Raw genomic sequence first — 60,101 nt, forward strand, 5'->3', positions numbered from 1 at the left:
GCAACCTACAACAGAGCCTCCTATAAGACAATGGCAGGGACAGCAGTAAGGGCATATGTGAGCGCTAATAGGCAGAGGATGTGAGGGTGAGTGGCCGATGCTATTTCAGTCTGAGGAGGGCTAACAGGCTGGACAGTAAGACAGCTGGAAACAGTAATGGACACATTCTCCTGGGGTCTGAGGGTGAGGTCAGCGCTCCAAGGCCGACCCTCTGTTTCTCAGGCGGGCAGGAAAGGCATTGGGATGGGTGGGTGGGTGGACGGATGGGTAGAGGGATGAGGACATGGAAATATAAAAAAGTGAAGCTGATGAGCACGTGTGAGAGAACCAGCTGCAGCACGAAGATACACATCATCATCCTGCAGGACACAAAGGAGGAAGGTTCCTCTGCCACACAGGCACTAATCTCTTTTGATTGTTAATTAAAGTAAAATTATTGTGTGTGGTCCACTTTTAATTTAGTACATGTGTGTAAACTTAATAATTTATAGATATAATCTAAGTATAATGTACATTATGTAAAGTATGCTATATATACATACATACATACATATTTTTACTTTATTTTACCAACACCAGTGGGGAACTGAAAAATAAAGGACTGCACTCACGTTTTCGAAGACACAAAATGCACATCAAGCATTTTTTTTTTTTTTTTTTTATCTAAACAGGTCATCATATGCCTATAGTTCTCATCTTCCCATCAGTGTGTGACTGAGACACAAAAAAACATGTAAAGGCCCACCTCAGAATGGTGTGATATGGTCTACCCACAACACTGACCCAGAAATTTCCGCCTTTTCACTTCCATCTGCAAAAATGCAAAAGATAGCAAAAGGTGCACTGGCTGTTCTATCAATTTTCTCAGAAAACCCCCCCAAAAAAACAAAAACAGGTTATCTGGTGTGTATCAATGTTCAGTGCACTGGGTTGTAAATTCTCTGTGGAGATTGAAAATATAATGGCTAATATGCATTTTTTTTTCTATGTATGCTGTGGTTTCATATTACCTTGTTCAGTTTTACGTGACATAATTTCATCATCGTTGGGGAAAAAAATTACTGGGTGATTTTTTTTTTTTTTTTTTTTTTTTTTTTTTTTTTTAGAAAAATGTGCTTTCTGTAATGTTTGTGAGGTATTTAGCTCGAATTATAAAATTAAATGAAACGAGACGAAATTACGAGTTTTGCAGAGAAATATGTTTGTCATGCTTTTGCTGCTTACCAGGATAATAAGAAAACCATTTATCAAAACCGGCAGCGCAACATTGATGCTCAGTTTGCCCCTAGTTCATCTCAGTGGAGTTGAAATGTCAGATCCATGATAAATTAAGGTTTTAAGATATTCAGTCATCAAATTTAACTTCATTTTATTTATTTTTTTTTTTGAAATATTATAAATATGATCTTTTCAATCAAAATTAAATTTTTGGTTAAACACAAAATAAAACCATAGAAATAAAATGAAAGATGCAAAAAGTGACTATATTCGGAATGCCATGTGAAAGTTGTGCATGTGCATGTGTGTGCGTCAAAAAAATATTTGTATGTGTGAGTTTCTGGTGTTTAATGGGGTATTGAGAGTCCCAGGAAAGAGCCTGGTGGTCCCAGCGAGGCCTTTTGTGCCGTTGGCCACAGACTGATGCCCAAGGAAGTAAGCTGATTAGGGTTTTGTTTCCTCCCTCACTAAATAATACAGCACAGAAAACCAGGGGACAGCACTCAGGAGGTGTGTGCGTGGGCGTGTGTGTGTGTGTGTGTGTGTCTCTGCAAAGTGTACAGAAAAACCTAAAAGAATACTTACAATACAAATAGATGTTTAGTGCAAATCAATATTCAATCAACATTTTTATGCCTTAGGAGGCTGCACAACCAGAACAACGCAGTCAAATGTTTACACATGGTGTCTTTGGTGTTATTTGACTTAAGCTTGATTTATGTTCAGCTGATGAAAACTTTTGCATCTGTCACATGGATGCAATCTCTGAAGGTATGTGAAAAAGCTGTTTAAGAAAAATGGAAGAGTAGAAACACCGATTTCATGGAATACATACGTTTTTTTATCTTTAGACCACTAGATATTGATCGTTTCTATTGTTTCACATTGAGAATAATTTTAAGAAACTGTAAAATTCTACTAATATTACTAGAACTAATCACAACAATTATAGTACAAAAGAAATAATAATAACAATGAATCTAATTATGCTTTTACTTTTAACTAATTGGTCCACTTCACCCCTTTTAAAACAACTTGTGTCATTTTGTTCTTTTGCAATTTTGATTCCTTAAAATTCAACATTTTTTTAAGTATGAAAATTTGGTGATTGAAACCAGATGTTTTATAATGACTAATTTATAATTGCTCTGATAAATGATGACTTAACATGTTTTTCCATAATTTAAATGCACACTTGAAATCAGCTACGCAAATATGTGAGACTAATTGCAGTAGTTGTCTAGATAATATGAACACATATTATAGTTGTTTCATGTTTTGCCTGTTGTTTTTCTTAACAACAGGCAAAACACATACAAAAAAATAATAGGTCACTTTGACAGCAACAACTCACCCTCTGAATGTTGTTTTTGAGAAAAAAGCAGCTTGTATGTTCAGGTGTGACTTGAACACACACACACACAATTTGACAATCAGTGTGTATTGTCTTTAGTAAAAGTCTGCTTTACAGTAACCTCCTCTCGCACACTACAACTAGATGTTGGAAATAATCAATGCTCACTGTTAGCAGGAAGTCTAACTATTGTTCTTATATCTCGTCATGCTATAGTTGTAAAAAAAAAAAATTACATTACACTAAAATGGATATGAGCAGACCAAAGCTCCGCAAAAACTGAAGATTAGAAATTGTCCACAACAATCTAACAAACACATCGTTTCACACATGGCTATATTATGGTTCGTTTTCAGTAAAGAAGTGAAAATAGGCTGGAACAGAGGGACTCCAAGTGGAGGTACAAATTGGATAAGAGCCTCAGATAACCATAGAGGAAATCTTTTTAAATGGTGCTTTTTGGTATTTTCGTACTTTTCATTAAATGCTAGATTAATTTTAATTAATTTTATCTAATATTAAAATCCATTTATTGAGCTTATGAGCTGAAAAGCAGTTCTGTTAAATCTAGAAAACAAAATCTGCAGCATTTTCTGTAGCTTTGTTGACTTGGTTCTCTTTATCTTTCAGATAATTCTCACTGCCTCTGAACAATCTGCACCATTTGTCTGTGAATGGTCTCATTCTCAGAATATACATTTATACCTGTGAAAATAAAATAACCCTCATATATTGACATCACTAACGACACTAAGTGCACAAGAAAAAAAAAAAAAAACACAAAACACATCTCTATCCTGTCGTCCAGCTCTCACTCTGGTTGGAGGAAACCATCTATGAAGCAAATCAAAGAACAGAAACCTGTCTCAGTCGCTTCAACTCCTGCATTTACGGTATAACTGACTGCAATGGTGATATTATCAGAGTTGTCCGAAGCCACAGTGAGAACACCCACGGTTCTTTGCTTTTTTCTCAGGTTGTTACTCAAGATTTTGACCCATGATATGAATGACTTTTAACCTCGGTTTCTGCAGGGGAAGTAACGATTTTACTCTGACAGTGATTCTACGAAGTGGGAAGAGATTCAATCAATGCCCAGTTTGGACTTTTTTTCAATAGTAAACATAGTTTTTGCTCTATAACTTGCAGCTGTTTATTTTTGCAATTAGAGCTGTGTCTCTAATAAATATAGTATATTTAGTCATATTGTTGCTCCTGGTTATTATTTTTAAATCCTTCAAATAGCCAAGACTTATTTTTAATCAGTGGACGTACATAACATTCTTGTCAGTTGATAGATTTTTTTTTATATCCAATTACATACTGAGGTAAATTTTTAAATAAAAAAAATAAAAAAAATGAATGTCAGATACAGCAGATATATTTTCAGATTCTGCAAGATTCAATATCGGAATTTTATACAACAGGTCGACGCAAAATAGAAAATTATTGAGAAGTGAAAAGAAAATTGGTTTTCAAAACTTTCAGACGTGAAAAATTTTAAAAAAATTAAATAGTTTTAATCAGCCTCCTTTAGTCTGATTCCCTTAAATAAAATATTTTGCATCCTGCAGCCAGATGAATGAACCTAATCAAGCAGAGTTTACCTAGGTGACAAGATGGTGTAGAAGTTGGTAGAAGAGTTCAGTTCCACAGAAGAACTGTTCAATTCAGTATTCATCAATGGAAAACAGTACCAATGATCCAGCAGGGGTGTAATGAAAGCATGGATCAAACCTTTGAAGATGATAAAAGGAAAAAAAAAATCAGTCAAAAAAAAAAAAGACTGACACGGAAAAAATTTGTTTTTTAATGTAAAATTGGAAATAAAATCTGAACCTCATAACTTTAATGTGTAACTTAAGGAAAGATCAGGAACTCCATGTGTGAGGTCATCTGAAAAAACCTGATATATGAGAAATCAACAACTGTAACGGAGAAAATAAAAATGTTCAAGAATAATCAATGATTTAATGAGGACCACGACTGTCCAAATGTTATGCCTGTGGGAATTGTTTTTGAGAAAATGAACTATTAAAGTGGGTCTAGAATTTTACAGAACAGATGAGCCCGAGTCAGAGAGCAAGAGTTCAATAAATTTGCTGGACTCACAAACACTCTGTAAACTCTTTAGCCTTTCTGAGTGGGGGACAAGAATTTACTTCAAAATAGTGCACAATTGATTGATTGATTGGATAAAATCCTCATAAAATACATTGAAGCTTAAATTGTAATATTTAGGAAGAAAGTTCAATAAGGTTCTAAAGATGTGACCAATATTGCATCAAACTAAATATCTTTGATCGTATCCACCCCAGTGTATAAATCTCTATTTCACTGTATTGTTCAAACTTCATAAAAACCAAGCAACACATTGGTTTACTTTGGAATTAGGGGCAGACTTTCTCTAATACTGTGCTCTTGTTCTCCAGACAGACTGAAAGGTCAAGTCTTACTAACAAAACAACACTAACGAGGCTCCTTGAACACTGTTGCCTTGGCCAAAGGATTTGCTCTGTAAACACTGAGCCACCCTGCTGGGTGTAAGTTTTGTGATTAGCAAGAGTGAACCACCACCACCATCTGTCCAACGGCCGAGCTACCTGACCGTCTGAGCGGATGTCTTCGGGTGTCTGGAGTCAACATGTTTGATGGCGGAACGTCTTGTCTGGAAAATTAGGGAATTTGATTAACACACTTTCCAGGTCTGGATAAGCATGAAACAAGAAACCAAGCTTGGAAAATCCATCCTTTCCTTCCGTCCGTCCGTCCATCCATTCATCCGCTTGTCAAAATGGATGGATTTCTTTGTACAGGTTTCGTCTTTGATTTGGTTTCCTAGAGCAGAGACTTTACCTTTACCACATGTTTGTGTTACATCAGCATGCTAAGCCACAACATTAAAATGCAAATGTCAAAGACAATTACGTTACAGGATACTCTGACAGTACGGGGCCATGTCAAAGAACATTTAATGTTTCTGTGAAGAGGCACTGTGATTGTCTAATAAACATACAGGAATCAAACAAGCTCTGATTCCTCTGCAAGGTAGAAAAGGGAGAGTGTGACACAATTTGAATGCAGGAATCTGCTCGCAGACAGTGTCAGTCATGTCAACCACAAGGTTAAATATAATATAGTCTAACAAGCCATACGCTCATATCCTTTCTCTCATAAAAAAATACCACGTAAAGCTGATAACAAGCCCAGGAGGTGAGTAAACTGTTGAGCGCTCAAGAAACACAGCAGCCATCTGCGACGCAGCTTCCTCTCCACCTCCCCCAGTTCGCAGACGTCTTGCAACACAACTGTAAAACAGTCGGTTTTCCTTCTGTACATGTGAAAATGAGGCCGATCGATTGAGCTGTAGCTGTGCGCAGGGAGATGTTGACGTTGTGCGGCTGAGCCCTAAGCGAGCTGCTGGTAGGTCGTCGGGTCACACACCCACCCACTCCTCATTTCCCATACTGCACTGCTGACATGGCAGAGCTCAGAAGTGTGCTGTGTGCCGCTTTTTAAAAAGGGGATCTTTGGGTTTCAGCAGCGGCTTCGTTATCTGCAGCTTTATTTATGCAATATAAATGTATTTATATGGTACACGGGATGGGCAAAAGATGAATATAGTGCAGGTTTTTCCTGTTGCAGGGTACAAGATGATGTTTGGGGGCAAAGCTTATCTGGTTGAGAGTTTGTGGGCCTAGTAAGTGGGTTAGTCTTCAGTATTTTGCCATGCACTTGCACAGTTTTTTGTTTGTTTGTTTTAGTTACCATAAGACTTGTGGTGTGTGGTACACACCAGCTCTGCAATAAGCTAATTTATGCCGTGAGATACCAGCCACTAAATGTGCCAGTATATGTTTGTTTGGTATAGTTGTTTTTTTTATATATACAATTCCCTTGTCTTATAAAGGAGATAAATTATGAAGGAAATAATTTATTTCAGCAAATTCTTGTTTTTGTTCTCCAATAAGCAGAGATACGGTCTGTATTCATACCCAATATAGAAAACAGATTAGAGATATATCAAAGATGGATAAAACATTGTCACCTATAGAATTCGGTTTAAATTTTGGGCTTTTTAAAACTGCACATTTTGAATGCAGCAGCTCTCCTGGGATTAAAAATACGAATGAGGTAAAACATGAATCCGCTGCAACCCAAACAAAAAATCCTACAAACCCATTCCAGGAAGCAAATTATGCACCGTTCTGGAGCAATCCCAGTCCTATCCCAGTACTGTGCTGGAATTCACTGAGGTTTTGAGAGTGAACCATTCTTTTACAAATGTCTGTAGAAGCAGTCAGCGTGTCTGGGTGCTGGGTTTTAACTGAATAGTTAAATTCAGTGATTTTTTTTTTTTGTAGGTGAGGGAATACTTTTGGCCACATTTAAACCTAAACAGAAACTAATTCTTTATTTTGGCTTTATTTTAAGAGAATAACCCTTTATTATTGCTCATGTTCTACATCATGTTCTTCTTTTAATATCCTCTCCAAATCAGAAAGTGTCTGCTAGATTGTATACCAGATTGTATATTTAAACTTTTATCGCAGCAGTATAATTTCACATTGAAAAAAGCAACTGAAGTATTTTTTTTTTTTTACCTTTATTTTCAGCAACATTTACTAAAAAGGGGTGTGATGGTCAAGAGGCGTTAATTGCATGTAAAAATAGTCAAGACTGAACAATCTGAAAGAGAAATGATTTGTGAATTAATGGCTGATGGGCTTAATTTGAATCGGAGCCTCAACATTTACTTTTGCTCCCTTCACTGTTGGAAGTTGATGAAGATGCTGATTTTTCCCGGCACATTTGAAATTTAAAAAAATAAACATTGTATTAAACACACATTTAATAGAATATACATGTATCTTCCCTGTTTTGTAAATCCATTAATACATTATTAGAGAGACTGAATTGCACATTAAACTGGCGTTTCTGTCTTCTCTGTAGATCACTATTGAGCTTGTTCAGCGCTTTTGTAGCTAAAGTTTTCAGCATTCTGTCTCCAACATCACTTCTTCGGTCTGAATGTTTGTATACTTCAGATCTGGCCTTCGGTTTTTCTGTGCATAGTCCATATTTCAATCAATGCTTCACAACGGGAAAAAAGCCAGAGGGGAACTTTTTCTGCAGAGGTTATTAAACCCAAAGCCTTTCTGACTTTGATTTGGCTTTATTTTTAGCTCTTAATGCAGTCACATTTGCAGAATGTTACACAAAAGTTTTATAACAGTTCTTCCAAACTCCAATTTTCTTATCAGTTACAGATTGTGTGTGAGGGCAGGCGGGTCGAACAGGAGAAAGACACTTATTTTTAAATAATGAATAATCTCTTTAAGAGCGCACAGCCAAATTGGTGCAAAAAACTGCTCCTGCCGTGTCCCAAAAAAAGGTTACCAATTTTGTCAATTTTCTCTAGCCGTTTCCAGAGGACAGCTGCAGCGCTAAATAGACATTTATCAGGAATTAAAAAAAAAAAAAATAGAAAAAAGAAATCAAAAACGCAGAAGCCAGGATGTCAGATCAAGGTCGCTAAGTTGCAGAAAAGTGGAGGCAATTTAGCAAAGTTGTTTTTGTCAATGAAAGAGCTATCCCTGTTCACCAGCTCCTTCTGAACAGAAGACACTGGACTCATTTTCAGTGTTGTTGTGTGAGTCAGCTCCTCTGTTCTTGTGGATGACTTTTTCTTTTTTGTGGCTGAGTCATCTTTTTATACAAACGACTGATGGATTATTTATACAGTAATTGAATGAACGTGGTGGCGTTGAAACAAGAATGAACACCGGACGTGATTTTATTGGGAGTTCTTGTCTTCACTGCTGAATCGCTTCATTTGAATCTGCATGCAAATCTATTTTTGCCGCGATTAAAACAATAAAACCTCCAGGAGCTATTTTATTTTTCTATAATGAGACCTAAAAAAATGTGCATAAATTATGTAAAAGTCCGAAAGTTTGAAATAGTTTGCGGAAACAATCGCCTTTGGCAGGGAAAAAGAGCTTGAATAAACATGGTGAATGAGGTGGGTAAAAGGTGAAAACTGGGAGTACAAGGAGAATTAGAAATAGAAAATGGAGTATATAAGTAAAGATGGATGGATAGATGGATAAGGGAGGGTGGGAGTGATGGAGAGAAGCTCAGAAAGAAAAAGAGAAGTGTGAGTTTGGCTCAGTGAGAGCAGCTGTATAGAGGACACTGTGGGTGGAAGTGGTAGAGTCGTGGGTGAGCTCAGAGTTTAACTGCCAACCCTCCCTGGTCTCTCAAACTGCCCGTCACACGCTTTTGCACACACACACACACACGCACACACACACCCACATGCACACGCGCAGTTAACTTACATGCTCCTCTTGCACATGCACACACACTTCTGTGTGCACAGTTCCAAGTTGACAACCTGGGAAAACTTTCTGTCGTTTAATGCGTGTCAGACACGAGAGGAATCTATAATGAGACCTAAAAAATGTGTATAAAATTATGTAAAAGTCCGAAAGTTTGAAATAGTTTATGGAAACAATCACTTTGGCAGGGAAAGAGCTGAATAAACACATGAATGAGGTGGGTAAAAGGTGAAAACTGGGAGTACAAGGAGAATTAGAAATAGAAAATGGAGGAATATGAGGCGTGGGTGAGGCGGGGGTTGTGTGTAGTCAATTGCAGGTTTCCTCTGCTTGCAGAAACTTCTGCTGTGATAAATAATGAGAGCAGCAGCAGATGCAGAAATAGTAGTACCCCCTCCCCCCCTTGCCTCCACCTCCTTCCTTCTCTTGTCCCTGTGGTCTGCTCCTACGGAGCTCCAGTCCAGCCGTGACTTTTCCAAGTGATCCCCTCCCTTCTGCCTCCTCAGTTATGGTTAGCATGCCGGCTAAATCTGTAGCCATGCGTCTGTAATTAGGCTTCGTCTGTGCTGGACTGAGTGCTACACACTGGCAGCTGGCAAGCCAGAGGAGTGTAAACACACACGCACACCCCCACACACACACCCCGACGTGCACATGTGTGCACGGTGAGAAGCACGAGCGATTGCACGCGCTTTATCTCATGTAAAATAAGTGCACAGAGGGTAAGCCAGGACAACACTTTCATACCGTCCCTGAAAGAAACTGTGGCCTTCACCAAATTGTTTCTTCATGAATTCTGCAGTGCATCAATTGTCTCCTCTTCTGACATTTTCCTTTTATTTCAACCTTTTACATTGGTCCTCTTCCCCTCCACCTCTCTCAGCTGCTTGCTGCAGATAGCCTCTCCCCCTACTATGCCCATCTCGTCCATCAGTGCCGTCGAGTATAGAGTGGGCAGGTTGACCTGACGACGATAAAAACCAAAGTAGGCATGAGAGCTTTTTACCATCTATACATGTTAGAGCAGAAAAAAAAAGAAACAAACAAGGGACGGTGCTTCAGCGGTGATGGGGCTCCAGCTGCAGGCGAAATCCACATGAAAAAGCAGAGGGGCAAACACCTGCGGGTGTGCAAAAAACCTCGAGTAAGTATGATAATACAAATTGGTGACAGCTGCACTGGCCTTGAGCTTTGTCATTTTTTATATTAACTTTTAAAGGAATTTATATGAAAGATTAACACATAAGACAAATATGTGTTGTTGAGGTCAATGTCTGAGTCAAATGAATTATTACTGTCCTAAAGGCCTGTACATACAATACACAGAAGCACACAGCAATATATTTAGGTAAACACAGTTTGAGTGAAATGAGCTTGAACAAAACAAGGAATAAAAAGTAAACAATTAATTATGATTAATGTCCTGTACTTTTTCTAAAGTGCAAATTAAGAGCTGCAATTAGATCATCTTGGGTTTTTTTTTTTACATTTATTTTTGAGCTGGGCCTTCAGCAGCTCAGGTGTTTAACTTGGTGTTCTGCTTGCAGCACGAAGAAAAGTAAATGGTAAAGGATTTTCAAATGTTGTTACAAATGCAAACCTGAAAAGTGTGGCATGCATTTTAATATTGTCAACATTTTAAAGAACAACTATTTACAGAAACACAGCCTAAGGCTTTTTTGGGGCATGTATTTACCATCTTTGTACATGTAGAGGAGTCTTTGACTATTCTACTTTGCAAAACAGCTCAAAAAAAAAAAAAAGGATGGAAACTGTTTACAGACTCTAAATAAAATGGAATATTACTGAAAAGCCCATTTATTTCCAAAATTATCACATATAGATTAATTACACACAGATGTTTAATGGTCTTTATCTCTGACAATTATAATAATTTTATACTTACAGGTGCTGAAAACATAGCATTTAAAATTAAATTGTGATATCAGACCAATAAAGAATGCTTAATACCTAAAAATGTATGTTTAATACCTTCTTAAAGGCTGATATTTTCAAAAGGTACATTTAATCAGACAAACAAGCCTATTTTGAATGCATAATCTAAGTTACTGAATATGACTGTAAAGCCAGAAAGTTTCAAGTCTTGCCACAGATTCCCAATTATATTTGGATCTGGGCTTTGATTGGTCCATTCTACTTTTACTTTGTTGGAAGGTGTACTGCTGGTGAAGTCTTTTGCAGGCCTTGTTCTGTCCTCTCATCAACTCTGACCAGCTTCCCTGCAGGAAACAAATCCCGTCTAGATAATGTAGTGATTAACTCCCCTTGCTCAGCCTGTCAGTTTAGGTGGCCAGGCAGGTCTATAGATATGCCAAACTTTGTCTATCTTCAAACGACAGACTGAGAAATACTCCATGATATGCTTAAAAACTTGGGATACTGTTGTGCAACAATTTGAATGTGTTCTACTGCTAATCTGTGCTGGTCTCTTATAAAACCTGTAATAAAGTACAATAATGTGCAATGTTATACAGCTAGATAAATGTTAGACTAAAGCTCTCAGCTTAATGACAGCCTTTAGCCCTCGGAAAGTCAAGTGTCTTCCAGTAATGTCTAAAAAGTTGTTTAAATAAAATGTTTCCTGTCCTTTCACTGATGCATGTTTCTCTCCTTTTCATTGACACCCGTCACTTGCGCTTTTTGTGGTTTTTAACTGCATGCTTGTTTCTGACAAGAGCCTCCAATTCCCTGACGAGATGAAAGGCATCCAGGCCACTCATTTGTGTCAACGTGTGGTTCCGTCCGCTGCGCCAGGACACTCTCGAGCTCCGCCGGTCCCTGTAGTCACATACCCAACCAGCCCGCATATCTTATTTTGGCTGCTCTGAACTGCAAAACCCACAATCCTCTGCTGACCAGAGCCCTCTCCTCTCTGCTGGCCATAATGATAATGTGGATATTGATAGACCAGGGGGATTATTATCATTCACTGAATATAAGTTTTTATTGTCGTGCATTTGACTGAGTCTGTCTGGAAAACAGTAAACAAGTTAGTACAAAGGGGCTGAAGCTGTTTCCTCCGTAAACCGAGGTTTCCCCCAGAATATTTTACGTGAAAGAAAAGAAATGGGTTTATTGATATGACTAAAATACAAGCTCTAAAAATATTCAAAGCAAATAAAAAGAAAGCATCATAAGGCGCTCTATGAAAATGTTATAAAAAGCTGAATATGCGGGCAGAAGGAGAAAAATGGAGAATCGACAGTGAGCACTTTTCCTTTCAGTGATATTTTCATTTCTCAGTATTTTATCTGAACTGATCAGCAGCTCAGAGCATCAGCAGTCAATACTGTTGTCATTTGTAATTTCAGTACAAATGAGAAGAAAGAAACAACTAGAAGAAAGAAACAAATAAAAAGATACTACACTTCTTGTAAAGCACATGAATAAAACATTTTTACTTTTGGCTTTATTTCAGGAGTAGTAGCTAATTAGACAGCAATCTGACCTCTGATGAACCAGATACATAATATAAACAATTTAAGCGACGTTAGTTGGTTTTTCTTCCATTAGGCTTTAATGTAGGAACATCACTGTGTTACAGAGTTCCAGAGACCTTTACCCTAATACTACACATAAGATATATGTATAAATTGTGTAAAGGATTGATTGCCTGTATAAATAGCAAGACAATAACAATTCTGACATTTATTAATTTTCTGAGAGGCATTGGAGCTGTAAGATAAGATGTATAAGCTGCTCACTCTCAAAACACAAAGGTATAAAATTGCCAAATGGAAAAAAAACAAACATGTTTTAAATAAATTCCTCGTCATATTTTATTATTTTAATCAATGGTTCACCGTTTTCAATTGGAGTTCTTCTAGAAAGGATATAGTACTATAAAAAGGTATTTTACACCCTTACAGATTTCTTCTTTTTGCTTTTTTGCCACATAAAATGTTTCAGATCATTAACTGCATTCTAATACAGTACTCAGTACTAACCTAAAACGTAAATCCAAAGAACAAATTTTAAATGATGAAACAACCTGACTCTATGTGGAAAAATTACCAGCCCCGTTAACTGGTTGCTGCCATTCTGGGTGGCAACAACTGTAATCAAGCATTTGCAATTGCCAGCAATCAGTTGTTCACTGATGTAATATAAAATGAATTAATGTGTGTGTGTCAGCATTCATCATGCTTGCATTGCAGGGTTATTTACATGCAAGTTGGTAATTATTTGAATGGAAAAAGTAGGTAGGACGTTAAGTGCCACCAGTGATCTTCCTGTGTGAAAAACACACTGAGAATGGAACATATAAAGAGTTTTCTGGTCAGAGGTACTGTGGAAAATAAAGTGATGTAAAACTCTAAAACATTATGCTGATTTAACTAAACACTAGTTCTACCAAGTTTTAAACTGCCTTACTTATTGGACATTTAGGTTTTATATATATATATATATATATATATATATATATATATATATATATATATATATATATATATATATATATATATATATATATATATATACGTATATATAAAGAAATATGGGGGGCATTGCTAATGAATCAAGAAGTGATAGTAAACTGCATTTCCTCTGTGACTTCTTTACCAATTTAAAATGTTTCTTTTTGAAACAAACAGCTGGTAATTAGCACATTAAGCAAGATATCCACAGTCTGAAGATTTATCACTGCTCATTAATGATTAGTCCCAGTTATTTACTCTTATTATTTATTTTCCCCTGTTTCGGCTAAAGCCCAGGGGATCTCTCTGAATCTTTAATTGCTAAAAGCTCCATTATGTTGACAGGCACATTGACATATTTGGTGCTGAACAGGTACTCAGTTGGTTTCTACAGCTTTTCCTCTTCAGCAGAAGGACTCCTATGAACCAGAGGTTTCATACACCTCACTTCATCTATATATCAGTTTGTGGGAAGAAAACCGAAAGTTCTTGCTTAGCCTCTCATTCTCAAGTGTCTGCCGCATCTCCACCAGAGGTAGTCTTTGCTGTGACCCGTAGATGGATAGTGTTGCTGTTTAAGGGCCCTGCTAAGAAAACCACAACAGACTTAAGGGAGGTATCGAGACCTGCTGATAACAGACACCCTAACCTTTAAAGACGTCTCTCTCTCTCTTTCTCTTTCTTTCTGCGGAGGGGAATAAATCCTACACCACATCCTGTCAAACCCCACATCATCACGGCCTCGACGCGACTTCTGCAGAAATCAGCATGAAAGCTGCACCACGAAACATGTGGGCCAGCAAAACGATTGAAACCAAAAGAAAACTTTTGCTTTTTGGTCTCATTTGTTATTAGCAGAAGACAAAGAGTTAAAGCTTCTTAGCGGTACAGTCACAATGCCTGTCCCTCAGCGATTGCGTTGTTGCCTAAGCAGAGCTCTCCCACCTCCTCTCTCAGTGGGTCAGCTGTGCCCAGGGTGTGTGGGATGGCGTTGTATGTTGAGGGAGAGGGAATCTGTGTGAAAACTGTGTAGGAGAGGCTTAGAAAAACATTACGGCCTGGCAGATGAGGTGTGGGGAGCGAGGGACGAGGAGGAGATCAGAGGGGCGGGCAGTAGAAGGGGGCATGTTGGGCTGGGGGTGGTGTGGTGCATAGGTATGACAGAAGGGGAGGTGGGAGTTTTTTTTTGTTTGCATGTGTGTGTAAGGGGTGGAGGTGGCTGCTGAGGTAATATCTCTGGGAGAGTGGTTAGATTATGTTCCTCTCCCTTTCTTCTCATGCTGTGGGTGGGGCCTTGTGGCGGGGCTGGCTGGAAAACAGGGAGGAAAGGAAGAGGCAGAGAATGAACAAAATAAAAGAAAGAGGGAGAAGTGGGAAAGGACATGGTGAGAGATGGCAGAGCCGACGGTTCTCACTGACGCAGCACCGTCGGTAGACTACTCATGTGGTGTACATGAATCTTTATCTCTTTTTTGTGTGATCCTACATTTTTCTCGTGAAAATGTTTTTCATTTAAACATTTCGATTTGCAGAAAACAGAAATTTGTCATCAAAATCATTTGAACATACAAAGAATTACTCCAATGTCTGACTGACGTCTTGAAAACCAATAATCCAAGCTGGAAATATTTTGTAAACTATCCTGTTCATAATTATAATTGTAAGATTATTATTTAAATTAGATAGAGTTTCTCATTGCTATTTACATGGTTTGACACTTCAACCATAACATTATGACCATCTGTTTACAATTGAATAGCCCACCCCTCCTTTTCCAGCAAATACAGATTTTATTGTTTCTTTCTTCACAGTATTATGCTCAGGTAACACACTGATATTTACTTTTTTCTTTGCATTAATTAACCATCTTTACCTGACCAATGCCTCTGCATTTACTTTGAAATGATGATTAAAATGAGATGTGAAATTAGTGAGAACTGGCAGGGTAGTGTCGTATAAGAAAAGAGATTTTGTTTAAAACAAGTAGTAATCTGGATCTAAAAAGTTCTAACACTTTAGAAAATAAAACAATTTGATCTTTTTTGTCTTTTGTTTTCACATTTTTCATCTGATTATATTTACCAGATTCTTTTTTCCAGTTTTCCACCTCCTGGTCTCCTAATATCAAGGAGATATCAAGGAATATATTTGTCAAACGATTCACATGATCAGACAACAATATCAATAAAAGTGTTTGTAATTGTAATAATAAGGGATGTTCTTGTCCAATCCCAAATTTTTTGTCTCTTTCACGTGATTCATACAATAATTAAATGAATTACTATTGCCTGTATTTAGTGTGCTTTTATGCCAACCTCACCTCTCATGAGCAGCGCAGTCACTTTTTGCACAACCACCTTTGTAAAATCATGGCCTACTTTCATCTCCAAGATTTTTGATTATGTGTTGATGGAATGAATCTGGGTTTTCCCAAACAATCTTAGCATTTTTATTTTTTTTGTTTATTTTTTTTTGTGCCATTTACAACGATATTGAGAGTGAACAACACAGGCTTGGCTGTCGCAGCTTCCCGTCTTTCTGTGCTTCGTCACATGCACTGTGCACTCTGCTCAGACAGCTGTCGGGGTGAAGAAGAGCTGAGCAGAGGGCAGCTCCAAAACAAGTTACTGAACATTTTCTGCAAGTTTTGTCTGCACACAAACAACTAGAAAAAAACACTGAATTATGTTGTGAGCCAATATACAGTATTATTGAGTCATATTTAACCTTATTATATATATGCTAACATTCTCTTCAGCAAATTGAAGAGCGTAGCAAGGTGTGGGTTTATTGATGGCTGTAGCTGTTTGGGTCATCAGATATGAGATTGCTTCTGCCCAACAGAAACTTGTCTCTAGAAAAATAACCTCTCTGTGTACAAAACAGATTTGTGGGTGAACAAGATAAAAGAGATTTTCACACGTCTACACTCAAAAACTCGGTCGCTCGAAAGCATCCGAGCGACCGAGTTTTTGAGTGTAGACGTGTGAACCTCAGTAAGTTAGAAAAGATATTTCAATAAAATGGTTGAGTTTAGAAGGTGAAGTTCACGTACACATTCAGTAAAACACAAGAGCAATACATTTCAAGTTTATATTTCTTCAGAATTTGTTGATTTAACTTAGTGGTTACGAAATACCAAAATTACAATTTTGCACAAGAACTCTTTTTAAACGAGTTGCTGAGAGAGCGATGTTATCTAATGGTGTTGCTTCACTGTGTTTTATCAAGGTAAAGTCAGCAGATCCGTCTTCCAGGAAGTTTACAGCACCTACTGCTTCCTTCTGCTGAGAAGTTTTATGGAGATGCTTATTTTGTTCTACTTGTCACATACTAACAATGCAGCAGTTCCAATATCTACTTAATTGACAGTGTAATAACTAGAGATGTTTTTTTTTTATTATTCATCTTAATGTATGGGGGGGGGGAATTGGGTTTCCTTTAATATAAGTCAAGGTAATCAAAGCTAGCCAAAATCTTTAGCATATAAGCTAAATATTTGAAAAATACTGTACCACTGTGTGTGTAATAAATGAAATGTTGCACTACTGATGTAACGCAACTTTTCAATTAAATTCTGACTTGTTGAGTTACACCTATATTTTAACAAAGTATTGGCTTTTAGAAATATCCTTTATTTCAAAAGCTTATTTCTCAGTGTGGAATTAAGAGTGACATGGAAGATGAAATCATGCACATTTACACAAAGGAAAAACTAACTAAATAAATAAGAATAAGAGACTTTTATGTAAGGGCAGAAATCAAAACATAACAAAAGTACTGCATCATTACTGGGACTCAAATAACTGTCCTGTCATTTACATTAACCTTTAAAAGTGATATAGAAAAGCCATCCTGCATTCCCCATTTGGCGGTCTGATCTCACCCTGTTAGTAGACAAACCTCATAAAATGTCAATTACAGTTTCAAGGACTGTATTTGGGTGCTTCATATCAGTAAAATTAATTTACTAGTGGGCTAGCTCTTAAACGCAAACTATCCCACAACATTGTAGTTCTGTACGACCCATCACAACGACACACAAAGAAAACAATTACTAATAGCCCAAAGGGAGTGGTGAATGTGCAGTAGGGGTGTTTTTTGGATTCAAACCAATGCATAAAACCTGATACAGTGTGAAAACATTGGGTCCATGGCGACAGCCTTCATGTGGATTCCTTCTGACACCACTGCTGTGAACTCTCTGGTAGGTAGTCGATGCTTGCTTCCAGCAGCGTACACCTTCAGCTGAGTGCCACATTGTGACTGAGGGCTGACTCACACATGTTTGCAAATCTGGTTTTATTTTTCTGTCATGTAGCACAAATACTCTGGTGAAGACTTCGTATAATTCTCCACAGTGCCTAACGTTTTAGGGTAAAGTTAGATTGTGAGTGTCGTGTAAACAGTTAAGCTCTTAAGACGTAGCACGTTTACCCTTTCTTAGTTTTCAGCCCTTCTTAGCTCCCTCCCTATTCCTGGTGTGGTGAAGCGCGTTAAACTGGTTTTATGGTGGCTATGGTGGCACATCTGTGAAATTTCTCTTGTCCTAAATGACGGACAGCATGTAAGCTTCTAAACCAGCAGATCCCACCTTGTCACGAACGGCCTCACCTCTGGGCGTATCAGTTTACTGTCTCTTTATTGGAGCACTTAAACTAAAAGACGGCAGGGTTATAAATAAGACAAACTGAGGTAAATGCTGCGAAACAGAGGTTACCACAGCTGATGAGGATAGTTAGAGTCACATGCTTGACACTGAGTGAGATTATCTACACTTTTCTTTCAGACAACTTAAAATTATTGCATTGAAAGTTTTCCTTCTTCAATTATATGATTTTTCATGAGCAGTTTGTTCCTTAATTAAAATTGATCAAACCTTTTTAGTGTTAGTATCTTTATATCACTCACATCAAGTTTGACAAGAAGAAAAATAACATGCTTCCAAACATTGGTCCAAATCAGACAAAATTAGTATGACACTACCTATCAAATATCATAACTTTTTAAAAAGCTAAGTTTAATTAATGTTTGACTCAAAATATGCCAAATTCAGCAGAGCTTTAAGCAAAAAAGTTGTTCAAATCTCTGCATAAACATATTTTGTTCCTTTATCAGTTTAAATCTATCAGAAGTATAAAGGTTGTCTTTACTGTCACTTTACACAGATATAATTAGGTGAGGGAATTGCTTCGCTCAAAAGAACCTTACTGAAGGTGTGCATAACACAGTTTTGGCTACAAACAGTGTGAAAGATTAAAAAAGAGGTCACAGTTTCAAAACCACACCCCGAGGCCGATTCAGGCATCATCTGAATCATCCTGAGACGTCATAGTTAATGTTTACGCCGTCACCACAGGGACAGAGATAACGTTGGACAGGTTGCCAGTCCATCATTGCATCACATAAAAACAAAGGCGGATTTGAACACTGGGTTCAAACCCAGTGTTCCAGTGTTGAAACCTACTTGCTTCGCAGCAAGTAAGTTCTGGGTTCAAATCCATACCAGCATTTGAACCCAGAACCTACTTGCTGCAAAGCAGCAAAGCTATGAACTGCACAACCCACAATTGAGTCATGTTTTATGTCTGCGTATGTTTGCGTGTCTGCAAATATTGTGAAATCATGGTATTTCTAATCGGGGTTATTGCACTGAGCAAATACTGCACCTATAACTTGTTCTTGAACAGAGCTGTTTTCTAAGCATAATTAAATACAATGTTAAACACAGAGCTGCTATCACACTCATCTGCAGCTCGTAATGTAAGAGTGAGCACAATTTTGCACAATAAATGTTCAGATACTATATATGGAAACCGCCTGATACAACTACTCAAGAGACTCAATAGATCACATTTGAATACATTCACAAATTTTAGCAAAACTCCCAGTGACTCAACGTCTTCCTATTCCATTGCTTTAATAAAGCCACTGACTTAGCACTCAAATGTCTCATTTTGGATGGTCTAAAACAGGAATTTTAACTTTACTGCAGCACAACGTGATATTTGATCTTATTTGTCTTCATTCCACCACTGACAGCTCAGCTTAATATTCAGCTGTTTTATGTTGGTAGTACTGAGCTCCTGTAGCCTCTGGGTATTCCTGAGAAGAAGACTACTGAGGTCTGGGGTCTAACTCCACTTCCTCAGCTTCGCTTAGTTCTACACTTCAAAATGAAGTGATGCTGATTCAAGAGAGTCCGACTAAGAGTGAGCTCCATCCAAGAAAGCACTTTTAAGATAAATAAATTAATTAATTAAGTAATAAAAGAAAAGTTTTTTTTTAATATTAAGATTTTTATCTTCATTTAAAAATGAACTTTAAAAAGCACATTTTGTCAATTAGTTTGACAAAACCGTTCAAATACAAAATACAGGTATTTCACCAAGCACACTGAGTGGCTGGTGAAATGTTTAGTGTATAAAGTGCAATTGGAGGCACTGGGTAAGTTGGAGGATCTTAAAAACGGCTAATGCCAGTACATAAAGTGAGAAGGGTGATATTTAGAATAGGAATCAGGTGAGTAATTACACATTACGAAACAGGAGGCAAAAAATAATAATAATATGAGAGAAAATGTAAGATCAAAGGAAGCACAAAAATAAGAAAGCTGGAAATATGTAACCTACAGTACCACAAGAATCCAGTTAAAAAACAAAAATCTGCACAAAATCCTCAATGTATCCTTAATTCAGGTCTACCAGCAAAAATATACTGAACTGGGACTCAATCAAGGATTTGTAAAAATGATTTCTATCAGAGTCCCAGGCAGAATTCTTGACTCCTGTCACCTTTTGCTGTGTTATCAAATGTAAAGTGTACCACACCACCAGCCATTTGTGCACACACAACTTGAGTAACTGTATTTTAGGCACATAATCTTATGATTTTTCATTCAGGAAATGTGTTTTCGTAACTGTGTTAAGTACCTTGCTTTTCTCTTTTCTCAAGCGTCTTTCGATCTAAATGAGATCTGTGTAGATGAGGAAGGAGCTGAAGCACAACTCAACATTCTGACATTCAGAGCAAAGTGCAAAATGTGTACAGCAACAGAAAAACTTCATGTTCTCAGACAAATTACTGATGAGTCATATCAAAATAGAGCATACTTCAGAAAACTGCTCCACATAAGACATAAGTGTGACTAAGGCCTGATTTCACTGAAGCCTGTTTTGAGTCAGGTATACCTTGAGACACAAATGGAGGCCTCATCTTGGAACAAATTAACAGTCACCATAAAGAAAGACATACAAAAACAACAGATAGTGGAGTGTGTTAAACATAATGTATTAGTCAATAATGTGGGACACAGCCATAGCTACAAAGTGTTCAAGCATTAACATGTCACGTACATTAAAAAACAGTATCTTGGAATTGGTAGTTTGTGACATCCCTAGCACAAAATCTAACAAACAAAGAACTGTGAAGCAAATTTAAATGCTTCACAGACACTAAAGCGGATTTTATTGCTAATGTATGTAATTTTTAATTACAATAAATCAAAAGATTGTTAACGTCAAATGTAGTGTTCAAGCTTTGGCCAGGGTAGACTTATGCTTATGCAACAAAGCGTAGGCAATCACGTTCATGATTGCTGAAAGTTGAGTACAGGACGATTACGGTAAATCACATATAATGTCTCTGAAGTCAATATTCCAACTTTAGAAGTTGGAATATTTTCCACCAGCCTTGACCTTTAATTCCAATATTGCTGTACATGTAAAACATGATACCTGCAGTATTAAACTGCTTCTTTGGACCTTTGATTAAATTCTTTATGCACATAGTTCAGTGCCACCTCTATGAAGACGTTGAATGTACAAAATCCAGAGGAATACATTGCTATTGGCTTGAATTATAAATAGCAGTTAACCTTACCATAAATCCAATATGGCTGCCATGGTTGTAAAACCTTGCTAGCTAGCTGTAGCTATAAAGTCCTTATTTGTACTTCTAATGGTTTGTATCTCGACAGATCATAGTACAGTGCAACCTCCGAGATGGTGAATGTAAAGATTTAATTGATGATAATTAGCCTGGTAACTGAGAATGACAATGAGCAACACAATTAAGCTGGGTGTGATGTTATGACTACATCTGATTAAAGAGGGAAAGTAATCACCCTGTATGGCAGGAGTACATAGTTTCTGTTTGAAATACCCTGCCATGCTGTAGCTGACTCTATCACGAGAACAAGCTTAACACTTGACAGTAACCTCACATTTGAACCCAAACAGAAGAGGAAGAGGCGGCGGAGGTGTAGGAAGAGGAGGTGGAGGAGGAGAAAGAGGATGTAGATGCCTGGATCTTGGTTGTTAGGTCATTTATATATATGTACATTTAAACTTCTGGAAGCAAAGAGCTGCCGAAAAAAGGTTGCTGCAAACTGACATCTCCTACACACGCCCACACACCTCTAACCCAAGTTAGCCTGGTGGACCAAAATTTACTCTTCAGATGATAAAATGGTATAAAATAGTGACCAAATATATGGCATTCATTGGGAAACAACACAACATGCACAGTTAAAAATATTTTATACACTATTATAACATTATTAAGTGGCCTCTGCAGCTTTGATAAGGTGTCCTGCAACTATATTTAAACAGCTGAGTTGCCCAAGAAGAATTACTTCTGTTTTTAAGGCATACTGAAAACTATTTTTTACTGTTTATTTTAGATATAAGTTATGCCTAAGTGGCAACATATTTCTTAAAAAAAAAAAAAAGGAGTTTACAGCTGGATGAAATAACAGTCAACTCACAGCTCAACAATGTCAAAAAACAGATTCCACCAGAGAAACCATGTAAGCAGAAACAGGTCTATCTGACAGATTTGCTGGATAAGATGGTGACACCCACTCCGCAGGTGGCTGCATGAAAGCAACAGGAGCATGTGGGTGTAACTTTGACTTGGTTTTTTTTTATGTGCTGTAAGCATTTCTCTTTGTTGTATTCAAAGGGAGAAGCTTTGCTCTCTGGACCCCAATCTCATGCTCTCAAATCACAGCAGCTCGGCAGAAGCAAGATCCGACCACTCGCGTGACAGATTACATCAATTCAAGCTAGTTTTAAAAAAATGTTTCTGTTTCCTGCACAGGTGGTGAAGACTGTCAAGCTCCACTTGGGTTTTGTTCATCTTTACTATTCTTGTTGAGATTTTTGGTGTTTGAAAAGGGAAAAGATTTGGGGACAGACATATTCATTCAGACGGATCCCCAATCTGTAGGTTTTGATTGTTGACCTCTTATGTGTAGCCATAGAAAAACTTTGTCAGCTGTAAAATAGAAAATTAAAAATAAAAGGTTTTTGGGTCTATTTCCATAAGGTAGTTCGAAGTCATGAGTAAATATCAAGTAACTTGGTTTTGGAATGACGTCTCCACACACAGAAAAAAATATTTTCTATTAAATATCTTTCCTTTTACTTGGTAATAGCATCTAAATTCTCAGCCATGCTGCCCTGCCCTTGATTTGCCACCTCCTTTTTAAGTTAATCAGAAGCGCCAGTAATTATCAGGGTGGTGACCTTGCCAATGGATTTATGCTAAATATTGTGAATCATCCCATCAGCTTTGGTTAGTGCAGCCTTGAGAAGAAGTTTAAAGGACTTCTTTTCTTTTTAAGTATCTTTTTGCACTTCTAAGTATATGCTTAGGAACTAACATTAGTCACATTAGGTGACTGATGTTTAGTAAAAGCATTAGCCAATAAATCTCAGATTAAAATCTTTAGTTAAGGTCAATGTTTCTCCTTTCGCCCCACAGATTTCTTGTTTTCTCTTTTCTATTCATAAGTATATACGTCAAATGATCAGACATTTTCTGTATCAGACATAAATGAAATTTGAGTTCAAATAATGTACGATTTTCTTTTCACTAAGGGAAAAAAGCTATCTAAGCAAATGATGCTTTACGAATAAAAATATTTGACTCCCTAAAAGTAATATCTGATTGTGCCACAACTGACAGCAAAAAGTGCAAATAAGCACTGTCATAACTGGGTCTTTTACATCCCTGTGGTGGGATTTTGGCCCACCAAAGTCAATCACACAATAAAATAAAGAAATATCCAAGTGGCCAAATACTTTTTTGACAGCATTGCATAAAATCGGAAAACCCGCAGGTTTAAATGCAGTGTCAGCATTATGTGGATGAGATATTACTTTGATTGTGTCCCAAATCCTGAGGTATCCTTTTTTTTTTTTTTTACACCTATTGAGCTCTTCTACCAACAGGACTTTTTGAAGGCCACCTTTATTCTTCTAAATATATATTTGACTTGACATTCAGCTGCAGCTTTAATTGTGTTAACATTAACACTTTTGCTCTGTTTTGATATGACTTGTTGACAATTTAAACTGTAACATTTTTCTTTTTTAAAAATGTTACAGTTGTTGGCTCTAGTGGCCTTTATTTGAAAGTAGTTTCGACAGGAAACAGGGGAATGAGACAGGGGGATGACATGCGGTAAATGTTGCCAGACCAGGAATCACCACCGCCTCAAAGACTAAGACTTCATTATGTGGGTAGTACTTTGCCCCTGTGCCACCACAGCATCCAAATTGTAACATTTTTCATTGGTTCTAGTTAATTGTGTGCAGGCAATACTTGAAGGAAACCTTGCGCTGCTGTCTGCACAGCTCTCCCCAACACCTACATCATGTCACATGTAACGGATAGACTCTGCAGATTTTTTTCAATCAACACAATAGTGCACACAGTTATACAGTTTTTAACCTGTGACATGAAAATAGACAACACTTTTAAAACATCGAGCATTCAAATTGTGGCCATTTTGCTCATTGAGAGCTGGAGTTGAGAAGGAACAGGGACTCAAAGATTATTTGAAAATGCCAAAAACAGAGATGAGGCCCGGATACTCCAGGTATGAAATGGTACATAACATTTTTGTGAAAGTCAAACTACAAAGTGAAAAAGTCATGTGGTTTTGCTTGAACATAACCTAGAAACCAAGAGGAGTCACATTGGCTGGTTTCAGACTTATATTGTTGCAAAGTGTTAGGAGGTAAATTTAACTGTTCCATTCTAATCTACCTTGTTTATTGTTTGCAAAAAAAAAAAAAAACATTTTCATGTCAACCATAATAAATTTCAATGGAATCTTTGCCTTGTAAAATCCCCTAAAACAACCTTGTAATGCATCACATTTTAAAAGTATAAGAAAAATGGGATTATTGCAACTGTTTGCATACTGGTGAAAACCTATGTATTATCATTTCAAACAGGGACCTCCTCCCGGGATACCCCAAGCCATTCCCAGGAAATGTGTGATACAGTAAATCCCTCCAGCAAATTCTGTTTTCTAACCCGGGGCCACATGGCAACAGGGTCTCAATCTAAAGCAACAAAGCAACAAAACGCATCAGTAATAAAATGCCTTAGCAAGTTTGTCTGGATGATAAACAAGCATAGCCTACATTTCTTTGCTGTTTGGAATGCTTAGCAAAGATGATAATTGTATTTTGACCTGGACAGTTGTGACCTGATAGAAGGAATAATGAGGCAGGAATTGGCAAATAGTTTGCAAATAATAATGAGCAAATAATAGCAAATCACAAAGGTCAGTTCAGTTTCTGACAGATTAAATTTGCTCTTATTAGAAACCTTTAAAAACTTTAGTAGTTGGAAAACTGACTACAAAGTGGGGGGTTGCTTTGGTAAACTGAAGAAAGTTTTTTTGCTAATTTGGCAAATTTGGACTTGTTTAACAACTAATTATATAATAATATTTGTGATGCATGGACTTGCCAGCTGCTTGTGCATTGATTAGTCATGAGGTGTAAACCAGCTTTTGAACAGTAATTTTTATTTCCTCTGTCACTCACTAAACAGATGCTGAACACAGGGAAGAGATTATGCAAATTTGCATTACTCTATCTGGATTTGTATGACATAAGTCACTTGATTGGATTTTTAAGAATATTGAACTGAAGAATGCTCATTTTTTACATGAAGAATGTAAAATACCACACTATTAAAAACTTCTAACCCTGAAATTAGTTCTCAGCTCTTAGTTTTGGGATGGATGAAATATTTTATATTTTATACAGAAAGAACTACAACATCTTTCTTCCAGGTGCATGCTGAGTGACTGTTGACTGTCAAAGAAAACTACAAATTAGATCATTTACTAACATTATATAATGTAACAAGCTGTAATATAACATTAAGCCTTAGGATCGACTAAGTATGACAAATAAGAACTGGAGAACAAACCCTTCATTCATTTTATTTACAATAATTGATGGAAGAAAAAAAGAATCAATGCAGACTTAGACTTAAGGCTCTTCTAAGTTGTATAAACAAAAACTTGAGACTCGATTTGGACTAGAGATTTGGGGCTCAAGTTTCGAGAACAATCTCTATCTTATAAAATCTAGGGTGGAAGTAAGTTATAAACTGCAGGTTTAACAGCAATGTGCTTGTGAAAGAGTGCATTTGATGTATATGCCAAGGATATTCAAAAACAGTGGGCTAACAATCGTATTGGTTCCCTGGAGAGAAATGTTAATAATCTTTCTTTGCTTCTTCTTTCCTGATAAGTAGACAGTGTAAAAACCGGCTCATTATCACACCCTAATGGGCATAAAGTTGTCTCTGACTAAAATATTAACATTTTATTAAAAATCCACCATTTGAAAAAAATATTTATAACCTTCCCAATTCCAATGGAAAGTTATTAGCATTTTATCACACCTGTATTATAATTGCTTTGCAGTTTTTCCTTGTAGGCTCAATGTTGTGACTATTTTGGAAGGTCTCTTTGCCATCGACCTAATTCTTAGTTCCCTCCATAGATTTCCAATCAGATTCAAGTCAGGACTTTAACAATGGTTAGTTACTAATGTTAAATAAAAATATTACTTTAAAAGTAAATCTCCTGGGTTTGTAGTAAATATTAATGTTAAATTAGGACGATAGAAAGTGTTTGTATTCATAACAACATACTTGCGTACTGATGATTTTAATGACTGGACAAAAAATAAAATGGTTTTTACAACTTTTGATTGTTGATTGATTTACAACCTACAGCAATGTAATGTTTACATGTTTCTGTATAGATGGTAAGTATCCAATCAGGGAACAGTTATTTACGTTTTTACAGTTATTTTAGTATTCAAAGGCTTTGCCTGGACTTAAAAAAAAACACAGGAAGAAAACATATGGCAGGTTGTTTTTTGCACTGTTGAATATTTTTATTTATTTCGTAAAGCAAGAGTTCAACTAAATCATGCCTTGCAACTATACTGTATGTTTCATTATTAATTTAACAGTTTGTTAGATTAGAACTCTGGTAATTTTCATCATTACATCCTCATTATGCAGCATTGTTCTCCCTTTCACCAGAACAATACTTCCTGTAACTCGCCAGGTATACAAGCTGGCACGAAAATGAACACACCCAAAGAGTCTTACACACTGTCACTGACTTTTATGACTCTAATTTTCTTCCTCTCCCCTCATTTATCTCTGGTATGTCTTTTATTTGAGGCTCAACGTAAACCATCCATTCAACGGATTTTGTTCTGCAGCCACCTCTTCTGTATCTTTTCTGTTTATAGATTGATAAATACGTGTGCCCTGTTTCTATCTGTGCTCATGTCTTGGGCTTTAGCTTTATTTCTAGCTTCAGATCAAGTCCAAATCCACAAGAAGGTTTGCAGGTTTTTAGGCTTGGCCCAGGAGTGGTAGAGTGTGTCACTCCCCTCCCCTAAGCACAGGTGGACTTGAAGGGAGCGCTGCCAAATACTTTTGGTTTAGAAGGAGGGAGGGGTGTTGGCTCAGGCTGGGTGGGTGTAGCAGTTTTGTTTTGTTGTGTTTCTTAGATAACTGTGAAAACGGTACCTTTTCACTCCCCTCAAATCACCGACACACCTTCAGAGCAAATTTTTAAGTGTCTTCCTCGGCCGCTCTCACTTTCACAAGTCTGCCAGTGTTGAGTTTCCTGACAGGGAGAGAGCGCACCAAAAGAGGAACTGAAATCAAAACTTTCCTTCCTTAAAGGTCAGTGACATCTTTCTGATTCACTCTTTTCTTTTCTGCATTTGTTTTGTTAACACAGCTATTTCCTACATTCTTTAAAAAAATATATAATGAGAGGCTTATATTTTCTTTCTGTTTCAAAAAAGAATCCTCAAGCATGCATCAGAACGAGGGCTGACTTTATCCTGGTTTGTGTTGCTATTTTGTGTTGCAAGTGGCTTCAAGTCTCTGGTTAAGAAAACAAAAAGAAGATATAAAAGAATATGTGTCCAGCGGTGCAATCCAGATGCTTTCCAGTGGATATTTTGCAGCAAATGTGCGAGCAGTGAAAACCTCTCTTAGAGGAAGCAAGTGAAAGCATGACAAGGCTGGAACCATAACAATTTTTAATTTTTAATTTTTTTTTTTGTTCTTGCTTCAACTTATCAAGTCAGCAGCTTGTAAAACAGCAGAAAGATTTATGATGCTTCGTATTCTTGTCAGCCTTGATTCTGACTTATTTGTAGATGTGCCACAGCATAAGAGTGTCTCACTGATAAGGTTGTAACAGCCAACAAGACGAACTGAGGGGAACATCTGTCCTTTGCGGACTCTATTTATGCTGTTAGATGAAATGCGCCTACGGTTTACATTAATCTTTGCTTCAGATCAGGCACTCGGTGCAGCAGATGAGGGGGCAGAGGCGTGAAAGTCAAAATTATTTCACTCTTCCTGTGATTCCCCATGAAACAGCATGAATAACTGTTAACCTTTAAGGGTGATAGCACTATATGTCACGTCTGCTCGACTGCGGGTTGCAGAGAGGCACCTCCAAGTTTGACTTATTGCAAAATGATCGAAAGTTTGAACGGAGTTCGATCATTGTGTAGAGAATAAATTAGACTCAAGTGGTTAATTTAACTTTTCAGTCATTTGAAACGCACTTCAATCAATGCTTAGAACCTTTTGCAATCAAACTGCAGTTGTTCACAAGCTTAATCAGCTCCCAACACTGATCTAAAAACAGTCAACTGTGGTTTTATGCAGTTTCACATCATGTGAACCACATTAACATTTGCATCACTTTTTTTTATTTTGAAAACAGACAAAGAGGAAAGGTATAAAGATCTGAGAATAGACTTGATTTTGAATGGGCTGCGATGCAGAACAGAATGAAAATGTGCAATTCTGATCATTAAAAGCACTTTTATGTAAATACGTTTATACTAAAAAGACACATATGCTGTCAGCCTTATCAATGTTCATCATTAATATATTAAAGAAAAAAAAATACAAGAAGATCTTATAGAACCCTCTTCCTGTTGCAGTGAGGGTGAGATGGAGGAAAAAAAAAATAAAAGGACTCCACCACACCTCTTCTCTTCACATGCACACACCCTTGACTACAGCCCTCTGTCTGCCTCTTTCTCCCTCCAGGATTATCTGAATTGAACCTGATCCTCTGGAGTCTTTTGTTGCGGGGCCTCTCTTACGTCGGTGTGTTTAGCAAACATCACCAGAGGCAGATTTCATTCGTGTTTGTACAGTCCCGCCTGTGGAACGCGGTGCAGTTTAATGCTGTGCTCTTAATGTACTGACTCTTTGAAGGAAGCGACCGCATGAGTCTGTAAACCTGAGAACCAAGAAAACCGTTAAGTGAAAGGTTTAACCCCATAACGCCAAATGTAAAAAGGAATAACATAAAATAAACTTATTAGTTATGCTTTTAAAGCCGTGAATTAACTTTTGCTACTCCTAAAGTTTTGGAAAGCTCAGTTAAACTTCACTAGCTGCGCTAGCTGTTTACCACCAGATGTGTGAAAGCAAGAAGTCCCTTAAATAGAACCTGCCCAAGAGAGAGAAAAGTAAGACAACATGACCCCCATCTAAAAATAAAATAAAAAATAAAAAAACAGATGAGAAACAGTTACTGACCTCTCTCAGGAAAGGGCCACAAGCTTTTTTTTTTATGCTTTAGGACTTTATCCACAGTGTGAGCCATTATCCACAATCAGAGAAAACATGGAATGGTACACCGAGCGTGACCGGTCAACCAAAATCACTCCAGACAACATTGACAACTCATCCACATGGTCACAAAATAGAACTACAGAACTACATCTAAAGCACTGCCTCAGTGAAAGTCAGTCTTTGTTATTCAACGTTAAGAATAAGACGACTGCTGAGCAAAAAGAGCACTAAGGCACAAATTATGTTTGCCAGAAAACATACAGAAGATCACCAAGAGTTTTGGGATCATATTTTGAGAAATAATGATGCAATAGTAGACCTTTTTGGAAGGATCCAGGACCTGGTTGGGCACAACAAAATTGATGGAACCATAAATTCGGCTCACTGACTGATAATCCAAAGGGAGAATGTCTGCTCATTGGTTCGTTAGCTTAAACTTAAGCGAACTTGTCACATGCAGAAATTCCATAGCACACCAACAACTTTGCCTCTGAATCCTTTAAAATCAAAGAAAGTGAAGGTTTTGATGTTAATCAAGGCTCTGATTTAAGTCTGACTGAGATGTTGTAGCTAGACAGGCCTTTTATGTTTGAAAACCCTTGAATGTGGCTAAATTAAAAACAATTCTGCAACTGTGAGATTAAAGGGACAATTAGCTTTTCTGTTTAAATAGCTTTTTTTCCCCCTTAATAGATAAATTATCATTTGAAGCTACTCACATTATCCTTGTCTGATATTTAAATTTCTTTAATGGTTGATCTGAAAAAAAAGATAATAAAATAATAATAATAATAATAATAATAATAATAATAATAATAATAATAATAATAATAATAATAATAAGACAACAATAGAGAACTGAAAGGGAACAAATGCCTTTTTAAAACCCTTAATTATGCACACACACAAAAATGTCAATGTTTAAGTTTTTGTGTGTTTTGCAACCAATAACCAGTTCTTTAAAAAGTTGTATATGTTTAATGAATGAGGATGTTGCTTCATGACCGCAAAATTTGTCCCAACGCATTCATTGTGATGCTAAGAGCGTGAATGAGTCCACACGCCTTCTTCCCACCTGACAGCGTGTGGGCACGTCCATGTAACAGTGTTTACACCGGCATGCTCAATCTAATCCTGACCTCCGATGACAGATCTCATCACGGCAGCTGTCAAAAGCCAGATACACTTAATACAAATTGAAAGACAAAAAAAAAAGAAAAAAAAGCTCTCGCATGTTCAGTTTGAAACAAGTGGCTGTGTGTTTGCATGTCTACAATGAAATGGCAGCCATGACTGCGAGCGTGTGCGCTCGTCCGCCCCCCTCCGTAGGATCGAGGTCCAGGTTTTGTTGTGTGGAGTTGGGCTGGGTGAGTAAGCCGCCCCTCACAGATGAATAGGGGATGGGAGGAGGCTTGAAGAGGCTGCCGTGGGTGTGAGGCCAGAGCCTTGCCAAAAAAGCTCCTTCTGTGGGATTTGTGTACTTTTTTTGCGTTCCTCACGAAACACAGCGCTTGGCTCTAACGACAAAGCAGCCACGGGAGGCAGCCGCTCGCAGAGGTCAACACTCCCGCTTTTTCTTCGCCTCTTTTAAATCCTCCACCTTTCTTCCATTTACAGCTTGCATCAGTCTTTCCACCCGCAACTTTTTTTCCCCAGTGCCTTGAAAAAGTATTCACACCCCCTGAGACTTCTTATCTCTCCATGTTACACATGCAAATTTCGACATATTAGACCAAGCAAAATGAAATGAAAATGACACCAAAATCAGAAACGGATGTCCTCTGATCTTCTTTTAAACTTTGAGCTACAACTATGAAAGCATGATCACGGCTTAGAGTACCGTAATCCTTTCACATTCAGTCGAGAGTAAGTGGCAAAATCCTGCAAACTTCAAAAACTTTAAAACTCTCCACAGAGGCTTTGCTTCATACTAAGCCTGAGCTAGTGTGCAAAGTTGCATGAGTGAACTTTTCTTCTCAAAATTCAAAACTTGCCAAAACATTCAGTAAAAGACCTGCAACTGTTTGCAAAATGGCACCAAAACGTAGATCTACAAGAATTTTTATTTCACTTTGTAACCCTTCATGTTGATCCAATAACTCCATTAAATTTAGTGGTTGTGAAGTAGAAAAACGTGTAGAAGTTCAAGGATATGTTTGCAATGTACCATAAATGAGTGTTTGTGTTTAAATCTCCTTTCATCAATTACTAAACCCCATCAAACCTTATGACTTACTGAACCCCATCAAAGTTTATGACTTACTGAACCCCATCAAACTTTATGACTTACTGAATCCCATCAAACAAACAAACCCTATTTAATATTTGTTAAATTTGAGTAAAGAAAGTTCACAAAAAAACAGATCAGGTATACTTCATTATCAACTGACAAGTTTTTCCATTTTCTTTGAATCTATATTATAACATCAGAGTCATAATGCATCTTACAGTGGTTTTTGTGATCATTAAAGAGGTCAAAGAGATCTCAGAAACGCACAAGTCTTTAGTTTCAACTTCAGAAATGTCAGTGACAGCCACAATTCATAATGCGGTTGAGAAATGAAGCATTTGTACATACAAATTGTGGGTGTTTCCTGAATGTTACCTAGATAATACAAAATAGGGCCCTGTCACCAGTGGCAACCCACCTAGCTTCAACCTAGAGACAAGTACAAAGAGACATAATTCTCAGCTTGGCAGTAAGACGAAATAATCATCTGGTAAATTAGAAAATTAAAGCTCTGCTGTAGAACACACAAAGACGTGCAGGAAACACGGAGTCGAATGTCATTCAGCATGAGAGTTAAGGAGAGACAAACAAGAAAGAAAACGAGAGAGGGGAAAAAAGACACGATTTCATAATGTGTAAAAACAAGATCTGGGTTGAATAAGTGGGTCCACCCACCTGTATGTGAGAGGCAGTGAGAGAGAAAGCAGGGCTGGATGGCAGTTTTAGAGACATGAGTGTGTGGGTTAGGCTAGCTGGCCTGCTTATGCTATCTAATCACTGGGAGAGAAAAAGGGAGAGCAGCGTGCCTTGATCCACCCACCCACCCCAGACAAACAGCAGTTAGCCTGCTAAGAACTATACGTGGCCGCCTGCAGCTCCGACTCGTACATGTGGGAACGGAGATAAAATGTGACAGAGTATGCAGGTAACAGACATGCAGCACAATTATGTCTCATTCGCTGCTGTGGGAGAGAGACACGAGCGTCAACATGGAAGCCACCACGGGTCATGATGATGGCATACGAGGGATTGTATGAGTGAAAATCCTGCTTGATGCATTGTCATTGGTGAACATGCCCAAAATAATCCAACAGGGTTCAGATGGAAATCAAATAATCGAGAGATTATTGGTTTAATTTGTTGCTTTAACCTCAAGATGATTGACCATAAATCATTTCTGCACATTCTGATTTTCTTTGCCTCAAAAGATCAGCAGATTTGTTAATTGGACCACTTCTCTTTTTTTTTTTTTTTGGCGTCTTTGTCGGAAACAATTTAGTTACCTGTTTTAATACCTGAGTGGGTGGGATGCAAGTAACTTTGCATCCAAAAATAACTGACCTACACATCACAGTTGTGTGTTTGTAAGCGTGCATGTGGTTCAACGAAGTCCGCCTCCTCGTGAATGCGTGTGTGTGTGTGCGAGTGTGTTTTCATGACAGGCATCTGTCTCCCCTGCCCTGCAGCCTGACTGGTTTTAATTAGGAGGTGTCAGAGTGCCCGAGGGCTCTCCTGCTGACACACACACACGTACACAAGCATACACAGACGCACGCACACACACTACCCGAGGGCAGACAGAGGCTGTCCCACCAAGGCTGGCCTCCTTCTCGTTATCACCATAAGGAGTTGTCCTCATTCACCTGACGACCCTCACAGCACACACTTACCCGCGCACACACACAAATGTTGACACCAGGCCAATCAGCTGAACACAACAACTGAAATGCATTGCAAAGTTGAATCTTCCAAGTGGTAGAAAGAAGTTTGACTCCTCTAACATTTTGTTTGCAGTTCGGAGATTTGGATAAATAGTTCAGAATAAATTTCCATATTTGTTAGGATATGGAAATATCCTAACAAATATGGGAAAAAAAAATCTCTTCGAACTTCATTAATAGTCTTTTTTTTTTGCTGTAAGAAAGTTATTCAGCTTTACAACAATGGATTTACAAGAACTCACTCGGCCCCAGCTGTGTAACACTGTAACTTTGCCTGTCTTGGTACTCACAGTTCCCAATGTGCAGGATGCGTAGTTTACCTCCCTTTTGGCAAAGCTTCCAAAGCTGATTAGGGTGTTTGAAAAATGAGACACAACAGGAGAAAGTTAAGCACACACAGACAGGTCAACAGAAAGGAAACACCCTAACCTCACTCATCCGAATGGCATGCTCCGAGGTTAGTTCTAATGACTTCACTGAGACGACAGTATGTTTACACAAATCCCTTTTTGTTCAAGTTACAAGTCATGTGAGAATCAGTCTCTGTCCTTGGACTTTTGAAAGCTGAGTGGGGAGTTGGGGGTTTATATGATGCTATATCTCTCCGCTGACTGCCTCCTTTTCCTGCCTCTCCCACACTCGACCACACCTGGCCTCAGAAACACAAGGGTAAAGGTCACAAGTTGGTTTGGTGGTGTTAAACTGCCACTGCTTCTGAACTAACCCATAAAGAACGCATAGATGGTAGGATTTATTTATTTTTTTGCCGTCATGAAAATGCTGTGTAGGGTATAACCATGAATATCACTGAATGCACCATTCTCACCATGAAACCATCTTGAGGTTAAATCAACAAGGTAGCAGCAGCAACATGCATGCTTGTTTTGACAAGGGAAAGGAAAACCGATCAGAATCTCTATGTGTGAAGCTAATGGAGACATTTTGTAAAAGATTTGCAGCTGTAACTGCAGTAAAATTTAGCCCACCAATAATTCAAATAGTACCTAACTAGTAAGAAAAAGGTTTGCAGGGATTAAGTATATTAGCACATTATTATTTGTTTAGAATTTGGATGTGTGAAATGGCAAAAGGAAACTTGCCCTGGAGCTTATTGATACAAGTAGATTACTCATTAGCAGAGAAAAATATTGTTCCGTTTATGGCTTAAGAAAGGGTAACATATACTGCTTTGATGACCCACTTGACTTCCTTTGTAAACCCGCTGAATTGTGATGAAAAGAGAAACAGTCTACCTGGTGTGTGGGTGCTCGATTCCATTTAAAGATCAATCAACATCCTGTCTAGGGGGGGTTTAGTAATTGATATCCTCGTTTTAAATAGGTTAGGGTAGAATGCACTCACATTAAGTGTGTTTCATAAAGGGCAATGAGAAAACTGATTGTTAAACAGCGGAAAAAATGTATTTGTCATTGATCTCTTTGTTGACTTCACCTCAACATTTTACTCCCATGATTTTACCCATCAGCTTCTCTACATGGACTAGTTCAACTAACCCCTTTGCAAAAGGTACGGTAATATGTCAGAAATATCTGAGTGTCTGAACTATTTCAATAAAAAGTAGAATACCTTGTTGGTGAGGATGAGCAAATCCCCCTGCACAAAATTCCAAAAAGACAAAGAAAGTAGTTGTGGATGAAGACTAATTCTTAGTGGGGTTTAAGGTCAAAATGACAAAAAAAATGTCATAGGTTAAATTCAAATTACTTTAGTTGAAGTCAGAAGAACAATTATTAATCATCATTCCGGTTACTAAATTAATTGATTAGAAATCAAGAGTACCAAATGTGGTAGATCTACAGAGTACAGACTTCATTATTCACTCACATTATGCATACACAGACACACATTATAAACATTGCCATCTCCAGAGCGAAATTCAATTCTTAGCAGCTTATTAGTCCACTAAAGTAGGGATCCAAAAATTTAACTTCAAGTTATGCATGAACTGGTTACATTAGAAAAAAAATTCAGCAGTAAAACCATCTCCAACTAAAGCAACAAACAAAACTGGTTTAGAGTTGACAATTCAAACTGTGTTTAACGTATTTACACTTAGAACATTAAAAATTACTATAAGAAGCATAATTTTCCATGTCCATTTTCAGGAGAATTTGGACCTTTATTTTTACCATAAGGTTGCCACCCATTTTATATCCTATGCATAAATCAGAATTCTTATATAAGAGGCCTGTAGACATTGACAATCTACAAGCCTCACAATATTGAGATATTGTGAATTGTTTTTCAAAATACTCAGCCTCATTTTCGCATTTAGGATACCCTTCTGTTCTAGACGGTTTTATCTTGACGTTTTATAGTAGAGTACAGTAAAGCAAGCAGGGAATGGCACCAGAGCCTCCCTGACTTTATGTTAAGCTGCTTCTTTCACACCCCATCCTTTCTCCAAAGAGCCAATCTGGTGGCATGGTACGTGTGTCCTGCTGGGAGCAGCAGGTGGCGGTAAACAGGTACGTTGAGAGGCCACTCAATCAGTCAGACACACAGACAAAACAGATGACTCTTACTGAGCCCTTTGAGTCCTCATGTCTTGTGACTCTAATCACATGAAGACTCATGGATTTATGAGTACTAAGTCGACACCAGATGAGAACACAAGGAGAAAATCATTCTTTTCAATAACTGTTTCCGATTTCAATCACATTTTAAAAGAAATAATAAAGAAATTAGGATTCTTCCCTTTTGAGATATTTTTTTTTACTGTGTGTCACTAGGTCTAGAGACATGCTTTTTAAAATGAGTTTTCCACAAAAAAGATGCATTTGAGGATATAGCCATACTCACAGGTAGCTGCTATAGTAGCTGTGCTCCGTTTAGAGCAGATAGTTACCCTTATAGGATGGCAAACTCTTATTTTTCTGGCTGTCTGGCTGGGCTACGAGCAGTTTGTGGCTAACCCTGTTTATATATACTGGATGCCAATGTGAGCTGCCCTCAACTCTCACCCTGTACAAAACAGTGTAAACCACCATGGGCCCAGGCTGTGGTTTGCTTTGGTCCATGTTTTCCTCGGTAGGGGGAAGTGGGCATGGCAGCCTGATGTACACTCATTCTGATTTCTGCTTGGCTAGTCAAGGTTTATGGCAGAAACTGACAGCTTTTACAGAATGATTGTTGGTTACACTGTATGGATGGTTTGAAGTATTTTAGAAGATTTGTAAATGCAGCAGCCACAAAGAAAACAATGACTTAGAGTGTGTTCTGCCTTTCTGAGTGGAAATCCTGAGCCAATACTTTGAAATGTTTGTTGTTGGTTTTTTTTTTAGCTTGTGCTGATGGTTACATTTGCTTGATGTGTTACATATATCTCTAAAATGTAAAAAGAGAAAAAAGAGGAATACTACACAGGGTGCGGTTTAATGATGTCACACAGGAAAGCCCAATGACTGCTTCAGATTGTGTGAATGTGCTTTGTCATAAGATTTGGCTTGGCTATGAAACATTTGCCCTATTTCTTTCTCTGCAGTTCCTCACCATAAGAAACAAACTTTGACACGATGAAAACTCAAACTACAGCAGAACTGTTTTTTTATAGCCAAAAATTATTTATGTTTATGGGGTTAAAACGCAAAGTAGTGCGTAATTGTGAAGCAAAAGGACATTAAAATGTGGTGTATTTAGGTGCTTTTAGTCTGATCTTCCTAAATAAAATCTGGTAGGACCAACTGCCTTTAGTAGCCACTGAGGTCCACTTGTGTGTATTTTTATCTCAGTATAAATAATTATTCTCTGAAGGCCTCAGAGGTTAGTTGGAGATTACAAAAAACAACATAATGAGGGACAATGAACTAAAATAGAATTAGTATTGCACAACTGGCAAACTGCAAGGAGAGCAAGTTCGTGGTAACTTTGGAGGAGCTGCAGAGATCCACAGCTAGTTATCAACTCGACTACTCTGGCCTTTAGTGAAATACTTCAGTTTACGCAAAAGAACTATAGGAGACAGATACAGCTCCAGTATGTAACTTTCGTAAAAAAATAAATATATGTTGAAACTGCCACTATGTTGTGACAGTATAGCACGAGACAGATAATGTGGAAAAAATCAAATCGAGCTATTCTGCCTTCTCCCAGTGCTCACTAAAAATCAAGCATGGCCACCAATGACAGCTGATAAATGGCTTTGCTGTAACAGGACTTGATTCTCCACAATTTGAGCTTTTCAGCAGGTGGAGAGATATCGCTAATATGCTTCTCCTGGATTTGATTGGTTGTTTTTGGTCGGGAACCGTGCATTATTTCAGACGGCAATAGCAGCACAGGGAGGAGTAGGAGGACTTATTCTTTTCACAGATTATCAGTCTCATGTTATACTGTCACAACATGGTGGTAGTTTTAACAAATGCGTAAAAAACTCATTTTTTTGTAAAAGTTACATACTCCAGGTTTAAGATTAAAATACCAATTCTTGTCATGGTAGCTGTGTGTAGGAGAAAATCAACGCTCCATATCACCCGGATCACACCAACCCCATAATGAAACATGGTGGTGAAAGAATAATGCTCTGGGCATTGTTCTTTTCAACAGGGATGGGAAAGTTGGTCAAAAGCCTGATAAGAAGGATGGAACTAAATGCAGGGGAATCTTAGAAGAAAAACTAGGGGAGACAAAAGGGAATTTACCTATAAGCAGAAAAACAATCCAAAAACCCGGCAAGACATTAAAGGGATGGTTTAGATTAAAGCATATTTATTGATTAGAATGACTCAAAATTCAATTCCTACTCCAACAGAGAATCGGTGGCAAGAATTGAGAATTTATGTTTACAGATTTTCTCCATTCAGTGTGACTGAGCTTGATCCATTTTCTAAAAGTTGAATATGTAAAAGTTTCAGTCTTGTAATGTGGAAAGCTGCAACTATGTATAAGTCTTCTTTCCCCTAGCAGTGGTCCACCACATGAAATCCAACTAAAATACATTGAAAAGGTGGAAAAATTCAGGGATTGTTGATAATTTGTCTACAGTATAAGGCATTGTGTAGCTTTGATGTTTAACTAAACCCCACTAAGCTCAATTACTTTCTTTTTCACCTTTTTTGCTGTAACTTCCTCTTCTCCTACTCAAACTGAGGTGATGGCATGATCAGCAACTGCCTGCCCTGTTTCTGTGCTTACTGACTCAAAACAGGAATCCAATGCTCAGTCGTCTGCGAGCTGGGTTTTGAAACTTTGGGTTTTATTTGACGGTTTAACAATACACGTCTGCCTGTGGTATGTTTTTGTGTTTGTGGTCGAATTTAGTCTCAGGTTTTTAAGTAATATTTCCTTTCAAATTAACACAACTCCCTGAACCAGCCAGTTTTATAGAGGTCTCGCTCTCCGTGTGTGTAGGTTGCAGCATGCCAGAGTGGGCTGATTTATTGTGATGTTTTTCAGTAATTAGTCTGTTCTAAGGATTTATGGAGTCTGGTGACCACCTCGCCACCTGTTTTTAAACTAAAACAGAGGGGTCAATCGCTTGTTAAATGCTGGATTTATAACAAAAAGCAAAAACTTCCACTTTAAGAGTTTGCAGCAGCTGAAGAGTAAATAAAACAGGTGTTAAAAATGAAAGCGAGCAGCTCTGAGATGCAGTTGTTTCTTCACTCTAGCCAACAGAGGTGCACAGAGACACTGTCCAACTTTTCTCTCTCATTCTCCGCTGCTTTTTTTAACCCTCCCTCGGTCTCCCCAAACAACCCCTTCGAGTTTCTTTGCCCCGGTCCCTTTACAGCAAAATCCACTCTAACACAACTAAAAATTCATTTTGTCTGACCTAAATCAGAGGGTGTCTGCGCCACGGGCTTATTACACACTGCGCTTAAACTTGTGTTGTGGAGGAGGATGGGGTATTATTATCTTCCAGCTACCCACCCTGCTATAAAAACTAGTGGTGCGACATCTCCACAGCGCAGTGCTTCTGCCCTCCCTCCCTTCCTCTCACTCCCTCGCTCTCGTCCTACATGAGCTGCGCGCACACACTCTGAGCAGTTGAGCCTGACTCTAAACTCCACACGTTTTCAGACCCCAACGCTCACACTCTGTTCATGCACTGCTCTGTTCCCCTCCACTGGATATTTTTTTCTTGAGGTGCTTTTTTTTTTCCCCTTCTTCTCTTTCCTCTTATTTTTATTTTTCTGAATGGGCATCAGTGCCCAGAGCGAGGAGCTTTTGAATGGACTGACCTGCTTGACAGCTGGGCAAGAAAAAAGAGAAAGAAAGCACGGCAGCTGCAATTCAGTTTAAGAGAGGGATGCTGAGAGGTCAAGTGAGGAGCAGCGGAGCCTCTTAGTAGTCTGGAAATACAAAGACACGTGAGGGGAATCGTGAAAGCTGAAAGAAGGTGGGTGATGCTTGCTGATAGCTGTGGAATGTCAGAGAGCGTATCAAGACATGTGTAAATTTATGTGTAAGCAAGACTTGTGCGCCATGCACATAGGTGTGCGTTTGTGTGCGTGTGTGGAAAAGTCTATAATAATTTGTCAAGGAGTTACAACACCAGCATGAAGGTGGACAAGCTTACACTTGTGCATTGTGTTACAGCGTGCACATGTGCCTTACTCACTGTTTATGAGTGCTGGAGCTCTGCTTTACTCTAGAAAGGCATAAAACTGGACAATAAAATTGACCCAATGATTCACAGTTTTTTCACACTACAATTTCAATACATGAGCTGTAAAAAAAAAAAAGAAAAAAGAAAAAAAGAAAGAAAAAGGGAGAGAAAATAACCAGAGCAGATTTAGCATCATAACACATCTGCAAAGTGGCAAACAGAACATTTTTCAGTGAAGTTTTAAGTGTGTGTTTGGGTCATTTGGTGTAATTACATATTTCAGTTTCCATACACAGGCGATGTTCTCTCGGCAAAATCCAAAATAAATACTCAGGTGATTCGTAAAGTTAAAGGAGGTGTTTAGGAGTGCGGACAAAATAAAAACATGTTATGGATTTAATCTTAAGCTGCAAATTACTGTTTACACGCCCCTTCTCATCGCCTTCTTACGTCATGTCACAAAATGCAGCAATGACACAAAAAAGTGTCATGATTAAAGCTTTTTACCCGCTGGTTTTTGATTCATTCAAGTTTGTTTTTATCATAGCTAAGCAGATGACACTACTGTTAATGATATAAACTGAAAGTTAAAACAGGTTTATTAAGTGTGATAAAAAATATACAGTAGCAGACATGTGTCAGAAAAATGCTGTGCTTGCTTAACTACTGTAACTGTACATAAATATATTTTTCAGTTTTTCAAGGTGTCTGCAACTTTGCAGTAGAAATTAATGCTCATGTTTGCTTTACAACTCATATGTGCTGTATATAAATACATCGGTTGTAAATATACACACACATTGCAGATAAAGGTTAGAATCCAATGTACGTAATTAAAATACACAAAAAATAGACAAATAAAGTTGAACACAAAATGTATCAAAATCAGTGACGTGAATATATAGTTGTATAATCTATATATATATATTTATAATAAACAAATGGCATAGTGACAATTGACAACATAAGCATTCAAAATATCAACATATATTTATTCTATTTATTAAAAGAAATTGTAAGAAGGCAATACAAAATACTATCTGTGACTTATATTTTTGTTCAAATTGATCCACTAGTGAACTTTTACATCAGTTTACTACGTCTCGTCTCTGACATGTCTTCATTACAGTGCAGATCCCATTATAAACCTTCCTCCGCTGCTGTAATTGACAGCACTTAAGCATGAAAATTGTCCCCATGTATTTGAAAAAGTTTAAAAAAAAACTGTCCCATTAAAAAATAAATAAAAAAAAAAGCATGGACCGTGAATTATGTCCTGGAGCAACAGGTGCACTGTTTACTGGTGATAATGGACTGGGCTTACACAACGGCTTAAATGAGTGTCCTCTCTTTAATGAGGGGGTGAATTGTCTCTGTCAAATTATTGGCTGGGCAATTGTCCGTCTGTGACAGCTGTTTAACAGGCGTTTGCTATGGCCAGTTGGTGACGGGTGGATTCTGGCTGATGGTGATTTAGCATGTGGGTCAGGTGTACGCGCTGGCCTGACAGGGCTAAAGTGGGCTTTGGCTGTTGTAGCTAACAGGCCAAATGAGTGCCTGCTTGTGACAAGGAGGGTTTGAGATGGACATTAGCTGCTGATTTGTGGCCTGAGCGGTCAGAGCTGGGGACGAGTTAGCAACTCCACTCCGGGCATAATGATGATACAGCTGCAGTATGGACAGAAAGAGGAAGAGGAGGAGGAGGAGGAGGAAGATTAGGAGAAGAAGGTGGTGGTCAGCGCCCGGAAAGCAGATGAAGTTCTTGGAGAAAGACAACAGCGAATAGAGGTGACACATAATTTGAGGTGGGAGTGCTGAGTTGAAAGTGTTGGTGACTAAGTGAGGCATGAGAGGAGACGTGGCCGCTGCAGAGAAAGACACAGAAAAGCCTTTATTAGAAGCAGTTACTTTGAAAAATCTGTTGCTACAAAGCTTTAAACAGAATTACTGCAAATTAGGTATGCGCATAAAGTTATAACACAAAATTTAGGTTTCAAAACCAACATTTTGCAATACACCACTGCTACGGCTTAGAAAGAAGCCAAAGAACGTGCTTGAATGATCTGAGCTTTTCCGGCCGCATGAAGCATAAAGTATCAACGAGTTGACGCTCCCCCATCTATTGCTTTGCATTACTGGTTTCCTGGCTCAAAAAAAAACAGCTTCAACACCTTTTTCTCCCCAAAATAAAGAAAAATTGCAGTGTTCAAGCTAAGGAGTGCCACCCATAAATGTTAGAAAACAACAAAGTTTTACAAGTACAAATAAGAGTTGAGTCAGTTAAACAGCAGACTGCAGGCTAGTTACTCGGGCAGATACCTCAACTAATTACCAGCAAATAAAATCTTATTGTATCCGTTATACTCTATAATGAGCAACAGGGAATTGAAAAATATAAATACATTTAAATGTTTAGGTACATATCAAACTCAAAATAAATAAATGTAATTCAACATACGATAATATAAATCTTACTGTAATTTAGCAGCAGTAGAATTTTGTTGAACTTGTCTGTTTTAACTGACATTTAATGTGTTTTACCTAAAACATCTGTGCAAATACAGTGAAATTATGGTATTTTCTTATTCGAGATTGTCATTCTGGAAAAAGCTCATCCCGGCATAAGTGTCAAAGATGTGACTTTAGTTGTTTTTATTGTTAATGACCACTTGTTACAAGCTTACGAGAACCCACTGAGACTTTTTTGTTGACAATCTTAACTTTGCTTTAAGAAATAATGGACTCTGAGTCATAGTAATTACCAGTGCCCTTTCTCAAGGCGTCCCCACCCTGGCTGCTCGGATGGGTGGGTGGGGTGTGTAAGTGCGTGTGTGTGTAAAGGGTTAAGACTGTTTGGCTTGATGAAATGTCGCTCCAGGACCTTGCGGTGGGAACGCTGTGCCCTCCTCCCCTCCCTGCCTATGTGGCACATCCTCCTCAGATCCTCTCCACACTGTAATTAGGGGGCCGGCCACCGAGAGCCAAACGCTGCATCTAGTGGCAAGCAAACAGTGGGAACGAAGGGGAGTGGCGCTTGCCAGGGCATGGAGAGAGCAAACGGCAACAGCAGCACGTGGCCCCACGGTTCCAGGAGTGAGGTGGGATGGTTCGAGGAAAAAAAAGGATGATGGCTAGTGTGCCCGAGCCCTCCCCAGTCCCAGACTCTTTTTCTCTCTCCCTCTTATCCACTCCCGTGTTGTTCTAAGCTTTGCACTATTGTTTGCCTTGGCAGGCTGCTCTAGGGAGGGGCCCCTCGGCTTGTGTTTGTGCAACCTGTTAGGGAACTTTTAGGGCCATCTGATCTCTAACTGGAGATTCTCCCACCTTCTTGCCAGGCTGTTTCGCCTGTGAATGATGTACAGAGGTTGTGAAATCCTCACATCTTTACAAGCTGAGCCCTAAATCCAAGATCTTATTGGAAAGACATTTCCAACAATACTGGATGAACAACAAAAAATGTAGTGAAAAAAGTGATATCAACATGGGATGTACAGTGATGTATAAATCCAGTTTTAAGGCGGTTGGGGTTGATTAAACAGGCTAAAGCCTTCAATGTTTTTTTTGCAGACTAAATTCAGATGAATTAAATCAGCTAAAAACGTTAAACTTGTCCTTTGGATCTAGAGACAAAGACCACCGTATTTAAAAAATTTCATAGATGAGAATGAATGCAGAATGTGAACAAGATCAAAATAATATTTAATGTACTATTTTAATTTTACTTGCTTGCCTCCTCTATATGTCAGGTCATTTTTGTTCTCCCTTGCACTGTGAGGCAGGAGATGTGGTCTGCAGCCCTATACGCTGCACCACCGCCCCCTCCACAGACATTTTAATTATGTCCACACTGTATCAATGGCATGAACCTCGGCTTCAGTTACCAAGCAACAAGATCGACAAGAATAAACTACATGTAAGATTGGTATCCAAGTTGCGTACCTGCAGGTGAACTTAGGGATTCTCTGTGTTTTTGTTCCCTTTTATTTATTTTTTCTTGTATTTTTTCTCTATTGTGATTCTGAGCTGCACCGAGAAGAAAGCAAAGGTACTTTTTTTGGTGTATGTGTGTATTTATGTGGCTTCAGCACTGGCCCATTTAGAGCCAGTCAACAATGCAGCTGTGGTGTTCAGGGCAGCTTCAAAGTGTTTATCTACACATGCCTCTGGTGACCACCAAAGTGTGGATGGCTAAGTTTGAGCTCTATTCATAGATGTGAATGAGCGAGCGCTCTGCCAGAGGAAGTTTTATCACTCTGAGCATAAACAACAGCACAGTGAATCAACAGGTAGGAACTTAGGAACGCCGGGAAAACAAACTGAGGGAGGAGAGGTTTTACGGCTCACAGAGAAAGCTCTATTAGTCTTCCGCCAAAGGAGTGTAGAACTGATTGCAAGTAAGCATTTTTGACAGGATACAGTATCTAGAGAACAATCTGACCTCTTTTGTTGCTCTCTCCCCCTCTTCTTACCACATCCCAGTCACAAACTGCATTGTTCACATGAAGGTATCGGTTTGCTCCATGCTCAAATCTTCCAGGCACAAGACGAGAAGGAAGGACATTATCGCAGAAACCTCGCACGCACTTATCACGCCTCTCAGAGCCAAAGTTAAGAGAAAAGAAAAATAAGATTTTGGAAAGTGTGCTTTATGCTTCATGAAGAAGATGGGCTTCCCTAACTCACAGTTGCCACACGAGGATTTGTAATAACACATTTCAAGAATAAATATTACCCAAGAATGTGATGTTTGCTCAAAGTGAAGCGTGCTGTATTTACCACTTGTTGCCTGCACTGCACAGATGGCACACAAACAAGCACTGCAAGAAGGAATAAAGCTTGATTGTGGCTCAGTGCGTGAACAACATTAGTTTTAATCATCATTGCTTATCAAGTCCTTTGCAAAAACCCAACACGTCAGATGTTGGTCGAACATATCCGACCCACAGCACTCTTTTAAAAAATGTTTGACCTTTTTAAAATTTAAAGTACTAACTACAAAATCTTTGAAGCATCTCACTGAAAATTAAGTTTTACGATGCAGCCCTTTCAGAAGAGAGGAACAGGAAATGAGACTTATCATTAAATGCCAACAGGAAATCAAATGAGGCATGTTCAAATTAATCAGTGTAATATGTGACAGTTTGCTACGCAGATGACGTTTAAATTATTCAGTTCAATTCAGATCATTTATATATCCCCACTTCAAAAAGGTTGACTCACTGATTTTGTTTGCAATGCAAATTATTTATAGTGACTGAAAAATAACTTCAGCATTAAATCTATTTTTTTCTACAGCCATATTCATTTCTTTTGTGATGCTGTTATGTAGCTGAAGTCTGGTTTACAGTGAAGTCGAAAAGAGGCGAGAAAATAAAACATAATAAATCAAATATGCTACAGCAAATTATTTAATATGATTTTTACTGTAACAACGGTGGTTCTTGACAAGGGTTATTTGGCTTTTTTTCCGAGGATAGTACCAGCATAGGTGGGCGCAACTTAGCAAAAATAAAAATAAAAACATGTTTTCATGTCCAGTTAATGGGAATGGGCTCTCCACTGTAGTATGTACAATATAATAATATTTTTCAGTACACACTGCCTTACACATGATTTAGATCTTATGACATGGCCCCAAAATAAAGGGCTATTCCTGCGGTGTGTTTGGCCTGCAATTGAACATCTGTGGTTCAAAATCCTAAATATTCAGATTGGTCAGCTGCATAGTTCTAGGTTCCTGACACAAAAACAGACATTTCAATACCAACTTTGGCACTAGGATCACAATAACATGAGAAAAGAATGAAAAGAACTACATATCTACATTTTTAAACTTGCAAATTATTTTTATGGTATAATGGAAAAGTTTTATCAAAAATATTGATAACTCAATATGAATACTTCTGGTAACTCAGAGTAAATAATTTGTTTGTTTGTTTTTTTGGCAGAAAAAGCTTGCTCAGTGCAGTAAGAGTGTATGTAGTGTGTAGGGGCTCACCATTCATTAGAAAACCACCACTGTTTAGTTTTAAATTAGAACATAAGGTGCATAAAACATTTGGATGCAATATAATTGAAGCAAAGATGTCTTTTCAGACGTTTCAGTTTGTCTGACTTTGTTGCGTTTTTTTTTTTTTTTTTGTTGTTTTTTTTGTCTCAACAGACACAGAGGGAGGAGGATGGTTCATCACAGAGAGGAGGACCTGATTGGGATCCCTTTCCCAAACCACAGCAGCGATGTTCTCTGCAGCCTCAATGAGCAGCGGCGAGACGGGCTGCTCTGTGACGTCGTCCTCATTGTCCGTGACCAGGAGTACCGCACCCACCGCTCTGTTCTAGCTGCCTGTAGCCAGTATTTTAAGAAGCTCTTTACCGTTGCGACCACAGATGGTGGAGATCCCCATCATACCGCTGCTGTGTATGAAATCGACTTTGTGGCTCCAGAGTCCCTCACAGCCATTCTCGAGTTTGCCTACACCTCTACCCTCACAGTGACCGCCTCCAACGTCAAAGAGATCCTGACCGCGGCACAGATGCTCGAGATCCCCTGCATCATCAACGTATGTCTAGAGATCATGGACAGCGGAGATGGAGGTGGAGGAGGTGGCAGAGATGGAAAGGAGGACGAAGAAGAGGAGGAGGAAGAGGATGAGGAGGATGAGGAGGAAGAGGAGGATGAGGAGGAAGACATGGGCTCCAGGAAGGATGAGCAGGAGGAGGAGGAGGACAATGTCAGTGAGAGATCTATGCAGTCGTTGGAGAGCAGAGGCGAGCAGACGCCTCTAGGGACAGAGGACTCTTCTCCTCCCAGCACCTCCACTTATCAAGGACAGTTGGACCAACAGTCACAATCTCCAGACAACAGGGGTAAACAGGTATGTCTATTTTCTAGTAGGGGTGCAATCCTAAATCCCTCTCAAAATATGAGATATGTATATAGACAAAACTGTTAAATAATCCCTTTAGTTTAACCTTGATAAGAAGATTCAAAGCACATGTGTTAGCATCTAATGCAGGGGTGTCAAACTCCAGTCCTCAAGGGCCGTTGTCCTGCAACTTTTAGATGTGCCTCTGCTGCACCACACCTGAATAGAATAATTAGGTCATTAAGGTTCTGGAGAACTGATCTACACAAGGAGGAGGTGATTAAGCCATTTCATTCCAGTGTTTTGTACCTGTGGCACATCTAAAACCTGCAGTACAGCGGCCCTTGAGGACTGGAGTTTGACACCCCTGATCTAATGGTTTGTTAGCTGCAGTATTTATGCCATAATATTTATTTTGTGGCCTTAATAATGTGCTACAGTTATATTAATAGACATAGAAACCCGCTAAAATACTCGGTAGGCTTCCTAATGAAGACCTCACCTCTTCGAGACATATTGTGAGGTTATAATATCCCGTGATCTTGTTACACTCTTGTTTGCTATTTATGTGTTGAAGTTTGTCACATTACAGAAATATTTACTGTTGACTCTCTTTGTGTTAAAGGAGAGTATGGAGAGTCGGGCCCTCAAGGATTTCTCCATTGAGTCTCTTCTCCAGGAAGGGCTTTATCCCCGGATGTCGGCACTTGACAGGAGGGCCAACTTCTCTCCTCTCATGCCTGGCTTCTACCCCTCTATGTGGGCTGCAGAGTTCCCATCTTTCCCCCAGCAATTCCTGAACTCTGCGCATCCCCGCACTGCATCCTCGCCGCAAACACGGTTGCCTCACACCTTCCCAACCTCCGCGCTTCTCGAGCCCTCGAGGCCCCTCGATCTAGCTGTGAAAAGAGAAATCATCAAGGAGGAAATAAAGGAAGAGGTCCCTCCCAGTCTGCTCCAAGGCGACTTCCTGAAAGAATTCGTCAGCTCGGGCTTGGGAGGCACCATCAATGCCGGCTCAGCTTCGTCAGAGAGTCACATCAAGGATGAGGCAGACATCAGGTCTTACCTGGGTTTCCTGAGCTCAGCATCCCACCTGGGGGCACTATTCCCACCCTGGCAGCTGGAGGAGGAGAGGAAGATGAAACCCAAAGCCTCGCAGCAGTGTCCCATCTGCAACAAAGTCATCCAAGGAGCCGGGAAACTGCCCAGACACATGAGGACGCATACGGGGGAGAAACCTTACATGTGCACAATCTGTGAAGTGCGATTCACAAGGTACGTGAACGACAAACCACACCACATGAAGACAAGACTCATGTTCTGCTTTAAATGCTTTTGTGAAACAGCTGGGTTAACGGAAAAGTACGCCATGTTTTTCTGATTACATTCATCTCATCTAAATATCAAAGAGTTCAAAGTGGAAAACCCCTCCACTCATTTTTCTTTCTATCAGCGTTATCTCTGTTAACTACATCCTCCTACTTTTTGCAATTTCCGCTTCTATTCTAGGACATGGGTATAATTTTGTCACAGCAGAAATTAAGCACTAGAAACTACAAAGGACAACACCCTCTCACTTTTGTCACTATCTTTCAACCTTCACTATGAGTGCATCTTGTCTTTTGCAGGCAGGACAAACTGAAGATCCACATGCGGAAGCACACAGGTGAGCGTCCCTACATCTGCCTTCACTGTAACTCCAAGTTCGTGCACAACTACGACCTGAAGAACCACCTGCGCATCCACACTGGTGTCCGTCCCTACCAGTGCGAGCACTGCTACAAGAGCTTCACGCGCTCCGACCACCTCCACCGACACATCAAGAGGCAGAGCTGCCGCATCTCGCGTCCCCGAAGAGGAAGGAAGCCGTCGGCCTGGAGGTCTGCGCCCACAACTGGTTTCCTGTGCCCTCCCACAGTGTCGACCACTCAGGTGGAGGAGAATGGGCTGAGTCCCGCGTACCAAGGGGTTAAGAACCACGGACTGGGGGAGCTCCTCGGCCTCAGTGGTAGAGGTTTAGGGTTTAAGAGTGTGGACGGCTCGGTCAGGGAGAGCAGGGAGGAACGGCAAGCAGAAGGAAGGCAAGTCGCGGGGGAGCAGAAGGCTGGAGCTTTGAGGCAGAGAGGAGTATTTGCCTTTGCCCTAGCTGGAGAAGAAATGCTTACACACTCTCCATTTTACGCTGCAACCGCTGACCCATGGACCATGAGACTGGAGCGTGCTCCACCCATCCCCGAGTCGGCAAAATGAACTCTAATCTGTAGAGTAAAAATAAGCACAAGAAAATCTCTTTAATTTCTGTGTCTATTCTGCTCCAGGAAGCTAAAGCACCTTTTATAAAAAGGAAAAAGTGAACTTTGTGAAGCCTGCTGATGTGGCAGTGGTAAAGCTGTTTTTTGTTTTTTTTTCTTCATACGGTCCAATAAGTTATGAAATAGTTGTTCATACCCATGAATGTTTACATATATCTCCAAAGCATTTGATAATCTTGTAAATTGGTGTTTCCTTATATGCAAAACAGTGCACGACACAACTGTACCACAAAACGAGAAAAAACAAGATTTGACAGATTTGAAGCATTTTTGCTAGAAAAAGGATCTACAGCAGGAAATTTAAGTTTGAATCAATAAAAGTCTTTTTTCATAATAATTGTGTTTACATGGTTGAAATAACCAGAGCTTAAATAATTAATTTGTCCATTTGTTTTCCTCATAAAGAAAAGAAAATCACAAATAAAACCACTTGAAGCCTAAATCAGGACACTTAAGGATATTTATGGGTTATCTTCCACTGCCTTGTTCTGATTTAAGTTCGTCATCTGCACTATTGTACATAAAACCTCTGGCCGTGGTAGTGTTAATTACGGTGATGTGGCTGATGATGTAAAATAATCGTTATAAAAAAAAAGAATATATATGTATATTGCTCTTTACAGACTGAGAAATTCATCCAAAGATGAGTACTTTGATATCTGACTTGAATACAACTCTGTTTTAATATTTAGAAATATGTGGATCTTTGGATGCCATACAAATCTGCCTAATCTACAGCCGCTTTAGCTACAAGAGTATGCTTGTGTTTTTTTTTTTTTTTGCTCTGGTGCAACCATTCAGCGGGAACTTTGGCCCAAATTTTTTTCATGCAATGCTCATCTCTGATTTGCGCACTGATGAGTGCAAGAATTATTTGAACTGAAATGGGAAAGTATTTTCTTGGTATTTATGTGTATTTAAATGAATGAGCCTTGGCTATATTTTGCAAATCTGTTTTATAAAGACACTAAATGTTGACCTTCACCATTGTCTGCTTGTATTATTTTGGGTGAATTATTTTAATAGGACAAACTTATTCGGTTGCATTGGGATATGAATAAAGATCGGGGGCAAGAGAATTGATTTCAACTTTAAAAAAAAAAAAAAAAAAGCAAATACACATGGTTATGTGTGACAGCTTGTATCATCAGTACATAACAATGAAGGCTTCCAAGAACTTTCAAATAATTTGCATACCTTCATTAGCATAGCAAGGCAGTAAAGTTAGTTTATTCTTCGAAGATCAGTGTTTTGTTATTTGCTTTCTGAATAACGAAACTACAGTTTTCAGTATTTACGCCCACAGAGAAAGTTCCTTCGTAGGTTGATCAGCAGTGTCATCAGTGCTATGTACAGTATTAAGATTTAGACTGGATTCAACTCAAAACAAACTGATTTAGAAAATAAACAAATACATGATCATATGGTGTGTTTTGATGGATTAGCTGAAATGTCCAATTGTTTTACTGATTCAAACATGCACCAGATAATAGTTAGTATCAATGGACACACCGTGAAAAAAAATAAAAAACATCTCTAATTTACGGTAAAATACCGGTAGCTGCTAGAATTTTACCGCAACCACAGATGCTTGTATTTTACCGTAAATTGTTTGCTGGTGTTAACAAGTTCTGTTCAAGCGATGGCAAAAAAACGTGTTTATAGCATCAAATGCAGTCCTACCCACCTGTTGCTGCCCTGCTGGTTAAATGAATCCTGCACTTTTCGCATATCTACAGAAACTCCAGTTTGACGCTTAGTAGTATTTCCAGATTAAAAAATGAAACAAATCAGTCATTTAAATGTCATTTTAATGTACCGCTAAAGAAGTGACGCGTTGGGCTAAATGCTCCAGTATATAAACATTCCCTTATCCAGAGATATAATTATAGCTTAAAAAAAAACTGTAACTGTAACAAAAAAGGTTGGACAAGGACCAGAGCTTATCTTGCTACAACAGCCAGTGAGGAAGATGGTAAGGAAGATTAAACAATTTCTCTCTGGGAGAGAACTGAGATTATGCCACAGCAATATCAGTTACATTAAGTTAGGTTTTGTTGCAGAGGCACCAGTAATGCGGATAGTGTTCTACAGCTAACTACACATTCATGTGGTAAAAACAGACCTAATGCTTCAGGAGAAGCCATTGTTATGATCATTTTTGGTCCATGAAAATGTGCAAAGAATGATTCTTTACATGAGGAAAGTAGTTGAGTTAGGCCAGGAACATAATGAGAAATAAACATTCATAAATCAATACAGATATTTAACAACAGTTTATGTTGAAGTACCCAAATGCTGACTGATCATGTTGTCCTTGTGCATAAAACCTTCAAATCAATCACCAACAACACACACTGATTTCTTGTAAACAGAGAGCAACTATAGTCCATATAGTTTACGTTCCCCCAATAGCATAAGAGCCTGCTTCACTCTTACCACACTCTTCTGCTTCTCTGTGCTGACCTCTAGTGGAGAATAAGAGATACTAGAAATTTAATTTGCTATGACAAGACAAAAAAAATTACTTTTAAAACCAAAATTTTATATAAGATTTGTATGAAAATTCCTGATATGTACAAGGAATTTTGTACATATCAAAATTCCTTGTACATATGTGCTCAATCTGAGATAACGATTCTCAGGTCCCTTAAATATAAAGTAAAAGGAGTAATCTTTTCACCACTAGAGGATGCTGAGGGCTCACATTTGATCTGGTAGCACTAGACAGTGTCTTCAATATTACTTTGCAGTGATGTCAGAGGTATTGTAGCAACACTTCTGTCAAAATAAATTTGCTTGTTTCTCACTGACATGAAAGAAAAAATGCTTAATTGTGACGCTTCGCTGTTGCAGGTTTTCTGTTTCATGTCAAGTCTGGGTTTTAAATGTGCCAGCAATTGAGACATTTTTCTTTTCAGATTTGTCCAACCACTCAAGGTAGAAAGGGATATTTGTTCTTGTTATGTAATTCTGAGAGTTAAATGGAATAATGTATGTCTATTTCCCTTACATTTTTTATTAGAATTTACTGTCTGTCATTTCAATTACAACAGACTGAAACTTAAATCTTAACTTCCCTCATGCTCTACCCTGCCCATATTAAAAAGAGCTGCTGAAGAGCTTTTTTAAAATGATTATAGTTCAGTAACTGAAGTGTGAGTAGATCATAGACAGCGGTGGACATTTTAGGAACCATAAGACAATGTGTAAAATTTGCACGTGTGTGCAGCATGTGTTCTTGACTTCCTGAGCTCAAACCTCCTGAGGTGTGATTTCCTGACCCCATAATGCACAGTCCCACTAGGTTCCTCTCTCGTTGCTCTTGTATTTAGTCACCGCCCTAATAATATTCTGAGGCCCGTTAGAATCCACAGTGGCTCTTGGTGTGTCTGCCCATACAAAGCATTCCTAATGGGAAATCCTCTGAGGAAGCGATGTGACAATGCAGCTTCAAGTGAGAACACAGGCTCTGCTAAAGGTAACACAGGCTGATGTCCTCTGTGGGGATTCTGTGAGATCAGTGCGGAAACGCCTTCATACCAAAGAACCTTGAAAAAGGAACTCTCAGATACATGGAACAGCATGTGCTGCACAATTGGAAATGAGTTTAGAGACATTTGTGTCAGCGACAGGAAACCTGTTGAATTCTCAAATTCATATTTAATATATTCATGGTGATTCCAAAATAGTTCATTTGGACTGCACTATTAAAAAAAATTAACATTGAACATGAAAATTTAACATTTTTATTGTTTATCACATTGCAACCATAAACTTGGCATGCATATGCAATGAGCTTCATTTGAGTAAGTAATTTGTATTACAATCTTTCAGGGCTTGACAGGATTTAGCTCTATCACCATTGCACATGGAGACTTTGCAAATTAACCATTACAACAATAGCACTCACAGAAGAGTCTACCATCCAGCCTTGGCAATCGTCTATGTGGCCAGTGCCGAGACCTGGCTTCACTGTGCTAACTTCAGCATCAGCATCATGATCACCATCTACTTGTCAATCATCCACAACACCCATATCAACCATGTCATCCCCATTAACCCTTGTGGTTAATATATACTCATCACCACCACCTTCATCATCACCTGCACCATCTGCATTCCTTTTCCTGAGCACTATGACAAGAGGGGGCTCCCATGCTGATTTGTGGGTTCATGTGGTCTCCGGAGTCTGTTTCTCAGTCTTTTCTTTGATAAATTCTATCATTACCAACATGGCGCTAGCTCCAGCCTCCCCACTATTCATGACACTGATGGTTAGCTATGTCTAGAGTATGGAAAACTTATAACAACCCATGGGAGATCCGTCTTATCAAACCCCAAGTCAGTCACCCAAGTTGGCTGCTTACAAGGTTAAGTCAACGATGCAACATGCTACATGCTCATCCAGTAGGAGTGAATGCTGCAAGTCAGTGACTCAATGCAATAGGCTAAGTTTCAAAGACAGAAAACCTTCTATGCTGTTTGAATAATAAACTGAACCTAACTGAGATCAAATTGTTTTTATGCATCTGTTGTGAATGAACTGTAATGACAGGTAGTTAAAAATAAAGTCTGATATTGACTGACTGAAAATCCAGTGGCACACAACAATGAAGGGGTGAGAATGAACGGCACATTCAGTTTGGTTATTATCTCTCCTCAGTATATGAGAAAATATTATATACATTGCATATTCTACCATGAGGTTAGTGGTTAAATAAAAATTAGAACATATTAAACACCAGAACCTTTGTGCAATATAACCTTTGTGCGTACTTTGCACTACTCGTACAATAGTGCACAGTACGAGTGAACAAATAATTTCTCTCAGTCAGGCCATCCGGTGACATTCAAATGTAGGAGACTGCCTCTATTTTTTAAATAAACTTTTAAAATCTGAAAAGACTAAGCAGAAGTGCACAAGCTTACCCTTGATAAATAATAATAAATAATACATAGATTTACAAGCTGCAGGTTGTTGTTTTGCACTATATTTGCTCTTCTCTGCAAGCATTTGTCAAAACTCCTTTTGCAACAGAACACTGGTTTAGTTTATAAATAGACTTAACTGATTATGCTCCTCTATGCAAGACACTCCGTCCCATTCAAATGTCCCTCAGTTCATACATCTAATTTACTGCAAGTGAGGCATCTTTCCAAGCCAAAGAGAGTTTGTGAGCTGTCCCTGCAGATGGCTTCTTCAGAATGATCAGAGATGTACACTAAGAAAGACGGGCACTGGTAAATAATTGTTTTAGGAATACTATAAAAGGGTGACTATAGAAACCAAGCTCCCATTTCATGTAATATACAGCACACAATATATCGTATTACAATTAAATAGAGGGCCCAATGGCGGCTGATTGAATTTTTTGTTGATTTCTATCTTTTCACGACAATGAAGTCATACAGTTACTTTCAGTGAAATCAAGTTTGAGGCATTCTTTGCTAGGGAACTACACCCATTTCTGCAAACTTATTTCAAATGAAGTACAGTTTGGTCCTTATCATGACCTGTCCTCACACTAGCAAACCACTCAGATGCAGCTGAAGACCCCATAATGACCTCATTGTCAAAAAAAAAAAAAAAAAGACAGTTGACAGGGTGCAGCAACCTCAGTAAACATGTACGCCGGTATATGGTGCACTGACTTTCTGTAATCAAATCCACTGTTGCAGTTAAATTTTCACAGAACTCTATATTGACCTTGACATTTTATATTATAACAAATGAGCTGAAGCACAACAACTTGCGTTATAAGGATAGAGACTGATGCCGTTGTTTCTTACTCATTCTGCTGCATGTTGACGCGCAAGACGCAACCGACAGCATCCGGTTTAGGATTTTCAAAATAAAAGCTCCTCCAAACTCAATACATAGAACGGACATATTTAATTATTTCTTGTGCGGCCCGGTACGAATTGGTCCACATACTGATACCGGTCTGCAGCCCGGTGGCTGCCCTAATGAAGCTAAACTGTAGCCAAAAATTGCCTCAGTATTAATTTTAATCCATATTTCACCTGACAAACAAAGAAATGTTTTAGTTTTATAGCTTAGCAATTTTTTGGGAGGGCAGACAAGCTACTTTAAGCTGTACTGTCAGGTTTGCATACCTAAGATACATGCACTCATCACCTGCTTATAGAACAGCTTTTTGTTGTACACTTCAGGCCTACACAGACATTTAATCAGACATGTTTTAATGGTTTCCTGCTCATTGACATTGCATCTCAGGAAGTTTTATAGCTTACCACGCAGCCTTTTTATTGATTTCATCAACAGGAAGCACACTATTTGACAATCATCTTAAAAAGAAAAAAAATGTATGCATGCTAATGTTGCACTGAATAGTGTTTTACTTGGAGTCTTCGCTTCACAAATTAGAGACTTAGACAGGTGATGATCTCAATAAAAATATTGCATGATATGGCAAAGACGTCCTGCTTGGCTTTGCAATGTTTAGTTGACTGGAGGATCCAAGAGGAGATGCAGATTATTGACCCAACAGAACACTTTTCCTGGATAATCTGATTATGGAAACTTAATCCTGTCTGCCTTGTACAAAAAGCAACATGAAGATGCTGCCTGAGGCTTTCAGTGGAACATTTCAGATTGAAATGATTTTAAATTTGCTATTTGGGTTATAGCACTTGAGTTAGAAGGAATTAATAAGGACATAAACAGTTCAGATGGTAGAAACATTGACTGAAAAAGCATTTGAGATGCACATACAATTGAAATGTGCTCCTCTGTGCTTTCTTACTTGCAGTGGAAGGATACAAACACTTAACTGTTGAAGTATGGTTACATTTTTAAAAGCTGGGCTAAGTGAAATGAAGAACCATTTCTGTTTTTTAATGTGAATATATTCTAAGCTAAATTTGGTTATCTGAAGATGAAGTTCAAAAAAAAGCCAAGTATGAAGAACCATTTCTGTTTTTTAATGTGAATATATTCTAAGCTAAATTTGGTTATCTGAAGATGAAGTTCAAGTTCAATTTAGCGGTGGGACAAATGCAATCTCTTGTGCAAGTTCAGACCAAAACCTAAGAAACAAGATTAAAACTGTACACATATTGCATCATCAAATTTTGTTTTGCTAACTACATAGCAGCCAGCTATTTGATAGAAAGCCAGTAGCTAAACAATTACTACAGGACATTGACGCAACATGCTTCAAGTACTGTTGACTTAATGGATCGGAGAGAGACGCTCTGTTCAGTTTGTGAAGAATGGAGCCTTGCTGTACCCTCACATTAACTGTCTGACAGACCAGTGCACTCAACACAAAGGACAGGAAGCAGATTCGTTCACTACCTAATGCAGATGAAGCGTTGCAATCACAAAGACAACTTATTAGAAGCAAAACAATTTCTTACATATACAACAAGGGTTAAGGTAAAATAAATACCATGGGCCACATGCAAACGTGGTCTCAGAATATGTGTGACACTGACACAAGGTGAGAAAGCAAGTTCCTGTTATGAGCTGTAATTTATCATTGCAATAACTACTGCAAAAGATAGAAAGCAAGAAGCAAAGATGTCTATCTTTATTTAAAGGCAGCATTTTTCATAAGCGGGTGGTTCCTATATATATTCTCATTCATTTGCTAAGGTTAGAAAGGCAACTTTTGGACATATCGTATGTCACTTTTAACAGTCTATAAGAGAGACATTTATTTATAATGGTGTTCACAGATTTTACAAGTCATCACAGGAAGGACAATTTGTAGTGTCACACTAAGTGCACTGATCAAATATATCCCAGAGCTAAAAAGTAAGAAACCAATCTGTGATGGACAGACTGATTATTAAGATATAAACAGTGTAAAAGTTCCATTTTGACCAGACTGAACAAGTACTTTTTTTTTTTTTGCAGAGGTTGCCTGGAGAATGAAACTTCTTGCTTTCCACAAGCATTACGCTTAAGCTTTACTTAACCACCATGCAGGCACCATATACACTTCCCTCCATTAAATATACTTGATCCATGCTGCAAAACTTCCACTATAACTATATTTTGGGTGGCATTGCATTGGGTCATATGACATTACACAGTGTTTCTGTTATTTGTTTTCCTCTTCATGCATTTCCATGGAAGTTGGCAAAATATTACAAGGACTCAACCAGATGAGCATGCAGAGACCTTGGCTCGGAAACATATAATTTTTATAGCAGCTTTCACAATGAGTGTGCTCTAGAAAATAGCGGCTTCAGTTTTCTCCATGTTCAGCATCATCAAACCTCAGTCCATTAAATATATGACTGTAAGATAATATTGGCTAGTTTGACACTGGCTTTTCTGTTGAAAATTATCCAGCAAAGGAGTATTACCACAGTCAGAAACATTTTCAAAAAACCTTGGCTTAATCTCTCAGATAGAAAAAAAAAAGGGGAAAAATTCACTGCAACGTAGTTTATAGAGCTAAAGGTAAAAACAGTCACGGATTTGAAAGGAGACAGCAGGCCTATTTCTGTTTGTGTGGCCCTCTGTAGTTGGCCAGTCTCAGACTAAACTGTGCCACAGCTGAATTTATACCCCATTCAGAAACATCTCCGAGGCTTTGTTCAGCTCAGCTGCATGCAAGAGACCAAAGGCTGTGCCTAGAAATACTGCTGCCACAAAGCCGCAGGCCAGGAGGGGGACGGTGCGCCTCGGGTTCGAAGCCCAGACTCACAAGGGCGTGTTTTAGCCCCAAAATGGCAAGCATGAAATTAGAGGCAGCATTTACATGTAATTGCACATGGATGTGCCCACTGCCCACGGACCTGACCCAAGCTCTTGTGCACTAATGGAGGGTTGAAAGCACATCCTGGAAAAAAAGAGGTAACTACAAATTCACCTTTAGTACTCCAGCTCTGCACTCTTAACTTTTAGTCTAACATTCATGTACTCATTTGACCATTGGATTCGCAGTTTAAATCAAAGACTACAGTGCCAGCTGTCACACTGACTTCCTTATAATCAATTATGAATGCTAGTAAAATACTCTATACAAGTACATATCTGAAAGGGGCTTTGCCTTCATGCAGCATTATGATTAATAATGCATATCTTGATCTCAAAGTCATGAGTCAACAGCAGTTGGTTAAATGCTTAACATTTACTGTACATCTAAGTGGCATATTCATGCACGCTAATACTAATGCTAAAGTGACTTGACTGCTGTAGATGTATTTTTGATTGATTACTATAATGCATGATTATATGATAATATCATAGAAAAAAGAGTCAGAGCATCGTAGCTTCCTTTACTGTGACATACGTTTATACATCTTATGAAGCACCATTATTGTCAAGAACACAATGACTGAGATAAACAAAGGAGGAGTTCGAACTGGCAACCCACTGCGAAGAGAAGCTGGTTAGAGTAGATGAGTAGGTGGTTGGAGCTTAATATAGGGCAATGATGGAAGAAAAGCTGGGAAACGCTGAAATAATCTAGACTGAGGCTGGATGTTCACCTTCCAGAAAGAGCATAAACCCAGCATATAACCATAGGGACAATGGAATGGTTTAGATCACAGCATATTTGTGTGGTAGCATTGACCAGTCAACACTCGCACCTAAATCCATTTGAAAATGTGTCAATACTTGAAATATGATGTACGGAGACATTCTCCATCTAATCATACTGAGCATTAGCACTTTTGCAGCGAAGAAGAGTGTACCATTTCTGTGTTCAGGCCTACAACCACAATTGCCGGCTTAATCTGCAAAGTAATGCATTTGGGGCAGGTGAATACAAATTCATGATATACTTTTCTGATATTTATTTCTCAAAATTGGCTATGCCTCCTTTTTCTTCTATTTCAAATTTATATTGTGTTGTTCTGTAAAACAAAATCCCAATAAAATACATTGTAGAGCAATGTACATGAACATTTAACTTGTTTAAATTCCATCTACAACAATGAACATGGAGTGTCTCCTGGTGGTTCATGCCAATAAAATATGCAAATATTTTGAGGAATATGTCCAAATAGAATCACATAAAGCTATCAAATTTCAAAGACGGGTTGTGTCGTAGCCAGGAACACTTTCCCTCTGTGCTAGGTTTGCCATCCATGAGGGACGGTCACTCAAAGGTAGGGAAGGTTATATACCAGTGTACAGTACAGACCAAAAGTTTGGACACACCTTCTTATTGAATTCAATTAGAAAGTGTGTCCAAACTTTTGGTCTGTACTGTATGTGAAAATGAGGGGTTGTAGCTTATAGGGCATGCTTTAATAATATATCCACGTAATGGCAGGAAGTCACACATATGGTGCGCTCATCATTTGAGAATGTTTTAGGAAAAACTCATTCTAAAAAATGGCAGCAACAAGAATTACACTAGTCTCCTGAAGACAAAGAGCAGGAAAAGACAGCCTTATACTGGAAACGACAGGTTTTAACAAGGGTGGTCCTGCCAAAGTGAAAATCCTCCACCCCATTCTCTTCTCCAGCACTCTATGAATACACATAAGACTCACTCTGACCACATACTATGGGTTAGTACTTGCTGATGGTTTCAGATTTGGCTGAAAGTTTATGTAAATGCAGATGTGAGCCCCACATCACTGCAGTTTGCTGGAAAAAAAGAGAAAAAACAAGGATTTTCCAACCACGTTCCCTGTCTGTTAATCCAGCGGCCTTTACGTGGACCCACTCCGTGATTGGTCCCAGATTCGCTGTGGGTCCGGAAACGCTGTTTGGCTTTTTTCACTAAAATTTTCCCATTGCTTCTGGCACAGTGTGACCAGCAGGAAGTGACTGAGAACTGTGACTATAACAATGCAAAATGGACTGTTGCCAGACTGCAGCTGTTTGTTCAACCACACTAAACATTCCTGTGGGTTAATAACCACAGACACTGGAAGGTATCCACTATTTAGAGAGTTGGTCTGTGAGACAGTACAGCATGTGCTTAGTATGGAGAAAATTATCTCCACAGTAGTGCAGCCCTATACAAGGAAAAAGCAGGTTTTTTTTTTTTTTTTCCTTTTTTACTTTGGATGTAAATTGTTTTAGCTTGACTCGGACTGTTTAATGATGACTAGTTAGAAAAGCCTTAATACTTCTACAGATTGT

At 38.5% G+C, this 60,101-nt stretch overlaps 1 protein-coding gene across 2 annotated transcripts; it reads left to right on the top strand.

The window, feature by feature from the left end:
- Positions 1 to 27,245: 27,245 nt before the first annotated feature.
- Positions 27,246 to 49,999, top strand: LOC122819631 (zinc finger and BTB domain-containing protein 7C). Of its 2 annotated transcripts, none has more exons than XM_044096484.1 (4): positions 27,246 to 27,383; positions 45,998 to 46,709; positions 47,326 to 47,978; positions 48,332 to 49,999. In XM_044096484.1, exons 2-4 carry the CDS (start codon positions 46,014 to 46,016, stop codon positions 48,951 to 48,953), a joined length of 1,971 nt encoding a protein of 656 aa, XP_043952419.1. In that variant the 5' UTR covers positions 27,246 to 27,383; positions 45,998 to 46,013; the 3' UTR covers positions 48,954 to 49,999. The 2 variants fall into 2 exon arrangements, with proteins under 2 accessions (XP_043952419.1, XP_043952418.1); XM_044096483.1 differs by lacking the exon at positions 27,246 to 27,383 and adding an exon at positions 38,408 to 39,624.
- The last annotated feature ends 10,102 nt before the right edge of the window (positions 50,000 to 60,101 follow it).

This window comes from Gambusia affinis, linkage group LG17 (genome assembly GCF_019740435.1).
Source record: "Gambusia affinis linkage group LG17, SWU_Gaff_1.0, whole genome shotgun sequence".
In the NCBI taxonomy this organism is placed as follows: Eukaryota; Metazoa; Chordata; class Actinopteri; order Cyprinodontiformes; family Poeciliidae; genus Gambusia; species Gambusia affinis.

Bases quoted from the DNA above. Each gene is read 5' to 3' on its own strand.
- LOC122819631 (XM_044096484.1), top strand. From the start codon at position 46,014: ATGGTTCATCACAGAGAGGAGGACCTGATTGGGATCCCTTTCCCAAAC. The intron at 46,710-47,325 runs GTATGTCTATTT...TTTGTGTTAAAG, and splicing joins CAGACAACAGGGGTAAACAG to GAGAGTATGGAGAGTCGGGC. The intron at 47,979-48,331 runs GTACGTGAACGA...TGTCTTTTGCAG, and splicing joins TGTGAAGTGCGATTCACAAG to GCAGGACAAACTGAAGATCC.